The sequence below is a fragment of the Indicator indicator genome, chromosome 7 (genome assembly GCF_027791375.1).
Source record: "Indicator indicator isolate 239-I01 chromosome 7, UM_Iind_1.1, whole genome shotgun sequence".
NCBI lineage: Eukaryota > Metazoa > Chordata > Aves > Piciformes > Indicatoridae > Indicator > Indicator indicator.
In genome coordinates this window covers 40524703-40585650 of record NC_072016.1, presented here as the reverse complement: position 1 = coordinate 40585650, position 60948 = coordinate 40524703, and the positions used below count along the sequence as shown (strand labels likewise).

Below are 60948 nucleotides of genomic sequence, written 5' to 3'. Positions count from 1 at the left end.
TGGAGTGAGTCCAGGGCAGGCTGCAGAGCTGCTGAGGGGCCTGGAGCAGCTCTGGAGGAGCAAAGGCTGAGAGCCCTGGGGCTGAGAGCCTGCAGAAGAGCAGCCCCAGAGGGCAGCTGAGCAATGCTCAGCAAGAGCTAAAGGAGCTGTGGGCAGGGGGCAAGAGGCTGGGGCCAGGCTCTGCTGAGTGGTGCCCAGGGCCAGGCCAAGGGGCAAGAGGCAGAAAGTGGAAGGCAGGAGGTTGGAGCTGAGCAGGAGCAGAAAGTTGTTTGGGATGAGGGTGCTGGAGGGCTGGAGCAGGCTGCCCAGAGAGGTTGTGGAGTCTCCTGGTGTGGAGAGCTTCCAACCCCCCCTGGGCATTGTGCTGCTGGGCAGGCTGCTGTGGGTGCCCTGCTGGAGCAGGGCGTTGGAGTGGATGCTCTCCAGAGGTCCCTCCCAACCCCTCCCTGCTGGGACTCAGCAGCTTTGCTGTTCACCCATCTCCATCTGTCCCTGCTCCTGTGCAAGAGCAGATGATTCAGGATCTGCAACCTAATCTTCAGTGCCACTTCTCCATGCTGCCTCCTGGGGCAATCCCTTAGGCAGGCTGGCAGCCAAGCTAAGCATGACTGAGGTACACCTCCACCAGCTGCAATAAACAGCCACTCCTGCAGCAAAGCAGAGACAGGAAAACCTCTGAGACACTTCAGTCAGGTTGGGTGAACTGAGGAAAGAGCCTTGGGGGTGTTGGTTGCTGAGCAGCTGCCCAGGAGCCAGCAGTGCCCTCCTGCAGCCCTCAGGCAGCTGTGTGCTGGCTGCAGCCAGAGCAGTGTGGGCAGCAGAGGGGATTCTGCCCCTTGGCTCTGCTCTGCTCAGACCTCACCTCCAATCCTGCCTCCAGCTCTGCTGTCCCCAGCAGAAGGACACAGAGCTGTGGAGTGAGGCCAGAGGAGGCCACAAAGATGATCCCAGGGCTGGAGCAGCTCTGCTGTGAGGCCAGGCTGAGGGAGCTGGGGGTGTGCAGCCTGCAGAGGAGAAGGCTCCAGGGGGACCTCAGAGCTGCCTGCCAGGACCTGAAGGGATCCTGCAGGAAGGCTGCAGAGAGGCTTTTGCTGAGGGTGTCTAGAGCCAGGCCAAGGGGGAATGGTTTGAAGCTGAGGCAGAGCAGGGTCAGAGTGGAGCTGAGAAAAAGGAGATGGAAAATGTTGTTTGTCTGGTCCCCCTGGTTTGTTAGCACAATGACCTTCTTCCCTTGGCTGTCTTTCCAGACAGGTTTCCACAGGAGATGTTGGCCCAGACCTTAGCCCAGCTGGGACAAGGAGTAGTGCAGACCCCAGGGGACACTTCTGTTCTGCTCTCACACAGAGGCCACCCTCTGCCCAGCTTTTAGGAGGAATCTGCATCCATTTAGCCACTCTCCCATTATGCTTCCCTGACCTGAAGGATAATCTCCCTTCACATCCCCTCCAGGAACCTTCTCTCACCCCAAATCAAACATCCTGGGCAGCTGCCCAGCAGAACAAACCAGGAGGTGTTGGTCTACAGGCAGTTGGAGAGGAGGCAGCAGTGCCCAGGTGGGCAAGAAGGGCAGCAGCAGCCTGGCCTGGAGCAGCAATGGTGTGGGCAGCAGGAGCAGGGCAGGGCTTGTGCCCTGTGCTGGGCACTGGGGAGGCCACAGCTTGAGTGCTGGCTTCAGCTCTGGGCCCTGAGTGCCAGAAGGACACTGAGGGCTGGAGCAGGTGCAGAGAAGGGCAAGAGAGCTGGGGAAGGGTCTGGAGAAGAGGGCTGGGGAGGGAGGAGCAGCTGAGGGAGCTGGGGGGGGTTGGGGTGGAGAAGAGGAGGCTGAGGGAGACCTCATTGCTCTCTACAGCTCCTGAGAGGAGGCTGCAGGTTGGGTTCTGCTCCCAGGAACAAGTGACAGGGCAAGAGGAAATTACCTTTAAGTTGCACCAGGGGAGGTTTAGCTTAGACATGAGAAGAAACTTCTTCTCTGAAGGGGTTTTCAACCACTGGCACAGGTTGCCCAGGGAGGTGGTTGAGGCTCCATGCCTGGAGGTGTCCCAAAGCTGCAGAGCTGTGGTGCTGAGGGCCATGGCTTAGCCTCAGCCTGGGCAGAGCTAGAGAATGGTTGAGCAGAGTGATCTGAAAGGGCTTTTCCAACCCAAATGACTCCATGATCCTGCACAGCCACTGGACTCCCACAGCAAGGCAGCTGAGGTCTTCTTGTGCTGGCTGAGAAAATGGAGTTTGAGTCACTGGTGAGCAGCTGGCAGCAAGCAGAGAACCTGATCAGACCTGAGCTGCTTGGGAAGAGAGACTGTTCCCAAAGGCCTGCAGGGACAAAGGCTTCCAAGTAGAGCAGAGCAGATGGAGATTGGGTGTGAGGAACAAGTTCTGCAGCAGGAGGGTAGTGGAGCACTGGAAGAGGTTGGGTGGTGGTTGAGGCTCCATGGCTGGAGATCTTCAAGGGGAGGCTGGAGAGGGCTGTGGGCAACCTGATCTAGTGGAGGATGTCCCTGTTGAGTGCAAGGGGTTGGGCTGGATGAGCTGTGGAGCTCCCTTCCAAGCCAGAGCATTCTGTGAAGCTCAGGCCATGAAGCAAGCCTCTTGCTCAGCAGGGGTTAACAGCTCACAGCCCTTTCCTTCCCAGCAGGATCAGGTGGCAGCTGACTGTTCAAGTTGCAGCAAATTAAGTGCCCTTAATAACCACCACACAGTGAAAAGCAACCTGCAAGCTCCCCATTGTCATCCAAGATGGAAAGGATTTCTCATTCCCCACCCAAGCTGCCTCCTCCTGTTGAGTGTTCTGCACTTGAGAGCTTAAAGGAACAGATCACAGGAGGCTCTCTGCTTCATTTTGGCCTTGCCTCATTCGTGTTGGCAGCCTGCAGCTCAATGCACCACCTCCAGATTTGGCTTTTACACCCAGCTCCAGCCCCATGCCCAAAGCTGCTTTGAGTCAGCCCTTCTGGAATAAACCCAAGAAGGCCTTGAACTGGTGGAGAACCTGTTTGATTTGCCACCTCCTTCCTCTCTGCCCAGGGACAGAAGGCAGCCTGGAGCAGCACAGCCAGGCCACGTCATGCTGGCAGGGAGCAGCCTGGCAGGGGGAGGGAGCACAGAATGGTAGAGGTTGGAAGGGACCTCCAGAGATCACCCAGTCCAAGCCCCCTGCCAGGGCAGGGTCACCCAGGGCAGTCTGCACAGGAACACATCCAGGTGGGGTTGGGAAGGCTCCAGAGAAGGAGACTCCACAACCTCTCTGGGCAGCCTGCTCCAGACCTTCAGCACCCTCACTAGAACTAAAGAAGTTTCTCCTCATGCTGAGCTGAAACCTTCTCTGTTCCACTTTGTCTCCATTGCTCCTTGTCCTATCACTGAGCACCCCCCAACAGAGCCTGGCCCCCTCCCCTTGCCCCCCAGCCCTCAGCTACTGACAGACATTGATCAGATCCCTCTCAGCCTTCTCCTCTCCACACTAAACACCCCCAGGGCTCTCAGGCTCTCTCCACAGGGGAGATGCTCAAGTCCCCAACTCCTCCTCCTGCCTCTCCCTTGGCCTCTCTCCAGCAGCTCTCTGTCTCTCCTGACCTGGGGAGCCCAGACCTGGACACAGGATTGCAGCTGTGCTCTCAGCAGGGCAGAGCAGAGGGGCAGCAGAACCTCCCCAGCCCTGCTGGCCACACTTTGCTTGCTGCCCCCAGGACCCCCTTGGCTCTCCTGGCCCCAAGGGCACTTTGCTGTGCCATGCAGAACTTGCTGCCCACCAGCACTCCAAGCTCTTTCTCCATGGAGCTGCTCTCCAGCAGGGCAGCTCCTAACCTGTCCTGGTGCCTGCTGCTGTTCCTCCCCAGCTGCAGGACCCTGACCTTGTCCTTGTTGATCTCCATGAGGTTTGCCTGCAGCCAGCTCCCAGCCTGTCCTGCTCTCCTGGGATGGCAGCACAGCCTGAGGGCTGTCAGCCAACCCCCCACACCCACCAAGCTCTGCTGAAGAGCAAGGCAGGGACAAACCACCTCAGCTGACCCCAGCCCCAGAAGAGGGAACCTTCTCTTGAGGCAGGGGATGATGGATCCCCGAGGAGCTTGGCTGGCAGGCAGAGGGCACAGCCTGCACTCCCTGCATTCTTTGCCACACGCAGGCCTACAGCCCTGGGTTGTGTGAAGGGAGATCTGCTCCCCAGAGGCTCTGCTGCCAAGCCAAGCCAAGCCACAGCAGGACCTGGCTCATGCTTCATGCTTGAGAGGACTGGAAGCAGCTGGCCCCAGGCTCTGGGTTTTAGCCAGCAGCACTGGATCAGAAGAGCAGCAGGCACACAGGCCACTGAAGAAATGGGGGAGTATCCCTGGGCTCAAAAAGAAGTTGGTCAGGAGCAAATCCAGGCACAAGAAGTGCTCTGTGCCACCTGCTGAGAGCAATCTGCAGCAGATGGGGAGAGTCAGAGCACAAAACCAGTGGCACAGGGAAAAAAAAAAACCAACCCAACCAAATCAGCAGCAAACCCCTCCCCTGCACAATGATTAACCTGGCTGAGGGGGCAGGCAGGAGAAATGCTGCTGCCAGCCAGCCCTCTGCAAGCCCTCACCTGGGGAATGGAGAGCAGCTGTGCTCATTTACCTTCCCCCAAGTGAAACAGGAGCAGCTGAGGAGGGGAGTGAAAGGGACCAGCTGCTCAGATCTGGCCAAGCAGAGGCTGCAAGGAGATGCAAATGGCACCTCTGAAGGCAGCAGGCAGAGGGCTGAGCATAAACTGGGAAGAGAGAACTGGGACACAAAGTACAAAGTGAGATCAAAAGACAAAGGCCTTCCAATCCCTCTCTTTTGGCAGAGGTACCAGGAAGCAGCAGCTCAGGGTTGGGGCTTGAAATCAATAGGTGGATAGGGTTGGGAAAGACATCCTGCAGCACACATGACAGCCCAGGGCACCTCCTCCCCTGCAGGGCCAGGAAGCTTGCAAGGTGCCCCTGAGAACGGTGCCCAAGAGCCATGGGGCATCTCTGCAGGTGGAAAACTCAGAGTGCAACACAGCTAAAGCCTGAGTGCCCAGAGGCTGGAGCCAGGCTCTGCTGGGTGATGCCCAATGCCAGCACAAGGGGCAGTGGTGGAAGCTGAGCCACAAGAAGTGCCATGGAAACAGGAGGAAGATTTCATTGTGAGGGTGACAGAACTCTGGAGCAGGCTGCCCAGGGGGGTTGTGGAGTCTCCTTCTCTGGAAATATTCCAACCCCACCTGGATGTGTTCTGTGTGCCCTGCCCTGGGTGACCCTGCTCTGGCGGGGGGGGGGGTGGAGTGGATGAGCTTTGGAGCTCCCTTCCAGCCCCTAAGGTTCTGTGATTCTGTGAATGCCAAGAGGATGGAGATCCCCAGGGTATTTCCTCCAGGAGGTTTGCAGGGCATACCAAGCACAGTGCCAGGGCCTCCTAAGAGCCACGGGGCACCTCTGCAGGTGGAAAACTCAGAGGGGAACACAGCTCCCCAGAAGCACTGCAAGACAGAGCCACAGCCCCTCAAGATCATGGGGTGTGCAGGCTGGAGAGGAGAAGGCTCCCAGGAGATATTCTGGTGGCCTTGCAGCATCTGCAGGGGGCTCCAAGAAAGCTGGGGAGGGACTTTGGAGGGTGTGAGGGAGGGAGAGGAGTGGGGGGGATGGAGCAAAAGTAGAAGTGGGGAGCTGGAGATTGGCTGTGAGGAAGAAGTTGTTGGCCAGGAGGGTGGTGAGAGCCTGGCAGAGGTTGCCCAGGGAGGTGGTGGAAGCCTCATCCCTGGAGGTGTTTGCAGCCAGGCTGGAGGTGGCTGTGAGCAACCTGCTGGAGTGTGAGGTGTCCCTGCCCATGGCAGGGGGTTGGGACTGGCTGAGCCTTGAGCTCCCTTCCAGCCCTGCCAGTTCTGTGATTCCCCCAGGTCACCACTAAGCCATGGCCCTCAGCACCACAGCTCCACGGTTGTGAAATCCCTCCAGGGACAGTGACTCCCCCCCTGCCCTGGGCAGCCTGGGCCAGGGCTTAACCACACTTTCAAGGAAGAAATTGTTCCTCCTGTCCAATCTAACCCTTTCCTGGGGCAATTTGAGGCCATTTCCTCTTCTCCTATCACTTGTTCCTAGGGAGCAGAGCCCAACCCCCAGCTGGCTGCAGCCTCCTCTCAGGAGCTGTAGAGAGCAATGAGGTCTCCCTCAGCCTCCTCTTCTCCACCCCAACCCCCCCAGCTCCCTCAGCTGCTCCTCCCTCCCCAGCCCTCTTCTCCAGACCCTTCCCCAGCTCTCTTGCCCTTCTCTGCACCTGCTCCAGCCCTCAGTGTCCTTCTGGCACTCAGGGCCCAGAGCTGAAGCCAGCACTCAAGCTGTGGCCTCCCCAGTGCCCAGCACAGGGCACAAGCCCTGCCCTGCTCCTGCTGCCCACACCATTGCTGCTCCAGGCCAGGCTGCTGCTGCCCTTCTTGCCCACCTGGGCACTGCTGCCTCCTCTCCAGCTGCTGCCACCCAGCACCCCCAGGCCCTTTCCTGCTGGGCACTTTCCAGCCCCTCTGCCCCCAGCCTGGATCCTTCCTGGGGTTGTTGTGACCCAGGTGCAGCACTCAGCACTTGGCCTTGTTGAACTTCATCCCTCAACTGCTCCTCCTCTTCTCCAGACCCTTCCCCAGCCTCTGTGCTGCCCTTTGGATGCTCTCCAGCAACTCGAAGTCTATGTAATGACAACTGTTAAGAGCAGAATCAACACAAGACAAGGAACAAATAAACAAGATGAGCCTCTCCCATCTCTCCCCCTCCTAAGCAGGACAGGCAGGGCCTGCAAAGAGCCCAAGTGTTGAACTCCTGTCCCAGTAGAAAGACTCAGAGCTGCTGGTGCTCAGCAAGGCACAGCAGTGGAGCCAGAGCTGTGTCACACAGAATGCCTGAGCTGCTGCAGGACACTGGCCAGGCTCCAGCATTTGCAGATGGAAACCAGCCCTGCTCAGAGAGCGTGAAGAAAAGCTGCTCCTGGGGAACGGGCACAGCTCCTGGGGATCGGGCACAGCCCCTGGGGATCGGGCACAGCCCCTGGGGATCGGGCACAGCCCCTGGGGATCGGACACAGCTCCTGGGGATCGGACACAGCTCCTGGGGAACGGGCACAGCCCCTGGGGATCGGGCACAGCTCCTGGGGATCGGGCACAGCTCCTGGGGAACGGGCACAGCCCCTGGGGATCGGACACAGCTCCTGGGGATCGGGCACAGCTCCTGGGGAACGGGCACAGCCCCTGGGGATCGGGCACAGCTCCTGGGGATCGGGCACAGCCCCTGGGGATCGGGCACAGCTCCTGGGGATCGGGCACAGCCCCTGGGGATCGGGCACAGCTCCTGGGGAACGGGCACAGCTCCTGGGGATCGGGCACAGCCCCTGGGGATCGGGCACAGCTCCTGGGGATCGGGCACAGCCCCTGGGGGATCGGGCACAGCCCCTGGGGAACGGGCACAGCCCCTGGGGATCGGGCACAGCTCCTGGGGATCGGGCACAGCTCCTGGGGAACGGGCACAGCCCCTGGGGATCGGGCACAGCTCCTGGGAAGGCGACCAGGTTGCCAATCTTGGCAGGTGGCAGGGCCAAAGGAAGTGGCAGCAGCTGGGCTCCTGGGAGTGCCCCTCTGTCCTCAGCACTGCTGAGGTTGCACCTTGAATACTGGGCTCAGATTTGGGCTCTTCAGCCCAAGGAGAACATTGAGGGGCTGGAATGTGTCCAGATGAAGGGCAACAACGCTAGGGAAGGGTCTGGAGAAGAGGTTGAGGAGGAGCTGAGGGAGCTGGGGGTGTGTAGCCTGGGCCCCTGGCACAATGACCTTCTTCCCTTGGCTGTCTTTCCAGACAGGTTTCCACAGGAGATGTTGGCCCAGACCTTAGCCCAGCTGGGACAAGGAGTAGTGCAGACCCCAGGGGACACTTCTGTTCTGCTCTCACACAGAGGCCACCCTCTGCCCAGCTTTTAGGAGGCATTTGCATTCATTTAGCCACTCTCCCATTATGCTTCCCTGGCATGAAGGAAAATCTCCCTTCACATGCCCTCCAGGAACCTTCTCTCACCCCAAATCAAACATCCTGGGCAACACCAGGAGGTGTTGGTCTACAGGCAGCTGGAGAGGAGGCAGCAGTGCCCAGGTGGGCAAGAAGGGCAGCAGCAGCCTGGCCTGGAGCAGCAATGGTGTGGGCAGCAGGAGCAGGGCAGGGCTTGTGCCCTGTGCTGGGCACTGGGGAGGCCACAGCTTGAGTGCTGGCTTCAGCTCTGGGCCCTGAGTGCCAGAAGGACACTGAGGGCTGGAGCAGGTGCAGAGAAGGGCAAGAGAGCTGGGGAAGGGTCTGGAGAAGAGGGCTGGGGAGGGAGGAGCAGCTGAGGGAGCTGGGGGGGGTTGGGGTGGAGAAGAGGAGGCTGAGGGAGACCTCATTGCTCTCTACAGCTCCTGAGAGGAGGCTGCAGCCAGCTGGGGGTTGGGCTCTGCCCTCAAGGATCAAGTGACAGGAGAAGAAGCAGTGTTGAGTTGTGCCATGGCAGGTTTTTTTGGACATCAACATCAATTTCTTCCCTGAAAGTGTGGTTAAGCCCTGGCCCAGGCTACCCTGGGCAGTGGGTCCTGGAAAGACTTGAGAGCTGCAGAGGGGTGGTGCTGAGGGCCATGGCTTAGTGGCGACCTGGCAGTGCTGGGGGAATGCTTGGCCCTAATGATCTTGGAGGGGTTGCCCAAGCCACATGATTTTATGATTCACAAACCCTACAGCTGAGCTGCAGCCTCCACTTACACCCCAGAGCCAGGCAGATCGACAGCTTGGGGTCAAGCAGCACCAGGAGTGAAGAGCTGCATCTGAAGCTAAGTGCAAACCAACTGTCCTCAGCTCAACAAAACCCTGCAGCCACAAATGCCCAGCACTCAGGAGTGGTTCAGGGACCAGAGAGTGGTAGGGGTTGGGAGGGACCTCCAGAGATCATCCAGTCCAAGACCCTGCCCTAGGGTCACCCAGGGCAGGTCACACAGGAATGCATCCAGGCAGGGCTTGAAAGTCTCCAGAGAAGGAGACTCCACAACCTCTGTGGGCAGCCTGCTCCAGGCCTCCAGCACCCTCACACCAAAGAAGCTTCACCTCACATTCAGGTGGAACCTCCTGGGTTTGTGTCCACTGCCCCTTGTCCTGTCCCTGGGCACCACTGACAAGATCCTGGCCCCTTCTTGCCCCCCACCCTTCAGATGTATCTGAACATTAAATGAGGTCCCCTCTGGGGCTGCTCTTCTCCAGGCTCATCAGCCCCAGGGCTCTCAACCCTTTCTCACCAGAGATGTTTCAGCCCCCTCAGCATCCTTGCAGCTTCCAGTGGACACTCTCTGGTGTCTCCCTGTCCCTCATGAACTGCAGAGCCCAGAACTGGACCCAGTTCTCCACCTGTGGCTTCACAGAGCAGAGCAGATGTGGAGGAGACCTTCCCTTAACCTGCTGCCCACACTGTTTTTTGATGCACTCATTTGGGGCAGGATTTGCTCTCTCCCCAGCTGCTCTCTTACATAACAATAATAATAATAATAATATCATCCTTATGTGTTCACCTACATAATAAATAGTAATAACACATTCAGTGAGCTCTTTCCATCTTACAAGACCTTCAGCAGTTAATTGCTCCTCTGAAGACCATTTTTGCTAATTAAACCCAGCCAGAGGGGTGCTCAAAGCTTTCAACACAACAGCAGGAAACTGCTGCTTGCTCCAAGCTGCTTTTCCAAGGGATTGGCAATTGTCAAAGCAGGGGCACCTAGGGCAGGGCACACAGGAACACATCCAGGTAGGGCTTGAAAGCCTCCAGAGAAGGAGGCTCCACAACCTCTCTGGGCAGCCTGCTCCAGCCCTCCAGCACCCTCACAACAAACTTCCTCCTCCTGCTCAGCTCCAACCTCCTGCCTTCCACTTTCTGCCCCTTTGCCCTGGCCCTGGGCATCACTCAGCAGAGCCTGGCCCCAGCCTCTTGCCCCCTCCCCACAGCTCCTTTAGCTCTTGCTGAGCATTGCTCAGCTGCCCTCTGGGGCTGCTCTTCTGCAGGCTCTCAGCCCCAGGGCTCTCAGCCTTTGCTCCTCACAGAGCTGCTCCAGGCCCCTCAGCAGCTTTGCAGCCTGCCCTGGACTCTCTCCAGCACTTCCCTGTCCCTCTGGGACTGGGGAGCCCACATCAGACACAATACTTTGGACAAACTTAATTTTTATCTACAGTTCATCAGAGAACTGCCTAAAGAGCTCATGGCTACTCACTGTGAGGTCTTGAGCAATCAGGTCCAGTGGGAGGTGTCCCTGCCCATGGCAGGGGTTTGGAGCCAGATGATTTTTAAGGTCCCTTCCAACCCAGACCACCCTAGGGTTCCATGTTTCATTGATTCATTGCTAAACACATCTACAAGAAATGACAGGCTCCAAAGTCTTGCATGAGGTGTTTCTAATCCTTCACCTCATCAAGAGTTTCAGTCTCAGCAAAAGAATCTAAGCTTTCAGAAAACAAAACCAGTGCAGCAGATTCTGGACTGGCCAAAAAAAAAACCAAACCCAAAACATAAATGAAAGAGGTGTGGAACCCTCACTCCACTCCAAAACACTCAACCTGCACCTGCAAAACTCTTGTCAGGAAAGTGTTGTGTCAAAAGCAGGGCTCCTGGAAGCAAAGAGTGAATTTTCACTCACCTTAAAACGTGGAAAGGGACCTGGGTGGTCCCCTTCTTGGTGGCCAAGCAGCTCAGCAGGGCTGAACGGTGAGCTGCAGGCAAAGAAAGCCAACAGGACGTTGGGTGGCATCCCCAGGGGTATCACCTGCAGGGATGGAGGTCATTGGCCCACTCTGCTCAGTGCTGGCCAGGCCACACCTGGAGCTCTGCCTGCACTTTTGGTCCCTGATCAGCAGAAAACCACTCAGGAGCTTGACCAAGAGCCTCCAGCTGTCATTCAGAGGCTTGGCAGCCCTCTGCCATGAGAGGGAAGGATGAGAGACCTGGGTTGGTTCAGCATTGAGAAGAAAAGGCTGAGGAGAGGCCTTCTCACCCTGGACCAGCACAGCAAGGGAGCGTGGAGACTCCCTCTGTACAAGGAGTGCTACTAGGAGCAGACAAGGGGTGCAGGGAACCAGTTCCTGCTGGGGCATTCCCCTTGGACTGCAGAAGGAAATGTTTGCCATGAGCAGAGCTGGACACTGGAATCAGCTCCAAGGGCAGCAGTGGAGTGCCCTGCACTGGGCAGCTTTAAGGCTCAGCTTGGCAGGGTGCTGGGCCAGCTCCTCTCAGCTGCACTGGCACCTGGAAGGGTTGGACCAGAAGAGTCTGCAGGTCCCTCCCAACCTGGAATTCTGTGAAAAAAAAGAGAGTCAAAGGCTAATGAAGGCATTTTACCTTCACCACCATGCCACAGGAAGACTGTAAACAACCAGAGACACCAAGCACAGCAGTCTGCCAAGTGTATTTGGAAGCAGAAGACAGCCATGGTCCCAGGGATGGTGGTGTCACTGCTGCTGGCCCACCAGAGATGAAGAGGGGATGCAGCTTTATTTCACAGCACTACAAACCCAAGCCAAGGTCTCAAGAGTCATCCAGGCAGCACCACGTTGGCACAAGCTCACCTTGTGGCCAGCAAGTGGAGAGCTTGCTGCAAACCTGGATTACAGCAGCACTTATCAAAAGGGAAAAAAATCAATTAGATAGGGAAATAAATTAAAACTTTAACCACTTCACAAAGCAAACCACACTTCAGAGGTGGTTCAGGCCAGCCCCCAAGAAATCTGTTGCTGTTTTCCAGCAGTGAAAGCTTCCAGTTTGAGAGAGGATGCAAAGAAAGTCCTTGGTGGGTGGCTGAGATGAGCTGTCCTGTGCAGAGAGGAAGGGGAAGCAGAGCCTTTCTTGCAGGACTTCTTCAGGATGTGGCAGTCTGCTCTTCAAACACTGCTTGCTGAGCTGATGGAGAGCTTTGTAGAGATGTTTGGATCCATTTCACTCTTCCTTATTGGCATATAAAAACTATTTATAGGTTTACTAGAGAGAAGTCACCCTGAAGTCAGCTTCCTCATTGTAAGAGCCAGGACCTGGAACAAGTGCCAGAACATGAGCCAGCAGTGCCCAGGTGGGCAAGAAGGGCAGCAGCAGCCTGGCCTGGAGCAGCAATGGTGTGGGCAGCAGGAGCAGGGCAGGGCTTGTGCCCTGTGCTGGGCACTGGGGAGGCCACAGCTTGAGTGCTGGCTTCAGCTCTGGGCCCTGAGTGCCAGAAGGACACTGAGGGCTGGAGCAGGTGCAGAGAAGGGCAAGAGAGCTGGGGAAGGGTCTGGAGAAGAGGGCTGGGGAAGGAGGAGCAGCTGAGGGAGCTGGGGGGGGTTGGGGTGGAGAAGAGGAGGCTGAGGGAGACCTCATTGCTCTCTCCAGCTCCTTGAAAGGAGGTTGGAGGCAGCTGGGACTTGGGCTCTTTTCCAAAGCAACAGGAGACAGGATAAGAGGAAATGGCCTCAAGTTGCACCAGGGGAGGTTTAGGTTGGACATTAGGAACAATTTCTTCCTTGAAAGCTTTGTCGAGCCCTGGGATAGGTTGCCCTTGGCACTGGTGGAGTCCTCATCTCTAGAGGTGTTCAAAAAATGTTTAGTGGAGGATGTGGCAGTGTTGGGTTAATGGTTGGACTTGATCATGGAGACCTTTTCCATTAGGAAGATCTTGGAGGCCTTTTCCACTAGGGAGGTCTTGGACTTGACCTTGGAGGCCTTTTCCACTAGGGAGGTCTTGGACTTGACCTTGGAGGCCTTTTCCACTAGGGAGGTCTTGGACTTGACCTTGGAGGCCTTTTCCACTAGGGAGGTCTTGGACTTGACCTTGGAGGCCTTTTCCACTAGGGAGGTCTTGGACTTGACCTTGGAGGCCTTTTCCACTAGGGAGGTCTTTCCATTAGGGAACTCCATGATGCTTCACTGTAGAAGGAAGGTTTTGGTTCCTCCACCTCATCTGGCACATGATCTGGAAAGCAGTCAAGGGCACCATCCTCCTCCTCCAAAAGGAAGGAGGCCACATCTCTGAACAACCACCATGGCTCAAAGTCAGCCTTGCTGCCCTGGCAAATGGAAATCCTCCATCTCCAGCAGCCAGGCTTCCTTCCATCCCTTCTGTTCACAGCAGGAATCACCACAGGATGACTGAGTCACAGTGAAAATATTTGTTCCAAGGGTGGCTTTCCTCACTCTGGGATCAGCTGTTTACCAAAGCAGCCTTCAGACAAAGGTTCACTTCTTTGCAGCTCACCTCAAAGGTTGCAATAAAGCTGGGAGCAGGCACCTGTGGTGGTGCTGAGGGTGCTGATGAGCCACTGAGTCTCCAGGCAGCACCACGTGCAGGAGGAGGCATGCAGGGATGGCAAAGGCACGTGCTGGGGCTGACAACTGTCCTGACCTATATTCCTACCTTGGCTTCAGCAGCCATACTCCTCCCTGACTCTTTCCCCAGGTGCAGAGCTGGGATGTTAATGCTGCAATACCCACAGGATCTCACTGGCACCTCCAGCAGCCAGCACCTTGCTCTGCACAGCCATGGCTGCACTAATCAAACGATGGCCCACAGGAGGGAAAAGTCCTCAGCTCACAGCATCACAGCAAAACCAAACCAAAACCAAACCAACCCCCCAGACTTTCAGTGCTCCTTATGAGATGCAAACTGGAAAGTTTAAGATCCTAAAAAGAGTGAGTAACTGAGGGCAAAGTCTAACTCCTCAGCTCCAAGCCAGTTCTTGTCTTGAGGGGAGCCTGCCACAGAAGCCACCCCAAGGAACGTGAGGCTATCAGTGTTTACAGTGCACCTCATGCCCTGTGATAATGCTTCCTCCAGCCCTTTCACCCTCTCCCCAGTGCACACGCAGCAGGCTGCACCTCACTTGACAGGCTGAGCTCTGCAGCACTCATTATGGGCTGTGAGCTCACATTTGGACAGCCACCAGCACTATGAATCCCCACCCTCACCTGCTCTGTGGTGACACAACCATTCCCTTCTGGGATATGAAGGCATTTTTAGCTGACTTGCCCTGATTTAGACATTTCTGGGTAATTCTCTTCATTTTACCTTTTCCTGCCACACTGCACAGCTCCTCCCACTTGCAGCAGCCACTGGATTTACTCCAAGTCCAGCTGCTTGTATGCAGCTCATTTCTGTATGAGAGGGAATGGACTGGAGCTTGAGGAGGGCAGATTGAGACTGGAGATGAGGAAGAAATTCTTGAGAGTGAGGCTGCTACAGGTTGCCCAGGGAGACTGTGAATGCCCTCTCCCTGGAAGTGTTCAAGGCCAGGCTGGATGAAGCCTTGAGCAAGCTGGGCTGGTGGGAGGTGTCCCTGCCCATGGCAGGGGGTTGGAACTGGACTGATCTTGAATGTTCCTTCCAACCCAACCCATTCCATGACTCTCTGAACAAGGTGGCACAAGCACAGAAGGCCAAAGTGACACCATGGTCACTGCCTTAAAGCCAGCAGAACTCAGGCCTCACACAGATTCTTTTCACACTCCCAAATCTGCCTGGATTTAGGGTTAGCCACAACCTCCTTTCAAGCAGGAAGCTGGAGAGGTCCCTTCCAGCTGTCCTCCTGGAGAGGACCAAGATGTCCATAGCTGTAGCACAGCCCAACATGGATGCCCTAGCCTAAGCCTTTCCCAGCTAGAATTGATGGTGCCAAGTGACAGGACACACCAGCCTGCTTCAGAGAAGCCCTGGTGCACCTCCTAGAGCACCTCAGAAGCAGAGTGGCTGCTTTCCACTTCCTCACTTCTTTTCTTGACTACTTTCCACAGCTTCCCCTGCAAGCTACCTTGCTACATGATGACTTTAAGTCCTGGCCCCTTCTGAGGCAGACACTGCCTGCAAGAACACTGCAGCTGCTCCTGCCCAACGAAGAGATGTTCCCATGGTGCTGTCCAGGCAGAAGTTGGGCAGCTGGGAAGGAAGATGTCATATCCCCTCCTTCCTGGAAGCTCAGGGAAAAGAGTAAAAGCAGCTCACAGGGTTGAATTATTTCATGCTTGATGCTGGAAAAGCAAAGCTAAACAAAAGAGGCAGCACAAAAGAGGCCCAAGCACCTCCAAGCTCTGAGAAAACAGAAGCTGGCTCAGCTCTTAAATCCATCCAAGAGGAATGGCCAAGGAAAGGACTTTGTTGTACCACAAAGATAGAGATAGGCTCCCTCCTGCACTGGGTGCTCACTGCAAACACCCAGCCAGACCCCTCTGAGCTAACAGACACAACCCAGCCCACCTCCAAGGTCAAGCAGCAGCAAATCACCCCAAGTGCTTGTTGCCAGGCTGTGTCCAACTGAACAGCTCATCCTCACAGCTCATCCACCGCAGTCATGTTCGTTTTGGGTAGCTCACACTCCTCTTGGAAGTGGCAGTTTTCCAACAGGTCCTTGTAATGCTCCTTGAGGGCAGAGTAAGTGGAGATGGTTTCATTGGAGTGGTGGAACACCATCAGCTTCTCATTCAGCAGCATCTGCACTTGGTACTCCTCCTCAGAGGTCTTCCCCTGCTCGCAGTGGTAGAGCACAAAGATCAGGTTGGCTGCGTAGGGCACGATGCGGCCGCTGCGGAACCTGCGCTGCAGCTGCCTGACGTAGTTGTTGGCCTGCAGAGGCTCAGAGTCTTTGAAGAACCCCATGAGAGCCAGCAGGGGCTGAAGGGTCTCTGCATGTCCAACTTGCACAATCAGAGGTGAAGAGATGGGCTTGGAACTGAAAAAGAGAAGCCAAGGGGAGGGGGTGAGCAAAAGCCCTTTGCTTTGACACCAAGACAGTGACCAACGGCACTGCTGCCAGCAGCCAGGGCCCCAAGCAGCACACCTGGAGCTTGGCTCACTCTGGAGAGCTCCCACCCCCCCCGGCCATTGTGCTGCTCTGGGTGCCCTGCTTGAGCAGGGGGGTTGGGCTGGGTGATGCTCAGAGGCCCCTCCCAACCCCACCATGCTGGGGTGCTGGCATGACTTCACAGGTGCATTGTTTTCAAGCCCAGTCAGTCTCAGAAGCTCCTTCTTCCAAGCCTCTCAGGCATCAACAATTGATCTGCTCTGTCTTGTAAGGGAAGTGCTGCATGAGCATCACCCAGTAGTGATTTATTCACATTTTTACTACTTTCTGCTCAAGATCTGTGAAAAAAATTTAAAGGCCTAGCCCAAAACCAGCATGGAAAGTGCCACTGCACTCCTCACCTCTTCTCCCAGTCCTTTACAACCTGCTGAGCAAAGCTCTGCAGATCCACCTCCAGCAGCAATCTGCCTCTGCCAAGAAAAGCCATCAGCTCTCCTCACCCTTTGCATCCAAGGTGCAGGTCACTGTTATTGTTACCAGCCTGCCCTGCAATCCTCCTTCTCTCCAGGAGCTCCTTTTTTGCCCCCTTTTCCCCTTTATTTAACTATTTATTCCTAAAGCACCACCCTTGACAACCTCTGGAAGCTACTTGGCTGGAACCAACATCTACTGGTGGCTGGTTTCAACTCTTTCACCCACAGGGAATTGATTTCACACCCCAAAAGAAAAAGGGTTGGGAGCCCACCATCTGTAGCATTCTGGCTTCAGGCAAGGTTGGGCTTTGCTGCCCTGCTGATGGCCTCTGAAGTAGAAGGCAAGCACAGAAACTTCTGAGTTGAAAACAAAGCCATCAAAATAGGAATTAGAACCAGAGAATTGTTTGGGCTGGAAAAGACCTTCAAGATCATTAATTCCAACCATCAGCCAAGGCTACCACTAAACCACATCCACATGGGCTCTGAAACAGCTCCAGGAATGGCAGCCCCACCACTGTCCTGAGCAGCCTGGGCCAGGGCTTAAACACACTTGCAGGGAACAAATTGTTCCTCATCTCCATCCTAACCCTGCCCTGGTGCAACTTGAGGCCATCCTCTCCTGTCACTTTATACTAGGGAGTCTGACCCCCACCTGGCTCCAACCTCCTGTAGAGAGCAATGAGGTCTCCCTCAGCCTCCTCTTCTCCACCCCAACCCCCCCCAGCTCCCTCAGCTGCTCCTCCCTCCCCAGCCCTCTTCTCCAGACCCTTCCCCAGCTCTCTTGCCCTTCTCTGCACCTGCTCCAGCCCTCAGTGTCCTTCTGGCACTCAGGGCCCAGAGCTGAAGCCAGCACTCAAGCTGTGGCCTCCCCAGTGCCCAGCACAGGGCACAAGCCCTGCCCTGCTCCTGCTGCCCACACCATTGCTGCTCCAGGCCAGGCTGCTGCTGCCCTTCTTGCCCACTGCTGGCTCCTCTTCAGCCAATTGTCAACCAACACCCTTCAAGTCATTTTTTACCAGCCATTTTCCAGCCCCTCTGCCCCAAGCCTGGAGCCTTCCTGGGGCTGTTGGGGCTCAGGTGCAGGACCTGGCACTTGCTGATCCTCATCCCCTTGGCCTCAGCCCATCCCCTCAGTTCCCAAACCAGGCAATCACCCCTGGCCTGCATACACAGAGGCACAGAAGGTTTAAAGTGCATGGAAAGAAATCTGAAGACACAACAAGGTTGCTGGCACTGCAACCTGAGATTTTCTTTCACCTGCTTCAGTCCCATGGAATCCTCCTGCTGACAGGACACAGAAGCACTGGAAGCAAACCAGAGCTCCCCCACCATCAGGTTGTTTCAGCAGGACTGAAGCTGTCTGCAGCCCCTCTAGCAGGCCAGAACCCTGCATTCTCAGCAGCACTGCTCTCAGAGCTCTAAGAGCAGCCAAGCACTCCCTGCTCAGGCTTGGGGCTCCAGACTCCAGGCCAGATGTCATCTCCTATCACCTAATAACCACCATAAATGCCACCAAGGAGGCTAAAGCAGCAGAAGCAGCATTTTAAATGGTGAGGAAGTGAGGGCAGGTTGCCCCCTGGGAGCATGTGCATAGCACAAAGGTTGCTGCTGCTGCTGCTGCTACTGCTGCCCTAGGTTCCTGATAAAGCCAGGGCAGGAGTGGGAAGCACTGGCACCCAAGCAGCAATCAACTGCAAACAGAAGCAAATCTGCAAGAGGAAGCCTGACCTGTTCACACTCCATCTGCTCTGGGATCAGCTAATGACTCTGGAACACATGGAAGCATTGGACAAAGTTCTCACCTCTGGACTGTGCCAACTGCCACTGTGGTTTCCATTCTCTTTCTGCCTCCTGTTTACTCAGTTGGCCAGGATGTGGTTGAAGGACAGACTGACGATGGCACTGGGCTGGAAAGAAGCCTCCAAGGGCATCTTGGCCAACCCCTGCCAGAGCAGGGACTCCTCCAACCAGAGCAGGCTGCCCAGGGACACAGCCAGGCTGAGCTTGAATGTCTGCAGGCATGGAGCCTCAACCCCCTCCCTGGGCAGCCTGTGCCAGTCTCTCCCCAGCCTCACTGTGCAGAACTCCCTCCTGATGTCCAACCTAACTCTGCCCTGCTCCAGCTCCAAACCCTTGTCCCTCAGCCTATCCCCACAGCCCCTTCTGAACAGTCCCTCCCCAGCTCTCCTGGAGCTCCTTCAGGTACTGGAAGGCTCCTCTGCTCTAAGGTCTCCTTGGAGCATTCTCTTCTCCAGGCTCAAGAGCCCCAACTCTCCCAGCCTGTCCCCATAGCAAAGTTTCTGCAGCCCTCTGCTCATCTTGGTGGCCTCCTCTGGACCCTCTCCATCAGCTCCATGCCCTTCTTGTGTTTGGGGTCCCATATCTGGCCCCAGCCCTGCAGGTGAGGTCTCCCCAGAGCAGAGCAGAGGGGCAGGATCCTCTCTCTCCAGCTCTGCCCACACTGGATACAGCCCAGGCTGCCATCAGCCTTCTGTGCTGCTCTCAATCCATCAACAATAAAAAAGTACATCTCAGTTCCAACTGTAGGTAGAACATGAGTGGGTTCATTGCAGGGATATGTCAGCTTCATCTACTGAACATGCCCATGCTGTAACCTTCCAAGTGGATCTGACCCAGCTGAAAATGGAACTTAACAATTCATCAGTACAAGGCTTAAGGCTAAGTCTCATCATGGAAATGAAGGCACTGTGAAGAAGCACAGACATGGATCTATCACTCAGGCAAACTTCAGCTTTCCTTAATCCCAGGAGAATCAGGTTTAAGCCAGCATGCCAGGATTTCACAGGGTGAGGGTTGGAAGGGACCTCTGGACATCATCCAGTCCCACCCCTGCTCCAGCAGGGCACCCACAGCAGCCTGCCCAGCAGCACAATGCCCAGGGGGGGTTGGAAGCTCTCCACACCAGGAGACTCCACAACCTCTCTGGGCAGCCTGCTCCAGCCCTCCAGCACCCTCACCCCAAACAACTTTCTGCTCCTGCTCAGCTCCAACCTCCTGCCTTCCACTTTCTGCCCCTTGGCCTGGCCCTGGGCACCACTCAGCAGAGCCTGGCCCCAGCCTCTTGCCCCCTGCCCACAGCTCCTTTAGCTCTTGCTGAGCATTGCTCAGCTGCCCTCTGGGGCTGCTCTTCTGCAGGCTCTCAGCCCCAGGGCTCTCAGCCTTTGCTCCTCCAGAGCTGCTCCAGGCCCCTCAGCAGCTCTGTAGCCTGCTCTGCACTCTCTCCAGCAGTTCCCTGTCTCTGGAACTAGGGAGCCCAGCACTGGCCCCAGGACTCCAGCTGTATCCTGACTAGGGCAGAGAACATCCTGCTTCTGCTCACCCATCCTCCTCAGCCTCTTCCCATGCCCACTGCTGTATCATTGTAGATAGGGAAGAAGTGAACCTTGTTTCATCCAAAGTTTGTTTCCTATGCACCTATGTGACTTCCAGCTAGAGATAACTCAAACCCCAGCACATAGTGGGATAAGAAAGAGCAACAAAGCAAAGCTGACCTGGTCAACCTTCAAAGCTCACACAGAAATCCCTCCAACAACTTCAAAGAAGGCTTTTAATAACTGCTAAGCAAGCTCATTCTGTCCCTGCTCTCCCCAGTATGAAGTCCAGAAGGACAAAGGACTCCAAGACCTTTGTTTTCAGCTATGGGATGACTTCTCCATCTCTCCCATCCCCTCTGTTATTTATATCTGGGACAAAGAGCTGGAGGAACCCTAAACTGGTAAGGAAACAGCAGAGAGGAGGGAATAAAGTGGTGAGGCTCAGAGGCTGCAAAAATACTTCACAGTCTTGTTGCTCTGAGTGTTGTCATCAGTGAGGAGGAGGAGGAGAAGAAAAAAAAAAATCCAAACAACCTGTCAAAGAATAGCCCTCAAGAGTCAGCATCTCCTCCTGGAGCAGCAGAACAGGAGAGTTATGCTCCTGCATTTCTAGAGTCAGTACCACCACAATGGAGAGCCACCACAGACAGAAGGCAGAGCTTCACTTCCCTCCAACATGGACACAGCTCAGCTCACTCAGGGCAAAGGGAAGCTTGAAATGGTGCCCAGGCTGTGCCCAGCTCAGGTGAAACCATGACTGAATGGCACCAACTCTGAGGAGGCTGGGTGCAGAGTGGGTTGGGAGTAGCCCTGAGGAAAGAGCCTTGGGGGTGTTGGGTGCTGAGCAGCTGCCCAGGAGCCAGCAGTGCCCTCCTGCAGCCCTCAGGCAGCTGTGTGCTGGCTGCAGCCAGAGCAGTGTGGGCAGCAGGAGGGGATTCTGCCCCTTGGCTCTGCTCTGCTCAGACCTCACCTCCAATCCTGCCTCCAGCTCTGCTGTCCCCAGCAGAAGGAGGACACAGAGCTGTGGAGAGAGTCCAGAGGAGGCCACAAAGATGATCCAAGGGCTGGAGCAGCTCTGCTGTGAGGCCAGGCTGAGGGAGCTGGGGGTGTGCAGCCTGCAGAGGAGAAGGCTCCAGGGGGACCTCAGAGCTGCCTGCCAGGACCTGAAGGGATCCTGCAGGAAGGCTGCAGAGAGACTTTTGCTGAGGGTGTCTAGAGCCAGGCCAAGGGGGAATGGTTTGAAGCTGAGGCAGAGCAGGGTCAGAGTGGAGCTGAGGGAGAAGTGCTTCAGTGTGAGGGTGGTGAGACTCTGGAATGGGATATGCAGAAAGGCTGTGGACACCTCCTGTCTGGGGGTGTTCAGGGCCAGGCTGGATGAGGCCTTGGGCAGCCTGGGCTAATTGAGAGGTGTCCCTGCTCATGGCAGAGGGTTGGAATAGATGAGCTCTGAGGTCCCTTCCAACCTGAGCCATTGTAGGATTCAATGAATCACCCAAAGAATCACAGAATGGTTTTTTGTTGGGGATAACCTTTAAGATCCATCCATTCTCTGTCAAGGCTGGTGCTCAACCATGTCCCTCAGCACCACATCTCTGCCTTTTTGAACACCTCCAGGGATGGGCATTCAACCACTTCCCTGGGCAGCCTGTGCCAGTAGTTGAGAACCCTTCCAGGGAAGAATTTTATTCTAATGTCCACCTCCACCCTCCCAGGCAAGCTTGAGGCTGTTTCCTCTTCTCCTGTCACTTGCTGGTTGTGAGAAGAGGCTGACCCCCACCTGGCTCCAGGCTCCTGCCACTTGCCCAACCCTTCCTGGCCCAGGTGGATACTGGTTAGATGAGTTGAGGTGTGGGTGATGTTGCCCAGGCACTGCTTTGCTGCTTGTTTTTTTTTTAGCTGTTTAATTCCTTAGATAAAAGGATATGAGGCTATAAAAGCTGCTGAGATCTATCTCCAGGGGAGTCCTGAGCAAGCAAGTTGGAGGTAATTAATAGAAGATTAAGCATGCTGGGGGAGGTTTGAAAGGTAGCAAGCAACACCTGACAGTCCTAGGTCTAAGCAGGTGGAAAGACATTCCCAGGGGAGGTCCCCTGCACTGCTCAGGTGTCTGACAAGTCAGCAACCTGCAGAAATGCAGACACAGCACAGCACTGAGACCAGTCTGGCTCCATTCTTCTAACAGTCACCCTACAGGTATTGACCAGCATTCCTTAGATGCCCTCAGGCTGCTCTCCTCCAGGCTCTCAGCCCCAGGGCTCTCAGCCTTTGCTCCTCCAGAGCTGCTCCAGGCCCCTCAGCAGCTTTGCACCTGCCCTGCACTCTCTCCAGCACTTCCCTGTCTCTGGAACTGGGGAGCCCAGAATTTAACACAATACTCCAGATGTGGCCTGACTAGGGCAGAGCAGAGGGAGAGGAGAAGCTCCCTTGACCTGCTGGCCACACTCTTCTCCTTGCACCCCAGGACACTGGCCTCAAGGGCTGCTCAGGGTGGGGCTGCTCAGGGGGAGCCTCCTGCCTTCCACTTTGTGCCCTTTGGCCTGGCCCTGGGCACCACTCAGCAGAGCCTGGCCCCAGCCTCTTGCCCCCTCCCCACAGCTCCTTTAGCTCTTGCTGAGCATTGCTCAGCTGCCCTCTGGGGCTGCTCTTCTGCAGGCTCTCAGCCCCAGGGCTCTCAGCCTTTGCTCCTCACACAGCTGCTCCAGGCCCCTCAGCAGCTTTGCAGCCCGCCCTGGACTCACTCCAGCACTTCCCTGTCTCTGGAACTGGGCAGCCCAGCACTGGAGGCAGGACTCCAGCTGTGGCCTCACCAGGGCAGAGCAGAAGCAGCCATCCCTTTTTTTAGTGCATCCCAGGATGCCATTGGCCTTCTTGGCACAAAGGCACACTGATGGCTCATGGTCATCCCACTGATCACCAGCACTCCTGGCTCCTTCTCCCCAGAGCTGCACTCCAGCAGGCCAGCCCCCAACTTGTCCTGTGACACCCCTGAAGTGGCCCCAGGCAAAGCCCCATGGAGCCAGCCACAGCTCCATGCCCTCCAAGGGGATGGCAGTGCCAACACTCCTCAAATGGCTACTTCACACCTCAAAGCCCATGTAGGAGACACCTGGCTATGCCCTCCAAGGGGATGGCAGTGCCAACACTCCTGATCTGGCCCTGCAAGAGCCACCTCACGAGAAGCTCATGTAGAAGACACCTGGCTACAGGCTGCCCTGCACCTTATTGCCTGTGAGTTACAGGTCTAAGTGTCACAGCCCTGCTTCTCCTCTGGAGCTGCTGATCAAACACTCTGGTTGCCAGCACCCACCAAGGGATGAAGGACAGCCTGGATCTGCTGATGTACTCAGAGAACCAAGACTCTGCACCCTGGAAGTGCAAGATCCCAGAAGCAACCAAAGAATAAAGGACTGAAAAATCCTGATCTGAGCAAGAAGGAGGTTTGAAAGATGGAGCTCTATGCACGTGTGGAAGACTTGGCTCTGCTCCTTTTGCTTGCACTCTGGACAAGCAGCTGATTGGTTTTAGATCATCTATTGAGTTCATCTGCACTGAGTCACAGCTTGGAAGGAAGCTATCAGAGCCCAGTAGCAAACAACTGCAGAAAGGTCATGAACTCTGCTGAGAGCTGCCCTGCAAAGAGGAAGGCAAAAAGCAGCAGTAAATGGGCAAATGGAGCTCAGCCCCCTGGAGCTACACACAGCACCTTCACTTCACCTTGAAGAGGTTCACAGCTGGCACTGGGCTGGAAGGGAGCCTCCAAGGGCATCCTGTCCAACCCCTCTGCAGGCAGCAGGGACTCCTCCAACCAGAGCAGGCTGCCCAGGGACACAGCCAGGCTGAGCTTGAATGTCTGCAGGCATGGAGCCTCAACCCCCTCCCTGGGCAGCCTGTGCCAGTCTCTCCCCAGCCTCACTGTGCAGAACTCCCTCCTGATGTCCAACCTAACTCTGCCCTGCTCCACTTCCAAACCCTTGTCCCTCAGCCTACCCCCACAGCCCCTTCTGAACAGTCCCTGCCTGCAGCTCCCCTGCAGATATTGAAACACAGCTCTGAGGTCTCCCTGGAGCCTTCTCTTCCCCAGCTTGAACACCCCCAACTCTCCCAGCCTGTCCCCGTAGGAGAGGTTCTCCAACCCTCTGATTATCTTGGTGGCCTCCTCAGGACCCTCTCCATCAGCTCCAGGTCCTTCCTGTGCTGAGGGCTCCATATCAGGCCCCAGCCCTGCAGGTGAGGTCTCCCCAGAGCAGAGGGGCAGGATCCTCTCTCTCCAGCTCTGCCCACACTGCTTTGGATGCAGCCCAGGTTCTCCACCTCCAGGGAGGGGACATCCACAGCCTCCCTGGGCAACCTCTGCCAGTGTCTCCCCACCCTCACTCCCAACAATTTCTTCCTCATCTCCAGTCTCAATCTGCCCTCCTCAAGCTTCAATCCATTCCCTCTGGCCCTGCCACTGCAAGCCTTTGTAAGGCCAAGACTCACTTCATAGAAGACAACAGAAGCAGAGTTTCTGTTCTTAATTCAGCTGAGAGTGGAAATGCAAAGAGGCCAAAACTACAGGAAATAAATATGCTCCAAAACAAAGTAGCATTGCCAACACTCCTCCAGCGCCAAGCCTGGTGCAGAGGAGATCATCCAAATCCCTCAGCTTTGGCTGGAAGAGCAGTGCTCCCATTCCTGCTTTTGGACAGCCCTATCTAAGCCTTCCAGAAAGGGACAACTTGGAGCAAAGGTAACAAACACTCTGGAAAGAAATGTGTTGTTTTGAAATGATGAAGAGAAAGTTATCAATCTCTACAGATAGCTGAAGGGTGGCTGGCAGGAGGATGGAGCCAGGCTCTTTGCAGTGATGCCCAGGGACAGGCCCAGGGGCAATGGATGTAAACTCACAGGAAATTCCACCTCAACAGGAGGAGAAACTACTTTGGAGTAAGGGTGCTGGAGGCCTGGAGCAGGCTGCCCAGAGAGGTTGTGGAATCTCCTTCTCTGGAGACTTTCAAGCCCTGTCTGGATGTGCTCCTGCATGGCCTGCCCCAGGTGATTCTGCTTAGGCAGAGGGGTTGGACTGGATGATGTCTGGAGGTCCCTTCCAACCCCTCCCATCCTGTGCTTCTGTGAACCTGCCAGCTGCAAGTCAGCACTAAACAAGGCCAGAGGGAGACAACACCCCCCTAGAAGCCATTTCACTATCAGAGAGGTTCATCTGGAAAGCCATGACCTGCTGCAGAAGCACTGAACCCTGTGTGGAGTTGCACAACCCCATGGCAGTGCACAGCAGGACATCTGCTGCTGTTATTAACCCAGCCATGGCTCTTTGTTTGCTTTCTTGTTCGTGCTGGGGCTCAGATTACAACAGAATCTGGGTAAACCTCTGCAGATGAAAAAAAAACAACCCATCAGTTTCACCTCCACTCCCCAGAGCCCAAGAGGCACAAAGCTGTCCCAAGGCATCAGCAAGAGCAGGTCTCCACCCATCCCGGAGTGCAGAGGCAGACCTCAAGCCTTCAGTGCTTTAAGACTGCCACCTTATGTCCTGGGATGAAGCCACAGGCTCCTGCCCTGCCCTCAGCTCTCCTCTAGCATGAGGTCAGCTCACCCAGCTCTGAATTCCACAGGATCCACGCTTCACACACTCCTACACTGGCTGCCTGCAGCTCTCTCTGGTGGTGACACACCATGGGAACTCCTGTGGCCTGAACCAACCTGCTGCAGCCACAGCAGACAGGCAGGGTGAAGTTATCATGGAAAGGATTGGGCTGGAAGGGACCTTGAAGATCATCTGGCTCCAACCCCCTGCCATGGGCAGGGACACCTCCCACCAGCACAGCTTGCTCAAGGCCTCATCCAGCCTGGCCTGGAACACCTCCAGGGAGGGGACAGCCACAGCCTCCCTGGGCAACCTGTGCCAGAGTCTCCCCACCCTCACTCTCAACAATTTCTTCCTCCTCTCCACTCTCACTCTCCCTCTCCAGCTCAAAGCCATTGTCCCTCAGCCTGGCACTCCCAGCCCTTGGCCAAAGTCCCTCCCCAGCTCTCCTGGAGCCCTTCGGGTCCTGCAAGGCTGCTCTGAGGTCTCCCTGGAGCCTTCTCTTCTCCAGGCTGCACAGCCCCAATTCTCCCAGCCTGTCCCCACAGGGGAGGTTCTGCAGCCTCTGCTCATCTTGGTGGCCTCCTCTGGCCCCTCTCCAGCAGCTCCAGGTCCTTCTTGTGCTGGGGCCCCAGAGCTGGAGGCAGTGCTGCAGGTGGGGTCTGAGCAGAGCAGAGCAGAGGGGCAGAATCCCCTCCCTGTGCTGCTGCTCTCCCTGCTCTGGATGCAGCTCAGCACTCAGCTGGCTCTGGGCTGCCAGGGACCATTGCTGCCTCCTGGGCAGTTTGTCACCACCTGACACCCCCAAGGCCTTCTCCTGCAGGCTGCTCTCCAGCCTGGATTTGTGCTTGGGATTGCCCTGACCCAGCTGCAGGACCTGCCCTTGTTGACCTTCAGGAGGTTAGCTTGGGCCCAGCTCTGCAGCCTGCCCAGGTCCCTTCCCTCCAGTGTGTCAACAGCACCACACAGGTTGGTGTCACTTGCAAACCTGCTGAGGGAGCCTCAATGCCACTGCTCATGGCACTGACAAAGATGTTAAACAGCACTGGTCCCAGAACACCTGAGGGACACCACTTGGCACTGGTATCCATGTGGACACTGAGCCACTGACCACAACTCTGAGTGTAGCCACCCAGGCAGTTCCTTATCAGGCAGTGACCACCCCTCAAGTCCTTGCTTTCCCTATTTGGTGAGCAGGATGCCCTGTGGGACAGTGTCAAACACTTCATACAAGCCCAGGCAGATGCCACCAGCTGCTGTTCCCTTAGCCCCTGATGCTCTAACTCCATCCTAAAAGCCACCAGTTTCATCAGGCAGGATTTACCCCTGCTGCAGTCATGCTGCTCACCACCAACCGCTTCTCATCTAGGAGCTCTGATCCTCAAGGAGCTTGGCAGACATCCAAACAGGGCTGGAAAGGTTCCAGAGAAGGAGACTCCACAACCTCTCTGGGCAGCCACTCACACCAAAAATGTTTCTCCTCATGTTGAGGTGGAACCTCCTGGGTTCCAGTTTGTTCCTTGTCCTATTACTGGGCACCACCAGAAAGAGCCTGGCACCTTCATCCTGGCAGCCAGCCCTCAGGTATCTATAGGCAGTGATCAGATCCCCCTCTCAGCCTTCAGGCCCAGCAGCCCCAGGGCTCTCAGCCTTTCCTCCTCACACACACGTTCCAGTCCCTTCCTCCCAGCCTCCACTGCACTCTCTCCAGCAGATGTCTCTCTTGAACTGGAGAGCCCAGAACTGGACTCTACCCAGGTGTGGTCTCACCAGGGCAGAGCAGAGGGACAGAAGAACCTCTCTGGACCTGCTGGCCACACTTTTCTTGCTGCACCTCAGGATCCCATTGGCCTTCTTGGCCACAAGGGCAGTGCTGTCCCATGGAGACCTTGCTGTCCCCTAGGACTCCAAGGTCTTTCTCCATGGAGCAAAGATGCAACCAGGTTATCAATTAACTCTCCTAAGCATTTCAGCCTAGAGCAGCTCTCAAATCAAACAGATCCCCAGGAGGTGCAAGCAAATGTAGGTCACTGTGTGCCACAAAAACCAGGTACAACCTGAGGTCATTTCCTCTTGGCAGCAGAGCCCAACCCCCAGCTGGCTGCAGCCTCCTCTCAGGGGCTGTAGAGAGCAATGAGGTCTCCCTCAGCCTCCTCTTCTCCACCCCAACCCCCCCCAGCTCCCTCAGCTGCTCCTCCCTCCCCAGCCCTCTTCTCCAGACCCTTCCCCAGCTCTCTTGCCCTTCTCTGCACCTGCTCCAGCCCTCAGTGTCCTTCTGGCACTCAGGGCCCAGAGCTGAGCCATCCTACACTTCCTGAGCTTGCTCACCAGGATGTCATGGGAGATGGTAACAAAGGCCTTGCTAAGGTCAAGGCAGACTACTTCCACTGGTCTCCCTGAATCTACCCATTCAGTTATGGCATCACAGAATGCTATCAGATTAGTCAAGCAGGATTTTCCCTTGGTAAATCCATGCTGACTACTCCTGATAACCTTCTTCTCTTCCAAGTACCTTGAGATGCCCTCCAGAAGGAGCTCCATCATTTTTCCAGGGATGGAGGTGAGGCTGACTGGTCAATAGTTCCCTGGAACCTCTTTCTTGTTGAAGCCTGGAGTGACATTGACTCTCCTCCAGTCCTCAGCACCTCTCCTGTCTGCCAGAATTTGGCAAAAATGATGGAGAGTGGCAGAGAGAGAACATCAGGCAGCTCTCTCAGCACTCTTGGGTGCATCTCATCAGGGCCCATGGACTTGTGAATATTCAACTGGTGCAACTGATCCTTAATCCAGTCTTCACTGACCAGTGGGGAGCAATCCCACCTCCAGGCTTCCTCTCCTTCGTCCAGGGTCTGGAGAACATAGGAGAGTTCAGTCTTAGGTGTAAAGACTGAAGCACAGAAGGCATTCAGCAGCTCTGCCTTCTCTGCATGCTCAGCTCTCAGGGCTGCCTCCTCATTCAGCACTGGCCCCACACCTTCCCTGTTCTTCCTTTTCCTTCTAACAGATTTGAAGAAGCCTTTCTAGTACTCTTTTACTTCCTTTGCCAGTTTCATTTCCAAGAGGGCTTTGGCCTTCCTTGATGCCTTCCCACATGCCCTGACAACTTCCCCAATAGTTCTCCCAAGTGACAAATCCCTTCTTCCATGAATTGGAAGTTTCTTTCTTCCCTGAGATTCCCTTCAGGAGCTCCTTGCTCAGCATGCAGGTCTCCTAGCACATCTACCCCATTTTCTACTCAAGGGAACACACCTAGCTTGGGCTTGGAGGAAGTGGTCTTTAAAAACTGACCAACTTTCTTGGGTTCCTTTACCCTCCAGGGTCTTAGCCCATGGGATTCCTGCAGGTATGTCTCTGAAGTGTGCAAAGTTAGCTCTGCAGAAGTCCAGGGTTGTACTTCTCCTTGTTGGTCTGCTTCTACCCTGTATAATACTAAACTCCACCATGTCACGGTCACTGTCACCAAGGCTGTTCCTGACCTTAATGTCCTCAACCAGTCCTTCTTTATTAGTTAATACAAGGTCCAGCAGTGCACCTCTCCTTGCTGGTTTCTCCACTACCTGCATCAAGAAGTTATCATTGATACACTGCAAGAGCCTTTTGAATTGCCTGTGCCTGGCTGTGAGCTTCCCAACAAATATCAGAGTGATTGAAGTCACCCATGAGTACCAAGGAGTTTGCTCTAGAGGCTACCTCCAGCTGTCTGCAGAAGGCCTCATCAACATCTTCCTCTTGGTTTGGTGGTCTATAGCAGACACCTACAACAATTTCACCCCCTTTCCCACATCCCTTAATTCTTACCCACAAGCTTTCAACCTGTTCTGCCTCCCCCCTCAGATAGAACTCAGCACATTTCAGTTGCTCTCACACATAGAGAGCAACTCCCCCACCTGCTCTTGCTGCTCTCTCCTTCTTGAGCAGTACAGAGCCAGCCATGACAACATTCCAGTCATGGGAGCTGTCCCCATCATGTTTCAGTGATGGCAATTACATCACAGTCATTCAGCCTAAGGCAGATCTCCAGCTCCTCCTGCTCATTCCCCATGCTCCATGCATGGGTATATAAGCATTTCAGGGAGGGGCCATTCAGGGAGGGACCATTCCCAGCCACTTCCATGGCCACCAACCTAGCAGCGAGCTCTGCCTGTGCTGATTCCTTATTACTGCATGTGAGGAAGAAGTTCTTCCCCATGAGAGTGGTGAGAGCCTGGAATGGGTTGTCCAGGGAGGTGGTTGAGGCTCCATCCCTGGAGGTGTTTGCAGCCAGGCTGGATGAGGCTCTGGCCAGCCTGATGCAGTGTGAGGTGTCCCTGCCCATGGCAGGGGGTTGGGACTGGCTGAGCTTTGTGGTCCCTTCCAACCCTGACTGATTCTATGATTCTACTTGGTACATCTCTAAGACTTTAAGAGTTCTTGGGTGTCCCCAGCATGCTGCAAGGTAACAGGCTGAAGGTGGTGTGCTGTCCCTCAGTTTGCACTCATTGCTAGCCCTTGCATCTTCTCCAGCACACAACTCATTGTTACCTACCTCCCCTGAGACAGCAGTGGAGCTGACATCTCCCCACAGCTGTCTCAGGCTTGCTTACAGTAAGCCTGACTTTCTCCCTCTCCCCCTTCCAACCTAGTTTAAAGCACAATCAGTGAGCCCAGCCAACCCCTGTGACATAAACCTTCTTCCACTTGGAGAGAGATGCACCCCACTGGCTGCCAGCAGACCTGGTGTCATGTGGGGTGACCTGTGGTCAAAAAAGCCAAAGTCCTGCTGTAGGTACCAGTCTCAAAGCCAAGAGTTGAGCAGGTGAGCCCTCCTCATTCTTCCTGGGTTAGTCCCTTCAACAGGGAGGAGAGAACACTACCTGTGCTCCCATGCCCTTGACCAGGTGACCCAAGGCCCTGAGCTCTCTCTTGATAGCCTTCAATTTTCTTCTTTCAAGGCCATCATTACCTATCTGGAAGGTTAATAATGGGTAGTGATCTGTGGGCTGTACCAGGGAGGGTAGCCTTCTTACCACATCCTTGACCTGGGCCCCTGGTAGACAGCAGACCTCCCCTTTGAAGTGGGTCAGGTCTGCATGTTGGGCCTTCTGTTCCCTTCAAAAGGGAGTCTCCTGTAACAATGACTCTTCTCTTTTTTTTTTTTTTTAATAGAAGATCACAGTCTCACAGTATATCAGAGGTTGGAAGGGACCTCAAGAGATCATCAGGACCAACCCCCCTGCCAGAGCAGGATCACTTAGGGTAGTCTGCACAGAAATGCATCCAGGTGGGTTTGGAAAGTCTCCATAGAAGGAGACTCCACAACCCCCCTGGGCAGCCTGCTCCAGGGCTCTGTCACCCTCACTGTAAAGAAGTTTCTCCTCATGTTGAGGTGGAATCTTCTATGCTCAAGTTTGAACCCCTTGTTCCTTGTCTTATCACTGTGAGCCACCCAAAAGAGCCTGGCTCCCTCCACTTGACACCCACCCCTCAGCTATTGATAGACATTGATCAGATCCCCTCTCAGTCTTCTCTTCTCCAGACTAAACAGCCCCAGGGCTCTCAGGCTCTCTTCATAGGGGAGATGCTCAAGTCCCCTAATCATCCTCCTGGCTCTCCATTGGATTCTCTCCAGTAGTTCTCTGTCTCTCTTGACCTGGGGAGCTCAAAACTGGATGCAGTATTCCAGGTGTGGTCTCACCAGGGCAGAGTAGAGAAGAACGTCCCTAGACTTGCTGGACACACCTTTCTTGATGCATCCCAGGATCCCATTGTCTCTCTTGGCCACAAGAGCACATTGTTGTTCCAAGATGTTTGTATGGTGGGCTTAGGCTTCCTTAATTTTGGGAATTCTTCCAAGCCAGATGATTCCCACTCTCCCTCTTTACATTAACATTGCTCTATTAGAAGTTCTCTTCTCTCCATTAGAGCTCAAACTCTGCTCCTGGTGCTCTCTTTGCAAGTACTCGACTTCTAATCAACATGAAATCCATTTCATAAAAAAAAAAAACCCTTGTAGCCAAGGCACAGAAACCTTTTTGTTTACCTTTTGCTCTCTTCCACTGCTTTGTCCAGGTGCTGGAAGATATCTTGGAACAGGTTGCAGCTGGAGCGACTGTTGATGTCGTAGCCATATCCTCTCTTCCAGTACTGCTTCAGGTCATTCAGGTACTCCAGCACCTGCAGGGAGACCTCACAAGCTTTTGTTACTGCACTCAGGATAAACCACGACTGCACCAGCATTCAAGTCTGGATAAAGAAAGGTATTTCAGCCCTGCTGCTTGATTTAAGCCACAGCTTTTTGGAGACCAAAGAAGTGCTACATTAGGTTGAAAAATATGGGGCAAGTAACTCTAGAGCAAAGCGCTCTACCTTAAAACTAAGGAATCTCTGGAGGCTTCTCAAGTATCTCTCCCATTGAGCACATACCTTGGCATCTTCTTCACTGAAGAGAGAACACCAGGGAGAGGTCACATTCTTTATAGTCAACTCAGAGGAGCAGGTAAGAAAAGCCACTTGGACAAGGTCTGCAATAAATCCACAACAGACAAAAGGTAAAAAAAAAACATCATCTTGCTCACCACTTGCCTCTAAAAATGACACACAATCACCACACAGCAGTGCAAACAACATTACCCAAGAAATAAATTGCCAGTCCAAAGGCTGAGCCCCAAAACCAAGCAGTCTGCAACAGAATTACTGCAGAGAATCCTAATTTGGGGCAGCAAGCTCCTCGCAGGGCACTGCTACCAGGGGACCTCCCACTATCTGAAGGGGGCTACAAGAAAGCTGAGGAGGGACTTTTGAGGGTGCCAGGGAGTGATAGGACTGGGGAGGATGGAGCAAAATGAGAAATGGGGAAATTCAGATTGGATGTGAGGAAGAAGTTCTTGCCCAGGAGGGTGGTGAGAGCCTGGCAGAGGTTGCCCAGGGAGGTGGTGGAAATCTCATCCCTGGAGGTTTTTGCAGCCAGGCTGGAGGTGGCTGTGAGCAACCTGCTGGAGTGTGAGGTGTCCCTGCCCATGGCAGGGGGTTGGGACTGGCTGAGCCTTGAGCTCCCTTCCAGCCCTGACAGTTTTAGGATTCCAGACAAACAAAAGCATTTCACAGCAAATGCTGCACAGCTGCCTACATGCTGCAGGTGTCAAGCACTCCTCAGCACCACAAGAAGCCAGCACAGGGAAGGCTTGTGCCTGGGTGCCCAACCCGGAGCAGCCTTTGACTCCCTCCCACTCCTCACCCACCAATGTTCATCCACAGCCTGATGCACTTCATCAGAGGCTGCGTCAGCAACTTCCAGCAGGTTTCCAATTGCCTCCTCCGCACAGCTGCACCTCCCGGCAGCTGCTCCCAGCCAGCCACCCGCAACAGGCATCTCCTTACCTGCGTTCAGCTCCTCCGCCGGCAAGCACAAGGCGCTGGCCACGTTCTCCAGGACCCTCCTCATCTCCGGCCCCTCTTTGAAGGCATCCACCTGACACACGGCCGCGTCGTTCTCTTCCACCCAGGCTACGAACTTGTCGCAGTGATCGAAGAAGCGCATCAGCCGGTCGTTAACTTCCACCTCCACCTCTGCAAGCAAACGCGGCGCTCAAGGGCGCAGCCAGGGCAAGCGCCGCCGGCCCCAGGGGTGCTGGGACTCGGCCAGCCAGACACACTCCTGGGGACGGTGCCGCCACCACAGCGGCGTCCCCATGACGGGGGGAGGTGGGGTGCAGGGTCCTACTCAGCCTGAGGACGGGGAACGTGGCGCCGGCCTTACATCCTTCCTCTGCCCCGGGGCAGTGGAGACGGCCCGGGGGTCGGCGCGGGGCCGCCCCAGGCAGGATGTATGGCTCCTTCAAAGAGGGCCGAGGAACCCCAGGGAGTATGTGGGGCTCCCTTAGAGGGGGCCGGGGGCCGCCTAACGGAAGGCGCGGGGGTCCCTCTGTTCCTGAACACCACCGAAGGTCCCTAATGCGGAGCCGGGAGTCCCTCAGTGTGTGCGTTTACGGGGGGAGGGTGCCCCGGGCTCACCGTCGCTGCCGAGGCTGAGGGAAGGGCCGAGCCCCTCGCGGAAGGCGGCACTGCTCTGCAGGCAGCGGTGCTTGGAGCTGCTGGCCAGCTCCAGCCGGCGGCGGGCGGCGAAGAGGGCAGGGAAGCGGGCGGCCAAGCGCCGGGCCAGGAACTCCATGTCGCGCCGGCCCTGCGGCGCCAGCCGCCCGTCGAGGCTCTCCTCGTACCACATCTGCCAGGCGGCCAGATCGGCGGCAACGGGGCAGGAGGCTTCTGCGGAGGAAGAATAGGAGGAGGAGGAGGAGGACGACGACGACGAAGGGGGAGAAGAGGAGAAGGCGGCGGCGGGCTGGCGGCGGAGCAGGCGGGAGTGCAGCTCGGCCAGCCGGCGGATCTGGCCGGCCGTCGGGTAGCGAGTGCCGTGCCGGAGCACGGCGCGGAGCTGCAGCGGCGTGCAGCCGGCGGGCAGGCGCGACGAGGCGGCCGAGGGACCCAGCGACAGAGGGTCCCGCAGCAGGTGCGGGTTCACTTCCTCGTAGCGGGACTTGGTGCCGAAGTAGCCGCTCAGCCCCGCTCCGGCCACCGCAAGCACCAGCGGCGGGAGGAGGAGGACGCAGCGGCGCAGCGCAGCTCCTGCCCGGCTCGGCGCCATGGCGGCAACTGCGCGGCTGCCGCAGGAAGAGGCGGAGCCGAGCGGCCTCCTGTCGCCTGCCCCTCGCCGCAGGAGCCGCGCCCAGGCCCGGCACGGCTCGGCTTCGAGAGCGGCGATGGGCGTCCCCGGGGCCGCGCTGATTCCCCTCAGGACGGCCTGCTGTCTCCTGGCGGCTGCGCTCCTGTGTTAAAGCCCTGCCTTTCTGACCCATCTGTGGCTCTTCATAACGTTAACGCCCCCGGTTCCTGTCCCCTTCTTGTGCCTGCCTCCAGCGGGCTCCTGCCAGACCGAGGGCACAGCTCCCCTCAGCCCGGCCTTCCCTGGGGGAGAAAAAAGCCTTTTGGACCCATTCATGGTCCCTCATGATGCTAAAGACCCCAGTCCTCATCCCTCCTTCACAGAATCACAGATGGTAGGGGTTGGAAGGGACCTCCATGGAGTCTGAGGCAGGTTCACCTAGGGAAGGTCAGGCAGGAACAGGAAGGTTTTGAAAGTCTCCAGAGGTGGAGGCTCCACCACCTCTCTGGGCAGCCTGCTCCAGGGCTCTGCCACCCTCAAAGTCAAGAAATTCCTCCCCATGTTCAGGTGGAACTTCTCATGTTCAAGTCTGTGCCCTCGTTCATAGACACACAAAACGGTTTGGGCTGGAAGGGATCTTAAAGCTCATCCAGTGCCAACCCCCTACCATGGGCAGGGATACCTCCCACCAGCACAGGCTGCTCAAGGCCTCATCCAGCCTGGCCCTGAACACCTCCAGGGAGAGGGCAGCCACAGCCTCCATGGGCAACCTGTTCCAGTTCCAAGTTTCTCCTCCTGTTGAGGTGGAACCTCCTGGGTTGCAGCTTGTACCCACTGTACCTTGTCCTGTCCCTGGGCACCACTGAGCAGAGCCTGGCCCCAGCCTCCTGGCAGCCACCCTTCAGACATCTGTAGGCACTGATCAGTTCCCCTCTCAACTTTCTCCTCTCCAGGCTCAACAGCCTCAGGGCTCTCAGCCTTTCCTCCTCACACAGATGTTCCAGGCCCTTCAGCATCCTTGGAGCCTCTGCTGGACTCCCTCCAGCAGTTCCCTGTCCCTCTTGAACTGGGGAGCCCAGAACGGGACACAGGATTGCAGGTGTGGTCTAACTAACAGGGCTGAGTAGAGGGGGAGGAGAACCTCCTCCCAACATGGTGCATGCACATCTATCTCCTCTCAGGAGTGGCACTGGGGAAGAAATTTAGAAGCAATTGGATGTCTGCAGGACAAACTTCTGAGGCTTTCAGTCACTGATGACAAATTCATCATTTCCAGAGCAATCAGAGAGCAGCAGGATCCTATCCCTGCTGAGAAAAAGGGTTGGGGATCAAGAGAACGGGACTAGACTATTTCCAGTGGTGCTCAGAAAAAAAGACAAAGGCCTCCAGCACCCTCACACTAGTTCCAAGCCCCTGCCATGGGCAGGGACACCTCCCACCAGCCCAGCTTGCTCAAGGCCTCATCCAACCTGGTCTTGAACACCTTGAACATGGAGGGGGCAGCCACAGCCTCCCTTGGACACCTGTTCCAGTGTCACCCCAGCCTCACTGACTCAGAAGAGTCTGAAGCCTATCTTCAGGGCCCAGGTCTTGTTGTTTCCACAGGATGTTTGGAAATCTGGAGCCCCAGCTCCACCATTCACAGTATTGCAGTTTGCTTTCCCTGGAGCTGCAAGACTGAAGACTGAATTTCTTGCATGGATGTGTTGTCAACCAGAGACAGAGGCCACTCTGTAGTGGCCTCACCTTCAATATCTCCAGGGATGGGGCCTCAGCCACCTGGTTGGCTTTCTGGGCTGCCAAGTGCACACTGGTGACTCATGTTGAGCTTCTCATCTACCTCAATCCTCACATCCCGCTGGCATCGCTGGCAGCAGGGCATGACAGCATTGTAATGACCTACCCAGAACAGCTGGAAAGGCTTAGAAAGGCAAAGCATGAAAAGAGGCATCCTGTGGAAAAGCCTGAGCAGGCTGGTGATGCATCTGATTATACAACAGCTTGGGCAACAGCTTAGGAAAAACATCCCCAGTGCTGATGATAGCATCATAGAATGCTCTGGGTTGGAAGGGGCCTCCAGAGGTCATCCAGTCCAAGCCCTCTGCACTCAGCAGGGACATCCTCCACTAGATCAGGTTGTCCACAGCCCTCTCCAGCCTCCCCTTGAAGATCTCCAGGGACAGAGCCTCAACCACCTCCCTGGGCAACCTGTTGCAGTGTTCCAGCAGCCTCATGTTAAAGAACTTCCTCCTAACATCCAACCTAAATCTCTTCTTCTCTAATTTCAAACACTTATCCCTGGTCCTGTCCCTGCAGGCCTTTGGGAACAGTCCCTCTGCAGCCCTCTTGCAGCCCCCTTCAGGTACTGGCAGGCTGATACTTGCTTTCAAGAACACCCTTGCTACTGAACTCTGCTCAGCTTGTAGGAAAAGGAGTTACCTGCAGGCTAAGCAGCGATTGAGGTTAACAAAACCACCTCAAGTCTGAAGAAAAGTGGCTTAGCTTGTGGCTCACAGCATCTCCTGGGAAGACCTCTGCTTTATACACAGAAAGCTCAGGTACTTTACCCCCTGCCTAGGCAGTCAAGGTGTTGTTTATACAGTTCGGAGTTCTCCCTGAATGAACACTTTCTGTGATGTATTCAGTGACATTCTGATGCAAAGTGTGTCCCTCTCCTCTGCCTTCCACCTCATCAATCACCAAAAGGAAGAGTTACCTGCTAAGGCTCCAACAGTAAAGGTAGGCAAAGCCTTTAAAGCTGAAAGAGAAAGGGGGAAAAAAGTTTAGGAGTATAAATAAGTAGTTTGAGGTTTAAAGTTCTGTGCTGTCCATGTTCAGCTGGAGTGGAGTGACTCAGCTGTCCCCCAGTGATGTTGTGCAGAGCTCCTTGCCCTGTTCCCTGGTGTCCTTGGGATGGGAAAGAGCCCAGCATGCAAACTTGCTGAAGGCTTTGGCTCAACCCCCTGTGCTGGGGAAAGTTACTTCTGACCAGGCATAATGGGAACCTTTTAGGGGATAGAGCAAAAATTGCTGACAGGGAGGGTTTGGGGTTGTGTGTCTCACAAAGATGAAACTATAATAAAGAGCTGGGTTTGTCATCTCTTCTTCCCTAGCAGCAGGCATGGCAGCTGGCCACAAATGAATGTCACCTGAGAGGCAACACACTCAGTGGTTCTGCTGGGGCTTCCCTGTCAGCTGTGTGCAGCCTGGAGGACAAAGTCCCTTCACTGCTTCTGACACTGTTGGTGGCCTGTGGGACAGGGCCTTGCACAGCATTGCTGCTTCCCCTCTGCTGGCAGAGGAAGCTGGATGCAGGTAAGTATCAAACACAGTGCTGAGATCTAGTGTGAAGTGTCCCTGCCCATGGCAGGGGGATTGGAACTGGATGATCCTTGAGGTGCCTCCCAAGCCAAAGCATTCCAGGATTCTGTGATCTCACTTCCATGTGTTGCAAAGTCAAACTAGAAGCCTGTTTGCATGACCTTTAAAATGCCAGGCCTGGGAAAACAACAGCCCAGGGTTGTGCTGGGCCCATTAGTGTGCAGCTCAACACAGCATTCTAGGTATGTTCCTTTTACAGCTGAGATCAGCCCAGGGATTCTCTGCCAAGCCTTCCAGGCTGCAGGGGTGGCTGAGGAGAACCTCAGGAGGTTCAGTAAGGCCAAGGGCAAGGTCCTGCACCTGGGACAGGGCAAGCCTCAATATCAATCCAGGCTGGGGGTGATGAGATTGAGAGCAGCCCTGCAGAGAAGGACTTGGGGGTGCTGGGGGTGGGGGAGAAGCTGGGCAGGAGCCAGCAATGGGCACTGGCAGCACAGAAGGCCAAGGGCAGCCTGGGCTGCATCCAAAGCAGTGTGGGCAGAGCTGAAGAGAGAGGATCCTGCCCCTCTGCTCTGCTCTGCTCTGGGGAGACCTCACCTGCAGGACTGGGGCCTGATATGGAGCCCTCAGCACAGGAAGGACCTGGAGCTGATGGAGAGGGTTGAGAGAGCTGATCAGAGGGCTGGAGAACCTCTGCTATGAAGGGAGTTGAGGGAGCTGGGTGGAGAAGAGAAGGCTCCAGGGAGACCTTAGAGCAGCCTTCCTATACCTGAAGGGGCTACAAGAAGGCTGCAGAGGGACTGTTCCCAAAGGCCTGTAGGGATAGGCTGAGGGGCAATGGTTTGAAAATGGAGCAGTGAAGTTTTAGGTTGGACATCAGGAGGAAGTTCTACACAGTGAGGGTGGGGAGACACTGGAACAGGTTGCCCAGGGAGGGGGTTGAGGCTCCATACCTGGAGATCTTCAAGGTGAGGCTGGACAGGACTCTGGGCAACCTGATCTAGTGGAGGATGTCCCTGCTGAGTGCAGAGCAGTTGGACTGGATGAGCTTTGGAGCTCCCTTCCAACCCAGAACATTCCGTGATTCTATGAGCTGGGAGTGCTGGTGGACAACAAGCTCCCCATGAGGCAGCAATGTGCCCTCGTGGCCAGGAAGGCAAATGGTCTCCTGGGGTGCACTAAGAAGAGTGTGGTCAGCAGGTGGAGGGAAGTTCTCCTCTCCTTCTGCTCTGCCCTAGTGATGGAAGCATAGAATAATGGGGAAAATGCATTGCTGTTAAGCATATGGTGCCCAGAGCAAGCACAGGGACTAGTGGAGACCTGGTGCCCTCTGCTGCCATGGCACTGGGCAGAATGGCAGGGGTAAAACAGAAACCCAGCACTGCCTTCTTCTTCTTCTTATCACCTGCAGCAGTGCTGAAGGAGGAAATGCAACACAGCCCAAGAAATGTCCTGTGCAAGGGATAAAGAGACAACTGGCTGACCACCAGCACCCATGGCTTGGCTGCACTCCCACCCCCACCCTCTGCACAGTCACAGATACTGAGCTACACATGGCCCCAATTTCATATCTCACTGGCAGGGCAGCAAGAGCTGGATGCCCAAGGGCCAGGACAGATGGGTTTGGCCACCTCCTGTGTGAGTGCAGTCCTGGGTTGGAGCTCCAGAGGCACCCTGGTGCTCAGTGAGCTGATCAGCAGCCACCCAAACCATCTCTGTGTGTTGCATGTAAATGACCTGCAGCAGACAGGCTGCTGGGGCACCTGCTGTGGGGCCCACAGTACCCACAGCTGGCATAGTTGTGTAGAGAGAAGTGCAGCCACCCTGAGCCCCTATGATCTCTGAGGACCAGGCAGAACCCAAGGGGATTCATCTCCTACCAAACTGAGCATTCCCTAAATGCAACACCTGGTCAGGCCACAGCTGGAGTCCTACCTCCAATTCTGGGCTCCCCAGTTCCAGAGACAGGGAAGTGCTGGAGAGAGTCCAGGACAGGCTGCAAAGCTGCTGAGAGGCCTGGGGCTGAGAGCCTGGAGAAGAGCAGCCCCAGAGGGCAGCTGAGCAATGCTCAGCAAGAGCTAAAGGAGCTGTGGGGAGGGGGCAAGAGGCTGGGGCCAGGCTCTGCTGAGTGGTGCCCAGGGCCAGGCCAAGGGGCAGAAAGTGGAAGGCAGGAGGTTGGAGCTGAGCAGGAGCAGAAAGTTGTTTGGGGTGAGGGTGCTGGAGGGCTGGAGAAGGCTGCCCAGAGAGGTTGTGGAGAGCTTCCAACCCCCCCTGGGCATTGTGCTGCTGGGCAAGCTGCTGTGGGTGCCCTGCTTTGGCAGCGAGGTGGGACTGGGTGATGCCCAGAGGTCCCTTCCAGCCCAAATGATGCCTTGGGACCCTCTGAAATGCTGTCTGCATCTGCCACTATCACACTGTTCTGGTTTTAAGCCCTTATGCATTTTGCATGAGAAAAAAACAGCTTTGCCAAAGCTTTGATGATTCCAGCCAGGGTTGGAGGTCTGCCCTTGGGTAGCTTGGCAATGTTGATAGTTTCTCTTCTTGCAGATGAAAGTGCTCAGTGCCCTCCTCCCCTTCTACTCTGTCCTGCAATATTGTGTCCAGTTCTGGGCCCCTCAGGTCAGGAAGGACCTCAGGGAAGTGCTTGAGAGAGTCCATCCCAGAGCCCCAGAGCTGCTGCAGGCAGTGGAACATCTCCTGTGAGGCCAGGCGGATGGAGCTGAGGGCTTGGAGCTTGGAGCAGAGGAGCCTGAGGGCTGCCCTCATGGCTGGGGATCAAGATGTGCAGGGCTGGAGCCAGGCCAAGGCCAGGCCAAGGGGCACTGGGGGCAAGCTGGAGCAGAGGAGGTGCCAGGGGAAGAGGAGGGAAAACTTTGTCCCTGGGAGGGTGCTGGAGCCTGGAGCAGGCTGCCCAGAGAGGTTGTGGAGTCTCCTCTGGAGCTTTTCCAACCCCCCTGGATGTGTTCTGTGTGCCCTGCTCTGGCAGGGGGGGGTTGGACTGGATGAGCTCTGGAGCTCCCTTCCCTTCTGTGATTCTGTGACACTTAAGCCTGTGCTGGCACTTGGTTGTGGGAGCAGCAGAGTCAAGCTGCCCATGGTCTGAAGAAGAGCTCATTCATTCCCTGGAATCCCTTTCAAGTGACAGGGAAGGTCACCCCTGGTGAGCAGCTCCTGATTGCAAGGCCTCAGAGCAGTTTATTTTTAGCTGAAAGGAAAACTGGGCTGGTAACCACAGAGAGGACCTGTGAGGATTCAGAAACCAACAGCTCCAAAGAGGTGTTTCCTGAGAGGGAAAGGAGACATCAGGAGTCAACAAAATTCTTTCAGTTCTCTGCTCTCCATGGAGCTGGCCACTGAGCTTGGACCTGGCTCTGGACTCCAAAGGAAGAAGGGAAAGCAGAAGGGAACAGTTCTTCACTGTGAGGGTGCTGGAGTCCTGGAGCAGGCTGCCCAGAGAGGTTGTAGAGTCTCTTTGTCTGGAGAGCTTCCAAACCTCCCCTGGGCATTGTGCTCCTGGGCAAGCTGCTGTGAGTGCCCTGCTGGAGCAGGGGGCTGGGACTAGGTGACATCCATAGGTCCCTTCCAGCCCCCACCATGCTGGGCTTGTGTAAGGAAGGAATCTATTCTGATCTGCTACCTAATGGTTATTTATATAGGAAGTTTGTGGGAGAGCCCAGAAATAGCTGAGGGCAGCTGTGGAGCCACAATGACAGAGCTGGGTCAGCAGTGCTTGAACTGAAGGCAAAGCAGAGGAGCCCTGAAAAATGTGTGGCCATAGGCAGAAGAAAGATTTCAAGTAGAGGCCTCTGTCTTAAAAACCTGGAGGTGTTTGCAGCCAGGCTGGATGTGGCTGTGAGCAACCTGCTGGAGTGTGAGGTGTCCCTGCCCATGGCAGGGGGTTGGGACTGGCTGAGCCTTGAGCTCCCTTCCAAGCTGAACCATTCTAGGATTCTGTGATGTCAGAATCAGCAGGTATGGAAATGACCCTTTATGAGGGACCAAAGGTAGCCCACCATGATCCTATGAAAGGGACAGCTGCCTGCATGATTCTGGGTCAGATCTGGGCTGATACGAGTGACCTGTTTGGTCCTCGGGTGCTTTGCAGGGCTCTCAGCAATAGTGCCTAGCACAGGACCCAGAGCAAGGCCTGGGGGCATGTGGCTGGGAAGCTGCTGGCAGAAAGGGACCTGGGGGTGCTGATCAACAGGAGCCAACAGGAGGACTGAGTCAGACAACAGAACTCATTTCAAGAACAATCTTGTAAGGAACTGGGCCAAAGAGCAGGGCATGGAGTGGATACTCCACAGCCCCTACTCTGCACCAGCTGCAGGGAAGATCGAACGCCACAAAGGTTTGCTGAAAACCACTCTCAAAGCCATGGGGGTGAGGCTTTGAAAAACTGGGAGAAACATTTAGCACAAGCAGCCTGGTTGGTGAATAGTAGAGGTTCAGTGAATGGAGCTGGACCTGCTCAGTCAGATTTGTTACAGTATATCAGAGGTTGGAAGGGACCTCAAGAGGTTACGAAAGGTAGAAGGTGATAAAGTTCCTGTTATTAAAGAATCACAGAATGTTAGGGGGTGGAAAAGACCTTGAGAGATCATCCAGTCCAACCCCACTGCCAGAGCAGGATCACCTATACCAGATCACACAGGAACTCATCCAGGTGGGTCTTGAGTACCTCCAGACGATGGTATCAGGTACCATTAGCTGTTTTAGAGTAGATGGAGAGCATTAGCAAACAATGGGATTGTTTAGAAGGGGTGGATTGTGGTAGTTTTAGGCTGTCCCTTTAACATTTTCCACAGATCTTGAACAGAAAGTGGTAGAATGTAAATAAATCACCACTGGATGTAAGAAGGACGATAATGCTAAATTCCAAACAATCCCATGGGATAGATTACAAACATAAGCTGCTTGTGTAGGTTTAACTTTCTTTCTCCTTTCACTTCCTTGCTCTAAGCAGATAATAGGCTCTGGCTTCTGCTGGCTCTTTCCTGACCTTGGCTGTGTTCTTTGTTTTGGCTAAGTCTCACAGTACATCAGAGGTTGGAAGGGACCTCGAGAGATCATCAGGTCCAACCCCCCTGCCAGAGCAGCAGCACTTAGGGTAGTCTGCACAGGAATGCATCCAGGTGGGGTTGGAAAGTCTCCAGAGAAGGAGACTCCACAACCCCCCTGGGCAGCCTGTTCCAGGGCTCTGTCACCCTCACTGGAAAGAAGTTTCTCCTCGTGTTGAGCTGAAATCTTCTCTGTTCAAGTTTAAACCAAGTTCCTTGTCTTATCACTGTGAACCACCCAACAGAGCCTGGCCCCCTCCACTTGACACCCACCCCTCAGCTATTGATAGACATTGATCAGATCCCCTCTCAGTCTTCTCTTCTCCAGACTAAACAGCCCCAGGGCTCTCAGTCTCTCAAGTACTAACAAAACAATTCTCTGCTCTTTCTTGTGTCCCTTTGTATCCAGGGGGGCAGAGGGAAGAGGGCAGGGAAGGGGAAGCTGTTAGCTCCCCTGGTTTTTGGCCAGGGGGGTTCTCGTGCTGTTTATCACTTGTAAATGTTGTCTATTTCATATATATCCACTGCATTTCATTGTAGATTGGAGTTGTGCTTGTCAATGCAGCTCCATCTGCTTTCCAGCTGAGCTGCTCTGGCAATTTAATGTTGGGGGGGGCAATTTTGACCCCACCACACCAATTTTGAAAGCCCAGCTCTTTTCCTTCCGGTGGGCTGGCTCAGAAGGCATCTGCTGCCCCTGCAGGGCACACTGAGAACATCCAGCTTGGGATCAAAGCTTGTGCCAGCACCACGGAGAATCAAATCTCCAAGCTGCCTGGAAATGGCAGTTCCCCAGATGACATGAAGTGAAGAAGCAACACAGGGAGTGACCAGAAAGCCTCCAGGATCACCTCCTGGGACTGAGCAGGGAGGAGAGCTGTTGCTGCTTGACTGCAGCATCTCTGGGCTCAGCAGAAAACCACTCAGGAGCTTGACCAAGAGCCTCCAGCTGTCATTCAGAGGCTTGGCAGCCCTCTGCCATGAGAGGGAAGGATGAGAGACCTGGGTTGGTTCAGCATTGAGAAGAAAAGGCTGAGGAGAGGCCTTCTCACCCTGGACCAGCACAGCAAGGGAGCGTGGAGACTCCCTCTGTACAAGGAGTGCTACTAGGAGCAGACAAGGGGTGCAGGGAACCAGTTCCTGCTGGGGCATTCCCCTTGGACTGCAGAAGGAAATGTTTGCCATGAGCAGAGCTGGACACTGGAATCAGCTCCAAGGGCAGCAGTGGAGTGCCCTGCACTGGGCAGCTTTAAGGCTCAGCTTGGCAGGGTGCTGGGCCAGCTCCTCTCAGCTGCGCTGGCACCTGGAAGGGTTGGACCAGAAGAGTCTGCAGGTCCCTCCCAACCTGGAATTCTGTGAAAAAAAAGAGAGTCAAAGGCTAATGAAGGCATTTTAGCTTCACCACCATGCCACAGGAAGACTGTAAACAACCAGAGACACCAAGCACAGCAGTCTGCCAAGTGTATTTGGAAGCAGCCTGGATTACAGCAGCACTTATCAAAAGGGAAAAAAGTTAATTAGCCAGGAAAATTAATTAGGCTTTAACCATTTCACATAGCAAACCACACTTCAGAGGTTTGGGTTAATGGTTGGACTTGATCTTGGAGGCTTTTTCCACTAGGGAGGTCTTGGACTTGATCTGAGAGGCCTTTTCCATTAGGGAGGTCTTTGCATTAACAAATTCCATGGCTTCCTTCCAACCCAACCCATTCCATGACTCTCTGAACAAGGTGGCACAAGCACAGAAGGCCAAAGTGACACCATGGTCACTGCCTTAAAGCCAGCAGAACTCAGGCCTCACACAGATTCTTTTCACACTCCCAAATCTGCCTGGATTTAGGGTTAGCCACAACCTCCTTTCAAGCAGGAAGCTGGAGAGGTCCCTTCCAGCTGTCCTCCTGGAGAGGACCAAGATGTCCATAGCTGTAGCACAGCCCAACATGGATGCCCTAGCCTAAGCCTTTCCCAGCTAGAATTGATGGTGCCAAGTGACAGGACACACCAGCCTGCTTCAGAGAAGCCCTGGTGCACCTCCTAGAGCACCTCAGAAGCAGAGTGGCTGCTTTCCACTTCCTCACTTCTTTTCTTGACTACTTTCCACAGCTTCCCCTGCAAGCTACCTTGCTACATGATGACTTTAAGTCCTGGCCCCTTCTGAGGCAGACACTGCCTGCAAGAACACTGCAGCTGCTCCTGCCCAACGAAGAGATGTTCCCATGGTGCTGTCCAGGCAGAAGTTGGGCAGCTGGGAAGGAAGATGTCATATCCCCTCCTTCCTGGAAGCTCAGGGAAAAGAGTAAAAGCAGCTCACAGGGTTGAATTATTTCATGCTTGATGCTGGAAAAGCAAAGCTAAACAAAAGAGGCAGCACAAAAGAGGCCCAAGCACCTCCAAGCTCTGAGAAAACAGAAGCTGGCTCAGCTCTTAAATCCATCCAAGAGGAATGGCCAAGGAAAGGACTTTGTTGTACCACAAAGATAGAGATAGGCTCCCTCCTGCACTGGGTGCTCACTGCAAACACCCAGCCAGACCCCTCTGAGCTAACAGACACAACCCAGCCCACCTCCAAGGTCAAGCAGCAGCAAATCACCCCAAGTGCTTGTTGCCAGGCTGTGTCCAACTGAACAGCTCATCCTCACAGCTCATCCACCGCAGTCATGTTCGTTTTGGGTAGCTCACACTCCTCTTGGAAGTGGCAGTTTTCCAACAGGTCCTTGTAATGCTCCTTGAGGGCAGAGTAAGTGGAGATGGTTTCATTGGAGTGGTGGAACACCATCAGCTTCTCATTCAGCAGCATCTGCACTTGGTACTCCTCCTCAGAGGTCTTCCCCTGCTCGCAGTGGTAGAGCACAAAGATCAGGTTGGCTGCGTAGGGCACGATGCGGCCGCTGCGGAACCTGCGCTGCAGCTGCCTGACGTAGTTGTTGGCCTGCAGAGGCTCAGAGTCTTTGAAGAACCCCATGAGAGCCAGCAGGGGCTGAAGGGTCTCTGCATGTCCAACTTGCACAATCAGAGGTGAAGAGATGGGCTTGGAACTGAAAAAGAGAAGCCAAGGGGAGGGGGTGAGCAAAAGCCCTTTGCTTTGACACCAAGACAGTGACCAACGGCACTGCTGCCAGCAGCCAGGGCCCCAAGCAGCACACCTGGAGCTTGGCTCACTCCAGTGAAAAAATTCCCACTGTAGGAACTGCAGTCTATGATGCTTCTTTTGAAGCATCCCAGCTTCCTCCAGGTTAGTCCTAACTTAAGGACATCAACTCTGACATCAACTGCAAGGAACTGCACGAAGCATGGTTAGGCTGCAGCTAGACCTGAACATTGGCACTGCAAACAAGAAACAGACTCAGGGCTGTGCATGGACACAGAAACCCAGCATGGTGGGGTTGGAAGGGACCTCTGAGCATCATCCAGTCCAACCTCCTGCTCCAGCAGGGCACCCACAGCAGCTTGCCCAGGAGCACAGTGGCCAAGGGGGGTTGGAAGCTCTCCACACAAGGAGATTCCACAACCTCTCTGGGCAGCCTGCTTCATGCCTCCAACACCCTGGAGACAGAGCAGATCAATTATTGCTGCTTAAGAGGATTGGAAGGAGCTTTTGAGACTAACCAGGCTTGAAAACAATAATCTGTGAAGTATAATGCCAGAACCCCAGCATGGCGGGGTTGGGAGGGACCTCTGGGCATCATCCAGTCCAACCATTACCCCAACATTGCCAAGGCCACCACTGAACCACATCTACATGGGTGCCCTGAAGGGTCAAACCCAAAACATGCCCTAACCCTGACAATGAGTTAAGCACCTGTCAATGTGCATTCCTGGACACTTCCTGGGCTCCAGATAAACATGTACCAGGAGTAATTAACTTTGGGACACAGCTGTGAACTGTGTGTGCCCCTGGCCAGGTTTGGATATGCCCCATCCCATAGGTGCAGTTATCAGGGTTCTGTGTTACCAAAGGGCATTAACTGTCTTGGGACAGTACTTAAACCAGCCAAGAAGGCAGGCAGCTTGCCTTGTGCTCACCCAGACAGCAATGAGAGCCAAATGCTGCCTGAGTAGCATCTGAAGAACCAGTCCTAACAGGCAACAACTACCCCCAGGCCTTGCACCTTGCATTCACCTTGTGGTGAGTGATGCTTCTGTCCACAATTATGTCCCAAATATTGCCAGGACATCTCCCTACATGTTTTGCTCAAACCCCTTCTTCCCCCTCCCTTCTGGAGCCAGGGGGAGATTTTGGCACCCAATTAACAAAGAGACAAGGTGCTAGCAAGTCCAGGTAACCAACCTGCCTGGGCATGGCTGCCACCTCTGTGGGAAACAAAGTTCACACCACTTACTCGTGCTTGCCTTGTTTACTCTGTATGCTCCTACTACATTGGGTAAAACACCACAGCACTGGTTGATGATGCTGTTTGCAGAGTTTGCCCACGGGATCAGTATTCACTGTGACAAATGCCGGGCAGGGGTTGTTTTGGTAACCAAGCACCCATGCTCGTCTGTACCCCACGCACCACGCTGCCAAAAGATCTGCCATGCCTGGGATCGAACCGGGGACCCCAGCACCGCGCTTCGGACCCCAGCCGCTCCAGAGCTCATCTGCTGCTGCTTCCTGCGTTGCCCACATGCTGGGGGCCTACTGTCCAAGCTGCTTCCACGCTTTCTAAAGAACTGAATCCACGTGCATCCAGGCTGCGGACAGAGTGGCTGGAGAGCAGCCAGACAGAGAGGGACCTGGGGGTGCTGGGTGATAGCAGGCTGAACATGAGCCAGCAGTGTGCCCAGGAGAGCCAATGGCATCCTGGCCTGTATCAGGAGTAGTGTAGCCAGCAGGACAAGGGAGGTTATTCTCCCCCTGTACTCAGCACTGGTCAGGCCACACCTTGAGTGCTGTGTCCAGTTCTGGGCTCCTCAATTCAAGAGAGATGTTGAGGTACTGGAACGTGTCTAGAGAAGGGCAAGGAAGCTGGGGAGGGGTCTGGAGCACAAACCCTATGAGGAGAGGCTGAGGGAGCTGGAGGTGTTTAGCCTGGAGAAGAGGAGGCTCAGGGGAGACCTCATTGCTGTCTACAACTACCTGAAGGGAGGTTGTAAGCAGGTGGAGATTGGGCTCTGCTCCCAGGCAACCAGCAGCAGAACAAGGGGACACAGTCTCAAGTTGTGCCAGGGGAGGTATAGGCTGGGTGTTAGGAGGAAGTTCTTCCCAGAGAGGGTGATTGAACATTGGAATGTGCTGCCCAGGGAGGTGGTGGAGTCACCATCACTGGAGACGTTCAAGAGGAGACTGGATGAGGCACTTATTGCCATGGCCTAGTTGCTTGCTTAGGACTGGGTTGATTGGTTGGACTGGATGATCTTGGAGGTCTCTTCCAACCTGGTTGATTCTATGAACACAAGGCCCTCTGGGCATGGGTTTGTCTATTTTCCTATTTATCCTTCTCCCTTCCCTTTGTAAACCCTCCCTGTTATTGCTATATACATACATTTTGTTACAAAATCACCTCTTTTACTTCCAAAGCGATTCCAGACCGTTTCCTTTACAAATTTTACCTCTCCTTTCCCCTACCTGATTTTTTTGTTTTACCTTACCAGGAAAGGGAAAGGGAGAGGAATCTTTAACTCCAGTTAAAGCTCAAACCAGCACAGGTGTTCTTGGCACCCACTGGCCTGAGCACACTGCCAGCACCATTGGCAGCAGCCAGCTGAGCTGCTGCTAGCCGTTGCCTGGCTGCAGGCAATGCCGCACTGGGTGCCAGCCCCACAGACCGCATCCTTCATCCCGTGGACAGAGCCACCTGGGACAATCCCCAGCTGGCTGCAGCCTCCTCTCAGGAGCTGTAGAGAGCAATGAGGTCTCCCTCAGCCTCCTCTTCTCCACCCCAACCCCCCCCAGCTCCCTCAGCTGCTCCTCCCTCCCCAGCCCTCTTCTCCAGACCCTTCCCCAGCTCTCTTGCCCTTCTCTGCACCTGCTCCAGCCCTCAGTGTCCTTCTGGCACTCAGGGCCCAGAGCTGAAGCCAGCACTCAAGCTGTGGCCTCCCCAGTGCCCAGCACAGGGCACAAGCCCTGCCCTGCTCCTGCTGCCCACACCATTGCTGCTCCAGGCCAGGCTGCTGCTGCCCTTCTTGCCCACCTGGGCACTGCTGCCTCCTCTCCAGCTGCTGCCACCCAGCACCCCCAGGCCCTTTCCTGCTGGGCACTTTCCAGCCCCTCTGCCCCCAGCCTGGAGCCTTCCTGGGGTTGTTGTGACCCAACTGCAGGACCCAGCTGTTGGCCTTGTTGAACCTCATCCCATTGGCCTCAGCCATGGATGCAGCCTGGCCAGGTCCCTCTGCAGAGCTTTCCTACCTTCCAGCAGCTCAACACTTTCTCCCAGCTTACTGTTAGGAGGACTCCAGTGGATGGAGTGCCACTACTATTTGTTTTTCCACTGACACTGTTGGCAAATGATGGCCTTAGATGAAGACAAACCACTTCATCAGACAGACCACCACCCTTTGAAGACACCTGCTTATTGTATCTTCAAGTCTACTAACAGTTCCTTGGAAGGCTTAGTATCTTTCTATAGCTGCAGTGTTTTTTTCCCCCCCAAACTGCAGCTCTGCTGTAAAAGCACAAGGATGGGAAACTAAATCTCCTAGATAAAGGTCTCAGGCTGGTTGGTGGAATTATTGACTTTCGAGTCAAGCAGCAATTCAAGCCATTGATGACCATTTCAGGTCAAAATTACCTTTTATCTGTCCTTACAGTGGCTTGACATCTGCCCTTCCCCTGTTAGAAGGAAGTAGGTTTGTCACAAGGCTACAGCTCCAGCCTCTTGGACCCTGCACCAGCCTGTTCTGGTCTAGAACCCCCACATTTAGATAGTTCTGCCATTAGCCATTTTTAGATCACATTTCAACAGCTTTAATCGGAGCAGAAAGACTCAAATCCTGCAGGAAGTCAGACTGCCATGCTTCAGTACATCAGGAATGGATCATCAGGGAATGGCTCATGCTGGAAGGGACCTCAAGTGCTAATCTGCTCCAACCTCACTGCCATGGGCAGGGACACCTCTCAACTAGTCTCTGCTGCTCAAGGCCTCATCCAAACTGCACTTAAACACCCCCAGGGAGGAGCCACCTACAACCTCCCTTGGCAGCCTATTCCAGAGTCTTCACCACCCTCACACTGGAGAACTTAAAATCCACTCTGACCCTCTCAGCTTCAAACCATTCCCCCTTGGCCTGGCTCTAGACACCCTCAGCAGAAGTCTCTCTGCAGCCTTCCTGCAGGATCCCTTCAGGTCCTGGCAAGCAGCCCTGAGGTCCCCCTGGAGCCTTCTCTTTTCCAGGCTGCACACCCCCAGCTCCCTCAGCCTGACCTCAGAGCTGCTCCAGCCCTGGGATCATCTTTGTGGCCTCCTCTGGCCTCACTCCACAGCTCTGTGTCCTTCTTCTGCTGGGGACAGCAGAGCTGGAGGCAGGATTGGAGGTGAGGTCTGAGCAGAGCAGAGCCAAGGGGCAGAATCCCCTCCTGCTGCCCACACTGCTCTGGCTGCAGCCAGCACACAGCTGCCTGAGGGCTGCAGGAGGGCACTGCTGGCTCCTGGGCAGCTGCTCAGCACCCAACACCCCCAAGGCTCTTTTTTCCTCAGGATTACTCCCAACCCACTCTGCACCCAGCCTTGATTTGTGCCCAAGATGATGGAGATGCCTTCAACCCACAGCCTTCCATTTTCACCAGAGATGAATTTTAACACGGAGATTTTGAACCCAAAGCTCACTGTTCTAACCCAAAGGCCTCTACAGGAAGAGAACCCCATTAGCAGGCAGAGCTGCTGGCTGTCCCTTGAAGCTCTGCATGGAGCTGTTCAATTAAAAGATGAAAATATTTTAGGTGGGCACAAGAGAATCAGTGGAATTTTATATACACACACACACACTCTCCCTCTTTACATTAACATAGCTCTATTAGAAGTTCTCTTCTCTCCATTAGAGCTCAAACTCTGCTCCTGGTGCTCTCTTTGCAAGTACTCGACTTCTAATCAACATGAAATCCATTTCATAAAAAAAAAAAAACCCTTGTAGCCAAGGCACAGAAACCTTTTTGTTTACCTTTTGCTCTCTTCCACTGCTTTGTCCAGGTGCTGGAAGATATCTTGGAACAGGTTGCAGCTGGAGCGACTGTTGATGTCGTAGCCATATCCTCTCTTCCAGTACTGCTTCAGGTCATTCAGGTACTCCAGCACCTGCAGGGAGACCTCACAAGCTTTTGTTACTGCACTCGGGAAGTAAACCTCCCCCCAGAGGGAGGTGCTGGAAGGTGTCCAAAGAAGGGCCAGGAGGAGGAGCAGAGGGCTGGAGCTGCTCTGCCCTGAGGGCAGACTGAGAGAGTTGGGGTTGTGCAGGCTGGAGAGGAGAAGGCTCCCAGGAGACCTCCTTAGAGCCACGGGGCACCTCTGCAGGTGGAAAACTCAGAGTGGAACACAGCTCCCCAGAAGCACTGCAAGACAGAGCCACAGCCCCTCAAGATCATGGGGTGTGCAGGCTGGAGAGGAGAAGGCTCCCAGGAGATATTCTTGTGGCCTTCCAGCATTTGAAGAGGGCTACGAGAAAGCTGGGGAGTAACTTCTGAGAGTGCCAGGGAGTGATAGGACTTGGGGGGATGGAACAAAAGTAGAAGTGGGGAGCTGGAGATTGGCTGTGAGGAAGAAGTTGTTGGGCAGGAGGGTGGTGAGAGCCTGGCAGAGGTTGCCCAGGGAGGTGGTGGAAGCCTCATCCCTGGAGGTGTTTGCAGCCAGGCTGGAGGTGGCTGTGAGCAACCTGCTGGAGTGTGAGGTGTCCCTGCCCATGGCAGGGGGTTGGGACTGGCTGAGCCTTGAGCTCCCTTCCAGCCCTGACAGTTCTCTGATTCTGTGATTTCTCTCTTGAACAGCACAGGGCTCAGCAGCAGTCCAGAGCCCTGGACTCTGTGAGCCTCTTTGAAAGGACTGCATTTACTCTCAACTCCACTGCCTACCCTTTGGCCAGCCACCAGTCTATGTAGTGGTCACCTCCACCACCACCACCATTCCTCAGGGGGAAACTTAAAGAACATCAACAGGTACATCAGGCAATCTGTGGAAGAGGAGCCAACCTCTGTCTAATTGATCTGGGCTCTATTAGTCTTATTAACAGGCATTAGAGGTTTAGAGATCTGACAATCCCCAAAAGCCCCTTAAGAGGACCTAGGACACCTCATTTGATGTCCTCTGGAACTAAGGCATTCAACTGTATGATTATGATCATTCTTGTGAGACCTCATCTGGAGTACTGAGCCCAGCTCTGGAGCCCCCAACATAAGGAGGACCTGGAACTGTTATGAGCATCATGAAGACAATCAGAGGGCTGGAGAACCTCTCCTGCGGGGACAGGCTGGGAGAGTTGGAGCTGTTCAGCCTGGAGAAGGCTCCAGAAAGACCTTAGAGCAGCCTTCCAGTACCTGAAGGGGACTACAGGAGAGCTGGGGAGAGACTTTTGACAGTGGCTGGGAGTGCCAGGAAGAGGGGTGACAGCTTCAAACTGGTAGAAGCTGGATTTAGATTGGACATTAGGGAGAAATTATGCCCCATGAGGAACAGGCTGCCCAGAGAAGCTTTGGAGGCTTCAATTTTGGCAGTGTTCAAGGCCAGGCTGGATGAGGCCTTGAGGAACCTGTGCTGGTGGGAGGCATCCCTGCCCATGGCAGGGGCTTGGAACTGGATGAGCTTTAAGGTCCTTTCCAACCCAACCCATTCTAGGATTCCAAGATTACCATACACCAAAACAAAGACATCCAGAGCATTCCAAAGCAATAAAATGTTTATACCACCTGCTTTAGCAGGGGGCCTGGACTGGATGATACTCAGAAGTCCCTTCCAAACCCCTCCATGCTGGGATTCTGGAATATGAATTAAGCACAGCAGGAAAAGAATTTCCAATCAGGATAAACCACAACTGTACCAGCACTCAGGTCTGGATAAAGAAAGTTATTTCAGCCTTGCTGCTTGATTTAAGCCACAGCTCTTTGGAGACCAAGTCAGTGCTCCATTTGGTTGAAAAATACAGGGCAAATAACTGACTGTGCAAAGAGCATCTTTGGGGCTGGAAGGGACCTCCAAAGCTCATCCACTCCAACCCCTGCCAGAGCAGGGCACCCAGGGCAGGGCACACAGAGCACAGCCAGGTGGGGTTGGAATATCTCCACAGAGGGAGACTCCACAACCCCCCTGGGCAGCCTGCTCCAGGGCTCTGGCACCCTCACAGGGAAAAACTTTTCCCTCCTCTTCCCATGGAACTTCCTATGGCTCAGCTTCCACCACTGCCCCTTATGCTGCAATTGGGCATCCCCCAGCAGAGCCTGGCTCCAGCCTCTGGGCACTCCCCCTGCACATCTTGATCCCCAGCAAGGAGGTCACCTCTCAGGCTCCTCCTCTCCAAGCTCCAGAGCCCTCAGCTCCCTCAGGCTCTCCTCCTGAGGAAGATCTTCCACTGCCTGCAGCAGCTCTGGGGCTCTGGGATGGACTCTCTCAAGCACTTCCCTGAGGTCCTTCCTGACCTGAAGGGCCCAGAACTGGACACAAGATTCCAGCTGTGGCCTCAGCAGGCAGAGCAGAGGGGCAGCAGAACCTCTCTGCCCTCCTCCCCACAGCCCTTCTGATGCAGCCCAGGCTGCCCTTGGCCTTCTTGGCCACCAGAGCACATTGCTGGCTCCTGGGCAACCTCCCATCCCCCAGCACCCCCAGGGCCCTTTCCCCTTCACTGCTCTCCAACATGTCAGTCCCCAACTTATACTGATACCTGGGGTTGTTATTTCCCAGGTACAAGACTCTGCCCTTGCCCTTGTTGAATTTCATTCAACTTCTCCCTGCCCAGCTCTGCAGCCTGTCCAGGTCTGCCTGAATGGCAGCACAACCCGCCTGTGTCAGCCACTGTACCCAGCTTGGTGCCATCAGCAAACCTGCTGGCAGTGCCCTCTGTGCCCTCAGGCAGGTCATCCCAGTACTGACACCTGAGAGACTCAACTAAGGAATCTCTGGAGGCTTCTCAAGTATCTCTCCCATTGAGCACATACCTTGGCATCTTCTTCACTGAAGAGAGAACACCAGGGAGAGGTCACATTCTTTATAGTCAACTCAGAGGAGCAGGTAAGAAAAGCCACTTGGACAAGGTCTGCAATAAATCCACAACAGACAAAAGGTAAAAAAAAAACATCATCTTGCTCACCACTTGCCTCTAAAAATGACACACAATCACCACACAGCAGTGCAAACAACATTACCCAAGAAATAAATTGCCAGTCCAAAGGCTGAGCCCCAAAACCAAGCAGTCTGCAACAGAATTACTGCAGAGAATCCTAATTTGGGGCAGCAAGCTCCTCGCAGGGCACTGCTACTGCTACCAGGGGACCTCCCACTATCTGAAGGGGGCTACAAGAAAGCTGAGGAGGGACTTTTGAGGGTGCCAGGGAGTGATAGGACTGGGGAGGATGGAGCAAAATGAGAAATGGGGAAATTCAGATTGGATGTGAGGAAGAAGTTCTTGCCCAGGAGGGTGGTGAGAGCCTGGCAGAGGTTGCCCAGGAAGGTGGTGGAAATCTCATCCCTGGAGGTGTTTGCAGCCAGGCTGGAGGTGGCTGTGAGCAACCTGCTGGAGTGTGAGGTGTCCCTGCCCATGGCAGGGGGTTGGGACTGGCTGAGCCTTGAGCTCCCTTCCAGCCCTGACAGTTTTAGGATTCCAGACAAACAAAAGCATTTCACAGCAAATGCTGCACAGCTGCCTACATGCTGCAGGTGTCAAGCACTCCTCAGCACCACAAGAAGCCAGCACAGGGAAGGGTTGTGCCTGGGTGCCCAACCCGGAGCAGCCTTTGACTCCCTCCCACTCCTCACCCACCAATGTTCATCCACAGCCTGATGCACTTCATCAGAGGCTGCGTCAGCAACTTCCAGCAGGTTTCCAATTGCCTCCTCCGCACAGCTGCACCTCCCGGCAGCTGCTCCCAGCCAGCCACCCGCAACAGGCATCTCCTTACCTGCGTTCAGCTCCTCCGCCGGCAAGCACAAGGCGCTGGCCACGTTCGCCAGGACCCTCCTCATCTCCGGCCCCTCTTTGAAGGCATCCACCTGGCACACGGCCGCGTCGTTCTCTTCCACCCAGGCTACGAACTTGTCGCAGTGATCGAAGAAGCGCATCAGCCGGTCGTTAACTTCCACCTCCACCTCTGCAAGCAAACGCGGCGCTCAAGGGCGCAGCCAGAGCAAGCGCCGCCGGCCCCAGGGGTGCAGGGACTCGGCCAGCCAGACACCCTCCTGGGGACGGTGCCGCCACCACAGCGGCGTCCCCATGACGGGGGGAGGTGGGGTGCAGGGTCCCACTCAGCCTGAGGATGGGGAACGTGGCGCCGGCCTTACATCCTTCCTCTGCCCCGGGGCAGTGGGGACGGCGCGGGGGCCGCCGCGGACCCCCTCAGGAAGGGCGCGGCGGCTCCCTAAGCAGGGAGTTTGTATGGCTCCTTCAGGGACGGCCGGGGGACCCGAGGGAGTATGTGGGGCTCCCGCAAAGCGGGCCGGGGGACGCCTCTGCCCCTCAACACCACCGAAAGTCCCTAAAGCAGAGCCGGGGCTCCCTCAGTGTGTGCGTTTATGGGGGGACCTCGGCGCTCACCGTCGCTGCCCAGCCCCTCGCGGAAGGCGGCACTGCTCTGCAGGCAGCGGTGCTTGGAGCTGCTGGCCAGCTCCAGCCGGCGGCGGGCGGCGAAGAGGGCAGGGAAGCGGGCGGCCAAGCGCCGGGCCAGGAACTCCATGTCGCGCCGGCCCTGCGGCGCCAGCCGCCCGTCGAGGCTCTCCTCATACCACATCTGCCAGGCGGCCAGATCGGCGGCAACGGGGCAGGAGGCTTCTGCGGAGGAAGAATAGGAGGTGGAGGAGGAGGCGGCGGCGGGCTGGCGGCGGAGCAGGCGGGAGTGCAGCTCGGCCAGCCGGCGGATCTGGCCGGCCGTCGGGTAGCGAGTGCCGTGCCGGAGCACGGCGCGGAGCTGCAGCGGCGTGCAGGCGGCGGGCGGCAGCGATGAGTTAGCATCGGGACCCAGCGACAGAGGGTCCCGCAGCAGGTGCGGGTTCACCTCCTCGTAGCGGGACTTGGTGCCGAAGTAGCCGCTCAGCCCCGCTCCGGCCACCGCAAGCACCAGCGGCGGGAGGAGGAGGACGCAGCGGCGCAGCGCAGCTCCTGCCCGGCTCGGCGCCATGGCGGCAACTGCGCGGCTGCTGCAGCAAGAGGCGGAACCGAGCGGCCTCCTGTCGCCTGCCCCTCGCTTCAGGGACTTTAACGACCATCCTAGTTCCAACCCCCTGCCATGGGCTGGGACACCTCCCACCAGCCCAGGCCTTGAACACGTCCAGGGAGGGGGCAGCCACAGCCTCCCTAGGCAACCTGTTCCAGGCTGACGGAGCTGGGCTGATCAGCCTGGAGAGGGCTCTGGGGAGACGTAATAGAGACCTTCCAGTTCCTGAACGGGGCCACAGGAAGGATGGAGAGAGACTGTTTGCAAAGGCCTGAAGAGACAGGACCAGGCTTCAAAGTAGAGCAGAGCAGATGGAGATTGGATGTGAGGAACAAGTTCTGCAGCAGGAGGCTGCTGGAACACTGCAAGAGGTTGCCCAGGGAGGTGGTTGAGGCTTCATCCCTGGAGATCTTCAAGGGGAGGCTGGAGAGGGCTGTGAGCAACCTGATCTAGTGGAGGTCTGAGTGCAGAGTGGATGAGCTTTGGAGGTCCCTTCCAACCCAGAGCATTCTATGATTCTATGATTTCAGTTGCTAGCACTTGAAGCAGCTAAACAAAGGCTTAGTAATTGCATAGAGATGTGCTGGGAAGGGCTCAGCTTAAACCTGGAGAAGACCACCTTGTGTGGAAGGTGAGGCTAAAAGGAATTAGTGCTGTTAATTGCTGTTATAAAAAGAAGACTGTCTGCTAGAAAGCAGTGGTCATTCAAGGAGAGAGCCCAAAGTGTTTTGATTATTTGTCTGGTGCAGCTCTTTTAGATGTGAAAAGTTCATCAGAGGGAATCCCTTGGAGCTTTGCAGTTATGCACAAAGCTGGCCTGGATTTGTCAGGAAGCATTTCCAGGCCAGTGCAGCGAAGTAATTTGGATTTTAGTCTGAAAAGAGGTCCAGAGGGGAACAAATGCAAATGCTCCATCATCATTTGATGTTATCTTCCTTAGTTTATGCCAGGCATAGCTAACAGAAAGTCCTTTCCATAATAAAATCAGCCTGAAGCTCCCCACAGGGTAGCTGTCAGAGAGCTGTCTCCTGTTTTGAAAGCCATTGGGGACGTGAGGTTCAACAAGGGCAAGTGGGAAGTCCTGCACCTGGACAGGAATAACCCCCAGCAGCAGTACTCCCAAGGGAATGACCTGCTGCAAAGCAGCTGTGCAGGGAGGGTAACCTGGATGGCATCCAGAGGGACCTGGCCAGGCTGCAGAGGTGGCTGAGGAGAACCACAGGTGGTTCAATAAGGCCAAGGGCAAGGTCCTGCACCTGGATCAGGGCAAGCCTCAGTATCAATCCAGGCTGGGGGTGATGAGATTGAGAGCAGCCCTGCAGGGAAGCACTTGGGGGTGCTGGGGGTGGGGGAGAAGCTGGGCAGGAGCCAGCAATGGGCACTGGCAGCACAGAAGGCCAAGGGCAGCCTGGGCTGCATCCAAAGCAGTGTGGGCAGAGCTGGAGAGAGAGGATCCTGCCCCTCTGCTCTGCTCTGGGGAGACCTCACCTGCAGGACTGGGGCCTGATATGGAGCCCTCAGCACAGGAAGGACCTGGAGCTGATGGAGAGGGTTGAGAGAGCTGATCAGAGGGCTGGAGAACCTCTGCTATGAAGGGAGTTGAGGGAGCTGGGTGGAGAAGAGAAGGCTCCAGGGAGACCTGAGAGCAGCCTTCCTGTACCTGAAGGGGCTACAAGAAGGCTGCAGAGGGACTGTTGGCAAAGGCCTGTAGGGATAGGCTGAGGGGCAATGGTTTGAAATGAGAGCAGAGCAGATGGAAATTTGATATGAAGAACAAATTCTGCAGCAGGAGGCTGCTGGAACACTGCAAGAGGTTGCCCAGGGAGGTGGTTGAGGCTCCATGCCTGGAGATCTTCAAGGGGAGGCTGGAGAGGGCTGTGGGCAACCTGATCTAGTGGAGGATGTCCCTGCTGAGTGCAGAGGGCTTGGACTGGATGAGCTTTGGAGCTCCCTTCCAACAACACCACGCTGGGATTCTGGGATTTTATAAAATTCCACCAAAGACAGAAATTGCATCTCCTACCTTACTCTTCACTGCACCAAGTCTTTAACTGTGTTTAGTAGTAAACCATCACTGCATATTCCAGCAGTGTGCAGATGAGATTGTGTGGGAGATAAAGAGAACTCAGGGAGTTTTTAAGCCTTCAAAATAAAAATTAAAAAAAAAATACAAAAACAATTTAGAGGGTAAATTTTTAAAAACCAAAATGGATTAACGTTACTGTTTCCATTCAGGAAAGAGGAATTCTGTGCTCTGAATCGACAGTGGAGGCAGCTGCTGCCCACCATGACCCCTCACTTGCCCCTGTCACATCATATCACATCACATCATCACATCCCATCATCACATCCCATCATATTCTGTGTTCTTGGTGGCTTTCACAGCATTTTTTCTCTGTATTAAGATTTTTGAAAAATAATAGAAATGTGGAATCTTTTTGGTTGGAAGAGACCTTTGAGATCATTGAGTCCAACCCTTAGCCCAGCACTGCCAGGTCACCACTACCTTTAAGCTCATCCAGTCCATCCCTTAAGCCAGCATTGCCAGCTCAGCACTAAAGCATGCCCCTCAGCACCACATCTCCATGTCCTTTAAATCTCTCCAGGGATGCTGAGCCCACCACTGCCCTGGGCAGTGTTGTCCAGGCCTTGCAAACTCTTTCAGCTAAGAAATTGTTCCTCATGTCCAACCTAAACCTCCCCTGGTGCAACTTGAGGCCATTTCTTCTTGTCCCATCACTTGTTCCTTGGGAGAAGAGACCAACCCCCACCTCGCTCTGACCTCCTTTCAGGGAGTTGTGGACAATGAGGTCTCTTCTCAGCCTCCTTTTCTTCAGGCTAATCAACCCCAGGTCCCTCAGCTGTCCCCACAAGCCTTGTGCTCTAGACTCTTCTCCAGTTTTCCAGAATCACACAAGGGCTCAGGCTGGAAGGGACCTCACAGCTCATCTACTTCAACCACCCTGCCATGGGCAGGGACACCTCTCAACAGGACTCTGCTGCCCAAGGCCTCATCCAATCTGGCCTTGGACACCCCCCAGGGAGGAGGTAACCACAACCTCCCTGGGCAACCTGTGCCAGAGTCTCACCACCCTCACACTGAAGCACTTCTCCCTCAGCTCCACTCTGACCCTGCTCTGCCTCAGCTTCAAACCATTCCCTCTTGGTCTGTCTCTAGACACAGAAGTCTCTCTGCAGCCTTCCTGCAGGATCCCTTCAGGTACTGTCAGCAGCTCTAAGGTCCCCCTGGAGCCTTCTCCAGGCTGCACACCCCCAGCTCCCTCAGCCTGGCCTCACAGCAGAGCTGCTCCAGCCCTGGGATCATCTTTGTGGCCTCCTCTGGACTCACTCCAGCAGCTCTGTGTCCTTCTGATGCTGTTTTGTGAGGAGTCCACCCATACTAAGTCCTCCTTAGTATGTTTCTGAGAACACTGAGAGAAATGTTCTTGTCTCATACCTTTGTCTGATATTTGGTGGAGCCTGAGTCCACAGAGGCTTTTGTGGCCTGTGGTCACAGGAGATGTTGGGGTGCTGCTGTCTGCTGAATCTGTTCCTTTACTGGAATGGTTGCCCATCAAGCTGGGCACTTTTCACAACTTCTGTGCAGGCCATTTGTCACCTTCAGAGCAAAGGAGCAGCTGAGCTGGATGGCTGCTGTCTAGGCAGGGCAGGCAAGTCAACAGGTTTGCTGAGACAGCTCCAAGAGGTGCCAGACTCCAGCAGGCTGAGTTAGTTATCACTTGGGCAGCTACCAACAAGCCTCTGGGCTTGTCCTCAAACACAGCATTCACTTCTCTGGAGAACAACTCCAGGTTATGCCCCAAGACTCAGGGAAAGCATCTCCAGAGAAGCCAAGTTGTCATCTTTAGGATGGAGATACAGCAGCAGTGGATAAGGGTACAGCAACTGATGGCATCTACATGGACATGTGTGAAGTGTTTGGTGCTGTCCCTATGTCCTTGATGGCCTTTCCCATCAGCAAGCAGGCCCCACCCTAGTTACAAGCCAATTAAACAAAGTAGGCAGATGGAAAAGCAGGCCTGGGGAGCTTGGGAGAAGACTTCAACCAGGTTCAGTTTTGAGCCCCTCACTCCAAGAAGGACATTAAGGGGCTGGAGTGTGTGCAGAGAAAGGCAACAAAGCTGGGGCTGCAGGTGGGGTCAGAGCAGAGCAGGGGCAGAATCCCCTCCCTGTGCTGCTGCTCTCCCTGCTCTGGATGCAGCTCAGCACTCAGCTGGCTCTGGGCTGCCAGGGACCATTGCTGGCTCCTGGGCAGTTTGTCACCACCTGACACCCCCAAGGCCTTTTCCTGCAGGCTGCTCTCCAGCCACTCCTCACCCAGCCTGGATCTGTGCTTGGGATTGCCCTGACTCAGCTGCAGGACCTGCCCTTGGCTGTGTTGAGCTCCATGAGGTTGGCTTGGGCTCCCCTCTGCAGCCTGCCCAGGGCTCTCTGGATGACTTCACTCAGTGTCAGGAGTCAGCATGGAACTAACCCAGCTGGAGCAGGCTGCATTCAAAGCCACATCTCCTGGAATCAGTCAGGGTGAAGAATGGGAATCAGGGGCAGGTTGCCAACCTGCTGAGCAGATGCACAGCCAGGGCTGGTCAGCAGCTTTCTAAAATTAACAGAGTCATCCCAGACAGATTTTCTTCATGGCTGAGCCACCCTTTCAATAGAGTCAGGAAATGAAATGTTGTCCAGCACACCCCTCCCAATCCCAAGGCAGTAAATTCTCCTTCTGAGGCTGCTTTTAAATTCTTTTTTTTGTTTTCATTTTCCATTGTATTCTCTTTAACAAAGTGGTGATCACCTAGGCTGTCATGAGAAAAACCTCAGCCACATTCACTTCTATCTGCCAAGCAACACAAAAGTCTGTGCTCTGCTGAGGCAGCACTGCCTCCAGCTCTGGGGCTCCCAGCACAGGAAGGACCTGGAGCTGCTGGAGAGGGGCCAGAGGAGGCCACCAAGATGAGCAGAGGCTGCAGAACCTCCCCTGTGGGCACAGGCTGGGAGAGTTGGGGCTGTGCAGCCTGGAGAAGAGAAGGCTCCAGGGAGACCTGAGAGCAGCCTTGCAGGACCTGAAGGGCTCCAGGAGAGCTGGGGAGGGATTGTTCAGAAGGGTCTGTGGGGATAGGTCCCTTCCAACCCCTCCATGCTGGGGTTCAGTGTGCTTCTGTAACCCTGCGGAGGGATAAAACATTGCAAGCATTTTCTACATCAATTATTCCATTTTCCTTTTTCTTTTGACTTTTGAGTGGCTCCTTCAGACACTCATAAAGAAAGGAAGATGACTTTCATAGCTCTTCACTTGCAGCACAAGCCTGCAAAATCATTCCTGCAGCAGGAGCTGCTGGCAGCAGCATTTCTCTGCCCTCCCTCTCGCTAGCCCCACGCCTCCAGCCCTCTGCGCTGCGCTTTTCAAGCCCGCATAAAGAAGAGTGAAGGAATCTACCTCCATGAATGGCAAATCCGATTCACA

General features: G+C 55.0%; 2 protein-coding genes across 2 annotated transcripts; both read right to left on the bottom strand.

The window, feature by feature from the left end:
* Positions 1-14665: 14665 nt before the first annotated feature.
* On the bottom strand, positions 14666-33788 carry MINPP1 (multiple inositol-polyphosphate phosphatase 1). The gene is made up of 6 exons (XM_054382183.1): positions 33488-33788; positions 33158-33418; positions 32525-32713; positions 31571-31668; positions 31188-31321; positions 14666-15701 (listed from the first exon to the last, which is right to left on the bottom strand). The coding sequence occupies exons 1-6, from the start codon at positions 33786-33788 to the stop codon at positions 15302-15304; spliced, it is 1383 nt and encodes a 460-aa protein (XP_054238158.1). The 3' UTR covers positions 14666-15301.
* A 10398-nt stretch (positions 33789-44186) lies between these two features.
* Positions 44187-55430, bottom strand: LOC128968095 (multiple inositol polyphosphate phosphatase 1-like). Its single transcript, XM_054382421.1, has 5 exons — positions 54851-55430; positions 54219-54407; positions 53259-53356; positions 50282-50415; positions 44187-45222 (listed from the first exon to the last, which is right to left on the bottom strand). Exons 1-5 carry the CDS (start codon positions 55428-55430, stop codon positions 44823-44825), a joined length of 1401 nt encoding a protein of 466 aa, XP_054238396.1. The 3' UTR covers positions 44187-44822.
* Between the last annotated feature and the right edge of the window lie 5518 nt (positions 55431-60948).

Excerpts from the sequence above, each read along its gene's own strand:
- MINPP1 (XM_054382183.1), bottom strand. The coding sequence starts at position 33,788 with ATGGCGCCGAGCCGGGCAGGAGCTGCGCTGCGCCGCTGCGTCCTCCTC. Across the intron at positions 32,714-33,157 it reads CCTCAGCCTCGGCAGCGACG|AGGTGGAGGTGGAAGTTAAC; the intron begins GTGAGCCCGGGG and ends GTTTGCTTGCAG. Across the intron at positions 31,669-32,524 it reads GGCGGAGGAGCTGAACGCAG|ACCTTGTCCAAGTGGCTTTT; the intron begins GTAAGGAGATGC and ends GATTTATTGCAG.
- LOC128968095 (XM_054382421.1), bottom strand. The coding sequence starts at position 55,430 with ATGGCGCCGAGCCGGGCAGGAGCTGCGCTGCGCCGCTGCGTCCTCCTC. Across the intron at positions 54,408-54,850 it reads CGAGGGGCTGGGCAGCGACG|AGGTGGAGGTGGAAGTTAAC; the intron begins GTGAGCGCCGAG and ends GTTTGCTTGCAG. Across the intron at positions 45,223-50,281 it reads GCAGTGGAAGAGAGCAAAAG|TTCCAAGCCCATCTCTTCAC; the intron begins GTAAACAAAAAG and ends TCTCTTTTTCAG.